The sequence below is a fragment of the Carcharhinus amblyrhynchos genome, chromosome 18 (genome assembly GCF_965287045.1).
Source record: "Carcharhinus amblyrhynchos chromosome 18, sCarAmb.v2.hapA, whole genome shotgun sequence".
Taxonomy (NCBI): Eukaryota; Metazoa; Chordata; class Chondrichthyes; order Carcharhiniformes; family Carcharhinidae; genus Carcharhinus; species Carcharhinus amblyrhynchos.
The window spans coordinates 5,503,679-5,575,462 of record NC_137341.1 but is presented as its reverse complement, the minus strand read 5'-3'; the positions used below and the strand labels follow the sequence as shown (position 1 = coordinate 5,575,462).

At 44.0% G+C, this 71,784-nt stretch overlaps 3 protein-coding genes across 4 annotated transcripts; 1 reads left to right on the top strand and 2 right to left on the bottom strand.

The window, feature by feature from the left end:
* Positions 1–1,004: 1,004 nt before the first annotated feature.
* Positions 1,005–18,394, bottom strand: snrnp25 (small nuclear ribonucleoprotein 25). Its single transcript, XM_080206061.1, has 7 exons — positions 18,376–18,394; positions 15,880–16,246; positions 12,664–12,754; positions 10,517–10,622; positions 5,477–5,551; positions 3,253–3,312; positions 1,005–1,249 (listed from the first exon to the last, which is right to left on the bottom strand). Exons 2-6 carry the CDS (start codon positions 16,066–16,068, stop codon positions 3,255–3,257), a joined length of 519 nt encoding a protein of 172 aa, XP_080062187.1. The 5' UTR covers positions 16,069–16,246; positions 18,376–18,394; the 3' UTR covers positions 1,005–1,249; positions 3,253–3,254.
* A 40-nt stretch (positions 18,395–18,434) lies between these two features.
* On the top strand, positions 18,435–22,253 carry polr3k (polymerase (RNA) III (DNA directed) polypeptide K). Its single transcript, XM_080206062.1, has 3 exons — positions 18,435–18,593; positions 19,592–19,679; positions 21,911–22,253. The coding sequence occupies exons 1-3, from the start codon at positions 18,483–18,485 to the stop codon at positions 22,036–22,038; spliced, it is 327 nt and encodes a 108-aa protein (XP_080062188.1). The 5' UTR covers positions 18,435–18,482; the 3' UTR covers positions 22,039–22,253.
* A 3,225-nt stretch (positions 22,254–25,478) lies between these two features.
* cdip1 (cell death-inducing p53 target 1) lies at positions 25,479–63,238 on the bottom strand. 2 transcript variants are annotated; one of them, XM_080206296.1, is made up of 5 exons: positions 63,103–63,238; positions 44,244–44,337; positions 41,009–41,140; positions 35,539–35,821; positions 25,479–28,284 (listed from the first exon to the last, which is right to left on the bottom strand). In XM_080206296.1, exons 2-5 carry the CDS (start codon positions 44,326–44,328, stop codon positions 28,173–28,175), a joined length of 612 nt encoding a protein of 203 aa, XP_080062422.1. In that variant the 5' UTR covers positions 44,329–44,337; positions 63,103–63,238; the 3' UTR covers positions 25,479–28,172. The 2 variants fall into 2 exon arrangements, with proteins under 2 accessions (XP_080062422.1, XP_080062423.1); XM_080206297.1 differs by lacking the exon at positions 63,103–63,238 and adding an exon at positions 47,351–47,381.
* Between the last annotated feature and the right edge of the window lie 8,546 nt (positions 63,239–71,784).

The following is a 71,784-nucleotide window of genomic DNA, read 5'->3' as shown; positions in this document are numbered from 1 at the left end:
TCATGAAGGCCAGTACACCATACGCCTTCTTGACCACATCCTCCACCTGCGAGGCCAATTTAAGAGTCCTGTGGACCCAGATCCCAAGATCCTTCTGCTCTTCAACCCAGCTAAGACTCCTACCCTTGATATTGTACTCCTGCATCCCGTTGTTCCTGCCAAAATGGACCAGTACACATTTATCCGCGTTGAAGTCTATCTGCCACTTCTCCACCCAGTCTTGCATCCTATCTATGTCACGCTGCAACTTCTGACATCCCTCGAGGCTATCCACAACACCACCAACCTTCGTATCGTCGGTGGACTTCGTCACCCATCCCTCCACTTCCTCATCCAGGTCATTAATGAAAATGGCAAACAGCAAGGGTCCCAGAACAGATCCCTGGGGCACTCCACTGGTGACCGACCTCCATGCAGAAAAAGACCGATCCACAACCACTCTCTGCCTTCTGCAGGCAAGCCAGTTCTGGATCCACAAGGCCAAAGCCCCTTGGATCCCATGCCCTCTCACCTTCTCAAGAAGCCTTGCATGGGGGACCTTATCAAACGCCTTGCTGAGTCCGCGTAAACCACGTCCACTGCTCTTCCTTCGTCAATGTGTTCAGTCACATTTTCAAAGAACTCAACTAGGCTCGTAAGGCACGACCTGCCCTTGACAAAGCGGTGCTGACTATTCCTGATTTCTTACGGCATGGAGGAGGGCAGGCAAGAAGAACCAGAGAGAGTGCAGCTGCCTGGCCTGGAAGCCTAGCCTCGGACTCTGTACGGGACTAGCTGCCAGTTTAACCCAATAGAACTTCAAAATCTAGGCTATCTGAGACTAAGGCCACCATTCCTTTCTAATGCTCTGCCAACACTTGAAGCTGTGGATAAATTCTATTGTCATTTTCATCTGTACAACACTAGTCTAATGTGCGATATTGTTCTACTTAAACACACTTAAGACATAAGAATGAGTAAGATCGTAACAGTAAGAGCTAATTTCTAAAACAGACACTGAATAATTCAAAAAAAACATTTTATTCTGCTGAAAAACAATTCTGCCACTGGAAAACTGCACGGAATTACAAACCATGATCATTTTAAACACGTTTCTGTATTGAACTTCAAAGTTCTAACGGAGAAATGAACTCTGTCTGCTTCCTTCTTCCTTCACTATTGTATGGGGTTCTGTCAGAAACAGAGACAGAGGAACTGCTATCTCTCAGAACAAAGCGTCCCCTCAGACCATTGCAACAAGTACACAAATCTGAAAAGAATAAACAGAAAAGTGTTAAAATACCTCTTTACTTGTTCAATAAGAGGGAAGGCAGCAACTTGGACACAAAATTGGCTGAATAACAGGAAACTGCGAGTTCTGAGATTTTTCAGGCTGGAGGAAGGTTTGTAGCAGAGTGCTCCAGGGGTTGATATTGGGACCCTTGCTTTTCCTGATACATATTAATGATCTTGATCCCAGTGTGTAGGGGAAAGTTTTCAAAATTTGCAGACGGTATGAAACTTGGTAGTTTCACAAATTGTGAAGAGGACAAATGTGAACCTCTAAAGGACATAGACAAGTTGGTGAACTGGGCTGATAGGTGGCTGGTGAAGTTCAATGTGAAGGAGTGCGAGGTGATGCATTTTGGTCAGAAGAACATGGAGAGACAATATAAAATAATGGGTAAAATTAAAGGGTTGCAGAAACAGAGGGAGCTAGATGAATGTGTACACAGATCATTGAAGGTGGCAGGACAGGCGGAGAGAGCAATTAATTCTGGGCTTTATTAATAGGGGCACAGAGTACAAGGAAAAGCAGATAATGCTGAACTTATACAAGACACTAGTCAGACCTCATCTGGAGTGTTGTGTATTCTTGTGGGCACCACAATATAAAAAGTCACCACCGTCCCAGGCTGCTCTCCCTCTCAAAAGGGAGAGCTGACTGGATAATTTAACCTGAGGATCACCACACCTCAGGCGAGGGAGGAAAGTTTGAGAAGGCGGGCCCTTCATGAATAACCTCAGCCGGTACGGGAATTGTACCCACGCTGTTGGCATCGCTCCGGATCATGAACCAGCTGTCCAGCCAACTAAACAGAGTGTGGTGTTTGTCTTTAGAAGGTAGAAGACTTGGAGGAAGCTGATAAAGTTATGAATGGGTTTGTCAAGGCGTGTGAAGAGAATAGTTCCGCTTGCTTCAAACTGGGACTGTGCTTAATGAAGGTAATGCAGCGGCACAGTAGCAGAGTGGTTAGCACTGCTGCCCCACATGCACAGCCCCACAACACCAGGATCGATTCCCAGCTTGGGTCACTGTCTGTATGGAATCTGTACGCTCTCCCCGTGTTGGCGTGGCTTTCCTCTGGGTGCTCCAGTTTCCTTCCACAGTCTGAGAGACGTGCTGGTTAGGTGCATTGGCCGTGCTAAATTCTCCCTCAGTGTACCCGAACAGACATCGGAATGTGGCGACTAGGGGATTTTCACACCAACTTCATCGCAGTGTTAATGTAAGCTTACTTGCGACACTAATAAATAAAACTAAAACTTAATTACTGACTATGAGCTGAACATATCTTACTGGACCTGAACTGTAGGGATTCCATTGGGACGTGGCACTTTCAGAGAGATGTTGGTTATGAACAAGGAGGGAAACTACATGGATGGGCCACCAGGCAGAGACAATGTACACTCAAAATTGCCTGCTCGGATTATAAGTGATGACGTGGAGATGTCGGCATTGGACTGGGACGGCCACAGTAAGAAGTCTCACAACACCAGGTTAAACTCCAACAGGTTTATTTGGAATCATAGCTTTTGGAGAGCTATTTTAGGTAGAGAGATTCTTTCCGCTTAGAAAGGAAACCAGAACGAGAGGGCACAGCCTTAAAATAGGGAGGGGGGTGCAGTTTAGAACAGAGTTGAGGAGGAACTTCTTCACTCAGAGGGTGGTGAATCTCTGGAATTCTCTGCCCATCGAAGTGGTGGAGGCTACCTCGTTGAATATGTTTAAGTCACGGGTAGATAGGTTTCTGATAGACAAGGGAATTAAGGGTTATGGGGAGAAAGCGGGAAAGTGGAACTGATCCACTTCAGATCAGCCATGATCTTTTTGAATGGCGGGGCAGGCTCAAAGGGCTAGATGGCCTACTCCTGCTCATATTTCTTATGTTCTGATGGAGCAGTGGTCCGAAAGCTCGTGATTCCAAAACGAAATCCTGCTGGATTATAAGCGGAAAGTTAAGACCTCAAACAACGGACAGGGATACCAACCGTTACTTTTTACGAAGTTTCTTTATGAAGGTAACTTCATCTCGATTCCTTATACCATAGCTGCAAGTGAAAAGTTCATACTTTAGAATCAAGTAAACATTTCCTGCTCAGTAAAGTTTCCTTCCCTGAGCTAGTGATTACATGAGTTATTTTAGTTGAAGAACCAACAGGAAATCAGCCATTGGTACCATATCTGGTATGATAATATCCCAAATCTACTCAACACTCTTTACAGCACTCTAACTGCTGGTGACTACATGACGAAGTAACCAAGATGGCTGGCTTGGTCTTAAGTCCTGTATAAGCTGTATAATTTATTGGAGGTTTGTGTGAAATTACTAAATAAACTGTGATTTCATCAAGGTGAGTGGATAACATTGAAACCCAGTGGTTATTTAATCGTAACTTCAAACAACTGAACAATACTAAGCTGAACTACCTTTGCTTTTGAAGCTCGCGAACTGCCTTTATGTGTGCCTTGAATCCTCTTTGAATAACAACAACATTTAATATCATATCATTAGAGAACGCCTGCTCGCTGGGCAATTTTACATTTTGCTACGTATATCGGCTAGTGTTACTCAATGGCTCTGTGAATTATCAACCAAAACTGAACAACTATGCCTTGGGGGTGAGGGAAATTAAGCAGGAAGCCAATTCTCGTAGAAATTCATTATCTTCAAGATATTTGGAAGTATCGGAACTGTTACGGCACGAAAAGAGACCATTCAGCCGACTGTGTCTGTGCCAGACAAAAATAAAGAAAAAATAAAAAGCTAACCCCACCTGGTACCCTTCAAGGTTTCAGCATTTCAGATACAGATTCAGCTGGCTTTTAAATCAGTTGAGCATTTCAGCCTCAACCACTAACTTAGACAGTGGCCCTGATGTTACCGGCACCCCCGTTTAAACAAGATTCTCCTTTGGCCTCAGGCGCGATCTTTGGAGTCTCGAGCGGGCGTGCCAGTAAAATTCCGTACAGTGAATTCCAGACACCCGTCACCCTCTAAGTACCAAAATGTTTCCTCCTGTCCCCTCCAATCGCTCCTCATTGCTGCAATTTTCAAGCCTTGCTAACATTCTTGTAAATCTCCTCTGCACTCTCTCTCCAGAGCAATTCAGTCTTTCCCGTAATGTGGTGACCAGAACTGCACACAAAATTCCAGCTGGAGCCAAACCAGTGTTTTATACAATTGCAGCATTACATCCCCGCTTTTGTATCCAATACCTCGCCCAATAATGGAACGCATTCCATTTGCTTTCTTGACCACCTTCGGGAACCTGTGAATATGCACCTCACAATCTTTCACTTCCTCCACCCCTCTCAATATCTTCCGGTTCATTGAGTAATCCTTTGTTTTGTTCACTCTCTCTAAATGCATTATCTCACACTTTCTCACACAGGAGGTCTTGCTGCAACTGTACAGGGCACTGGTGAGGCCGCAGCTGGAGTACTGTGTGCCGTTTTGGTCGCCGCACTTGCGCAAGGATATTTTGGCCTTGGAGGGAGTGCAGAGGAGGTTCATTCGGCTGATACCGGAGATGAGGGGGTTAGACTATGAAGAGAGACTAAATAGACTGGGTCTGTACTTGTTGGAGTTTCAAAGGATGAGGGGGGATCTTATGGAGATGTATATGATAGTTAAAAGGGATGGATAGGGTAGAGGTAGAGAGATTCTTCCCACTTAGAAAGGATAGCAGGACTAGAGGGCACAGCCTCGAGATAAAGGGGGGGCAGTTTAGAACGGAGTTGAGGAGGAACTTCTTCACTCAAAGGGTGGTGAATCTCTGGAATTCTCAGCCCATTGAAGTGGTGGAGGCTACCTCGCTAAATATATTTAAGTCACAAGGAGATAGGTTTTTGACAGACAAGGGAATTAAGGGTTATGGGGAGAGAGTGGGAAAGTGGAACTGAGCCACTTCAGATCAGCCATGACCTTATTGAACTGGGGGGCAGGCTCGAAGGCCTAGATGGCCTACTCCTGCTCCTATTTCTTATGTTCTTATATTGCCTGACCTGCTGAGTATTTCCAGCATTTTCTGTTTTTATTTCAGCACCTGCAACATTTCCCTCTTGCATTCTCTGAGACTTTCACCTTAACATATTTATCAAATGATCTTATGCATTTTTAGTTTTATTCAAAAGATTAATTTAAGGCCATTTATCGGTGATTGGGAGATCTTAAACAGGGAAAGCAAATGCCGTAAACTTGTTAATACTTACTCTTTAAGTTTCATTTTGTCATCAGTCAGTTTTTCTCCATTAAATGTCAGATGGTAGGTCCTCCAGATATATTTCCTACACAGAGATAAGAAAACCCCATATTTTGTACTATGGCATTACACAGAATTGATCCCATTGTATTACGTATAAATAGAAGAGAGATCAGAAAAAAAATGTCAGAATTCTCTCCGATCTCGCCCACGGCTGGGATTTTACGGTCTGGCTACAGCTAATGAAGGTTTGGCCGAGCGCCAGATTCTCCATTCTCGCTGGCAGCCTGAGCGAGTGAACAAGATCGGAGAATCCTTCCCTTGAATAAGAGGTAAAGGGCAAGGAGTTGATCAGAAAGTGTTCATGGAATGACAAGATTTAAATTAGATAAAGCAAAGGATGAGAGGAGCGATCCAGAATATAAGGCCGGTGGGGGGGTAGGGTGGACAATAAACAGGATTGATAACTGGCCAATGTACTAAAAAAGTACTTTGTGTCTACTTTTAGCAACGAAGTAAGAGCTGTCAAAATTTTAAGTGGTAATGGGTTGAAGGGTTACCGGATGACAAGAAAATGGGGATGGGGAAGGGTTTTTCTGGAAGGGTTGGAATTTTAGTTAAGTTGGGCAGCATGGTCGGTGTAGACTTGATGGGCTGAAGGGCCTGGTCCCGTGCCGTAATTTTCTTCGTTCTTTGAACATATCAGCCATGATCAAATGAGGCTGCAGGCTCGATGGGCCAAAAGGCCTAATTCTGCTGCTATATGTCATGAACTTATGAAAATCAGTGAGGCGTAAAGCAGGTCTTCTGATATCGTATTGGCATTTAGTACAAAACTGAAAGAAAGCAGTTTAGGGTTTGAAGCTTTCTTGACTGTTTTGGGTTTCCAAAACTTATTTCCATCTGATACGTTATGGAAAGGAAGCAACAAAGATTTCCGAGCATGTCGTAGGATGAGAGGTTTGACAGAAACTTTAGAAGTCAGGACTCTTAACAATAGGCCTGAGGTAGAGTTACGATACAGCAAATAGTTTTCCAATGCTCAATGAGGCAGTAATTAGGAAGTACGAGTGTCAAAATTAATCGGACAAGAAAAAAATCTCTTAGAGATAACGGGGGCTCTGCGTCCCGCCGACCAGGGGAATCGTAGCGGGCGGGCAGACCATACAAAGATCCACTGAGCTCCGGATCTTCCGGTTTTGGGGTGAGCGTGGCTGGAAAATCCTGCCCAATGTGGATGTCTCCCCGACAAACAGCTGCGAAGTTCATGAATAATTTTTGAAGTTGGTTCACAAAGAACATGCTGTTTTGTAGGATCATAGAATCCCTACAGTGCAAAGGAGACCATTCGGCCCATCGAGTCTGCACCAACCACAATCCTACCCAGGCGCTATCCCCATAACTCTACCGACTTTCTGACACTGACGGACAATTTAGAATGGCCAATCAACCTAACCCACACATCTTTGGAGTGTGGGAGGAAACCGGAGCACCCGGAGAAAACCCACGGAGAATGTTTAAACTCCAACAGACAGTGACCCAAGCTGGGGATTGAACCCGGGTCCCTGGTGCTGTGAGGCAGCAGTGCTAACCACTGTGCCACATCATCACCTTTCAGGAGTGTGGCATTGGATAATCTTGCTCTTACAGATCAGAGACAGACTGATCAATGATTGAGAGAGGGAGCATGATGACACTTGGTTGGCACGATGGCACAGTGGTTAACACTGCCGCCCCACAGCGCCAGGGACCTGGGTTCTATTCCGGCCTCGGGTCAACGTCTCTGTGGGGCTTGCACATTCTCCCCATGAGTTTCTCAAAAACCGCAGCGACCTCCTCAGAAGGCAAGCATGGGACACGGCAGACAAGAGTACCCATCGTCGTTCAGTACTTCCCCGGAGCAGGGAAGCTACGACATCTTCTCCGGAGCCTTCAAAATGTCATTACGAAGACAAATGTCTCGCCAAGGCCATCCCCACACCCCCATTTCTTGCCTTCAAACAACCACACAACCTCAAACAGACCACTGTCCACAGCAAACTACCCAGTCTTCAGAATAGTGACCACGACGCCAAACAACACTGTCACAGCAACCTCTGCAAGACGTGCCGGACGCCATCATCTCACGTGAGAACACCATCCACCTGGTACACAGTACGTACACTTGCAACTCGGCCAACGTCGTCTACCCGACGCGTTGCAAGGAAGGACGTCCCGAGGTATGGTACATTGCGGAGAACGTGCAGACGCTCCAACAACAGATGGATGAACACCGCTCGATAATCACCAGGGAAGAGTGTTCTCTTCCTGTTGGGGAACACCTCAGTGGTCACAGACATTCGGCCTCTGATCTTCACGACACACGACAACACAGAGTCGCTGAGCAGAGACTGATAGCCAAGCATGCATGAGGATGGTCTCAACCAGGATCTTGGGTTCACGTCACACTATCTGTCACCCCCACGACTGCCTGGACTTGGAAAATCTCACTAACTGCCCTGGCTGGAGACACTACACACCTCTTTAACCTGTGCTTAACCCTCTCTCCACTCACATTGTCTGTACCTTCAAGACTTGATTACCTGTAAAGACTCGCATTCCAATCAGAATTTTATAAATTGAGTTTGTGTCTTTATATGCCCTGTTTGTGACTAGCACTCCCACTCACCTGATGAAGGGGCAGCGCTCTGAAAGCTAGTGGCTTGTGCTATCAAATAAACCTGTTGGATTTTAACCTGGAGTTGTGAGACCTCTTGCTGGATTTCCTCCCACACTCCAAAAATGTGCGGGTTAGATTGATTGGCCATGCTAAGCTTACCCATAATGTCATGGGAATTAGCAGGGTTAATATAGAAAACAGAGAAACAGAGAACATTACAGCACAGTACGGGCCCTTCGGCCCTCGATGTTGTGCCGAGCTATGTCCAATCCCAAGATCGAGCTATCCCACTCCCTATCATTCTGGTGTGCTCCACGTACCCATCCAATAACCGCTTGAAAGTTCCTAAAGTGTCCGACTCCACTATCACAGCAGGCAGTCTATTCCACACCCCAACCACTCCGAGTAAAGAATCTACCTCGGACATCCCTCCTACATCTCCACCACGAACCTTCTCGTTATGCCTCCGAGTAACAGCGGCATCCACCCGAGGAAATAGTCTCTGCACGTCCACTCTATCAATCCCTCTCATCATCTTATAAACCTCTATTAAGTCACGTCTCATCCTCCTCCACTCCAAAGAGAAAAACCCCAGCTCCCTCAACCTTTCCTCATAAGACCTACCCTCCAAAGCCGGCAGCATCCTGGTAAATTTTCTCTGCACTCTCTCCAATGCTGCTACATCCTTCTTATAGCGAGGTGACCAGAACTGAACACAATATTCCAAATGTGGTCTCACCAACGTCCGGTATAGTTGCTTCATAACCCCACGGCTCTTGAAAGTCAAACCCCCGTCAATAAACGCTAACACCCTATAAGCCTTCTTCACGGCTCTATCCACTTGAGTGGCAACCTTCAGAGATCTATGGATATGAACCCCAAGGTCTCTGTTCCTCCACACTCCTTAGAACCCTGCCATTGACCCTGTAATCTGCAAATATGCGGGGTTACGGGGATAGAGCCTGGGTGGGATTGTGGTTGGTGCACAATTGATGGGCTGAATGGCCTCCTTCTGAACTGTAGGATTCTATGATTCTAAGGATACGTAGGCATAAGATTAAGCGTAAGAGATATAGGACAGAGAGCAGGATAAGCCTTTTTACACTCGAGTTGGTGATTGAAACCAAAAGCAGGTTAACATGAAGGGATAGGTTTGATGGGGGTTTGAAGGAAGGGGGAAATGAAAGGTTATGGGAACGGGTGAACAGTATGAGGATACGATTATATATAAATATTAATATATAAATAAATATCAATGTGAACAGAAGGGGCTGATTATTCTGTTTCATTAATGTCACTCAAGTGTAATTTGTGAAACAAAATAGCAGCGTACCTCAAGTAACTGGAGACAATCTGGGATTCGATACTTGGTGTAAAACCATTTCAAATAGAAAAAGATATACCACATCGGTTTTACACTCACTCAGGTGTAACTATAACCGGTGCAAAGATGACTTTGTAAAGGTTAATGCTTTCGTGGGCCTTCCTTCAAAGTGCTAATGCTAATACGGTGCTGGTCAGATCGTCAGCTCTTTGCTAACACTGCAATTATCAGCATTTGTGATCACCTCAGCAATCAAGGCTCTTTACAGGTTCAAAGATGAAGGACTCTGCCTTTCCCCAGTTTGAGAATGATAAACACCAGGTTAATATCATTTATCACATCCTGCAGGCATTCACAGCTCCCAAAGTCCTATCACAGCAAAACCAGTCGGTGCAGTGCAATTGCATTAAAACACAGTCTGTTATCTGCAAAAGCACAGTTGTACTACACTATAAAAGAAACCAGCGTTAGACTGGACGTCTTCAATATGATTTGTTAAGCTTTTTACCCAGAGAGTGGTAACGGTCTGGACCGCACTGCCTGCGAGGTTGACAGCCTCTGAAATGACCCAGCAGTCACTCAGTTCAGGGGTAATTAGGGACGGGCAATAAATGCTGGCCCAGCCGACGACACCCACATCCCATGGACGAATTTTATAAAATGGAGTTACTCACTGGTGGCGGGCCAGACAAAAAAGTTGAACTTCTTTGTGATCAACCAATTTTTATTGTTAATTATTAATCAAATTATTAATTATTAATCAAATTGCACCAAATTACCACATTGACATATATTATGGGATATTTGTTTTAAAATGAGGCCGGACTATCGTGGTTCCTGGCAGATATTAAATTCTGTGGTAAGCACGTATGTTTGAGTGGAAACCTGAGAGACAAAAGTCCTTTTCAAAACAAGGACAACGTTTGATGCAATTTGTGTTGAGATCACCAATTTCAAAAGGTAGAAACTCCAGCCCTTGATATTTACAACTCTGCGCCATGAAATATTACCACTGTTCAGTGCACTGTTTCGAGGTTCAAAGATAATGAGCACCAAGCATAATTTACCAACTAATATACTGTGTTCCTCCTTCCCGTTCTTGCTTCAGTTGCATATATCGCTGAATGGCTTTTTTCAGATCCAGGACAGTGTCATTTTGAATCACCACAACAGCTGGGGAGAGATAGCATTATTTACGGAGCTGCACCAAAGACAGATTTTTAGACCAGAGTTTACTGATGCAAAACATTGAGAAACAATGGCTGCTTTCACCCTCTCTTTTGTCCAATCCACCCTTCTGAGCGGAAAGGCGAGCAGGTGGTAGTTTTACAAAGTCGGCTGCTGACGAGCAGTAATATAAATTAACACACCTCTTGACTCCCCAAAGCCTAATATTCCCACTTGGTTGGATGAGTGCTGCTCCAACAACACTCAAGAAACTCAACTCCATTCAGGACAAAGCAGCCCAAACCCCGTCCTTCTCCCATCGACACTCAGTAGCAGCAGTGTGTACCATCTACAAGATGCACTGCAGCAACTTACCAAAGACCCAAAGACAGCACCTTCCAAACTGGCAACCACTTTAATCTAAAGGACAAGGGCAGCAGATACACGGGAACACCACCGCCTGCAAATTCCCCTCCAAGCCACTCACCGCCCCGACCATTAAATATATCGACATTCCTTTGCAGTCGCTGGGTCAAAATCCTGGCATTCTCTCCCTAATGGCATTGCGGGTCAACCCTCAGCACGCGGACTGCAGCGATTCAAGAAGACAGCTCAACATCATCTCAAGGGCACCTAGGGATGGGCAATAAATGCTGGCCAGCCAGCGACACCCATGTCCCATGAACGAATTTGAAGAAAACTTCTCTCTGTTGTGCTGGTACGAGAGAGCTATCGCTAAGGCTTCAGTGCGAAGGACTTCACATTAGATGAGTTAAGCATGAATCAGCAAATAGAAAGGAAACATTTTTTATTCATCCATGGAACGAGGGCAATTTTGGCAAGGGCAACGTCGCATCCCTTTATAAACGAATGGCTTACGAGACCGTTTCAGATGGCAGTTCAGAATCAAACACGTTGCTGTGGGTCACATGTGTCATATTCACCTGATAAAGGGGCAGTGCTCTGAAAGCTTGTGGCTTGTGCTGCCAAATAAACCTGTTGGACTTTAATCTGGTGTTGTGAGACTTCTTACAATATTCCAGAAAGCCAAGTGATGAAGGATAGAGCTGGAACCAATCTTTACATCTTTACATAGTTCTATGTTTACTTAGAGTAACAAATCAAGCCAACAAGCACAGTTTCAGTCTGTGTTTAGCTTTCGGGAATCAAATGAATCACGAGTTAATACGCAGCACCTGCATACCACTAAACACAATACTTAATTAACAGCGTACAGATCAGACTGAGTAAGGTTGGTGGGTTTCCTTCTTGCAAGGATATTTGTGAAGCTACGTAATTTCATAAAACGCTCACGTACACACACTTAATAAAGAAACTTCATTATTAAGTCATTTCAAGTAGTCTATCGGTTATAAAGAAAAATAAACAAACTTCTATTCAGTGACCACATCCAAAACACATAATCCTTTAAAACCGTCAGTCAAAATGTGACTGCAATCCCCCGCTGAGATAAGTGTCTTAGGGCCTTCTGAAACCCAGAAAAGCATTCATAATGGGCTCAGCTGCAATAGCAATCTTTGGGAAGTGGTCAAGAATCAACTCTACCGAAACTGCAGGAAGAGCTGGCTATTTTCTAGGCTACTCCAGACGGCACGTCAATTAGAACAGTCTCACGCTGCGTGTTTTCAAAATTCTGCAGCCTAATTTTTCTTTTGCTTTTAAAGGGCAGGTGACAAAAATAACTTCAGATCATGACACTTAACAAATTTTATCCTCTTCCATATATTTATGACTCTCTCCCAAACTGTGGGTTAAGGACCTTGGAGCAGCAAAAATAGGGTCTATTTAAACACAGCATATTTTCAAATGTCATTTTTGAATTTGAGCTTCAAGACTTTGTCACCTAAATCCTGCTTTCCTTCTCCTATAGGTGAAAATGATGTTGGCTGGAAATGGTGATAGGACTCGTCCATCCAGGTTCCGCCTACCATTTTGAAAAGTCTCGGAGTTCCAACTCTGCAACTAACACAACCTAACATCGTCCGAGGCAATTGAAATGATGAAAAACTGGAAGGATTGTACTTACGCATAATTTCATTGTCTCCTTTCTTTACTTTGACGGTCATTGCCTGGCCGTACTCGAGAGCAACCTGAGAATTTATCTCTTCCAAAGTGACCTAAATATAAAAAAAAATCTAAGTTAGCAGATAAATCTCATCTTATATCTGCGTTGTCCCAGCCTGGCATTTTTTAAGCCGTTGTTCCACAGAGAAGTTTTGGAATTTTGAAATATATTGAATTGGGAAAGCTATGAAGGTGACTGGAATTTTAAAGGATAGCTACTAGGTATCTTTCAAGACTAAGTTTGAAGTTTTTATAGTTTATTTATTGGTGTCACAAGTTGGCTGACACTAACACTGCAATGAAGTAAAAATCCCCTAGTTGCCACGCTTCAGCGCCTGTTTGGGTACACTGAGGGAGAATTTAGCACGGCCAATGTACCTAACCAGCATATCTTTCCGGAGGAAACCCACGCAGACACGGGGAAAACGTGCAGACAGTGACCCAGCCACGAACTGAACACGGGTCCCTGGTGCTGTGAGGCAGCAGTGCTGCCCAGCTGTGAACTGTAAATGACACCAACCTATTTAGAACTTGCTTTCTGGGTTTCACCATTCATTTAACTACCCTTTTAATTTCTGTGTTTAGAAAAAAAAGGTTCCTTTTTGTTACTCACTAATTTTATCTCACTATCTCTTTGCCCTTCTTGTTGTTTACTGCACTGTGCCAGTTTTTTCCACTTTGCGCTCCTCCTGACATTTATCATTAACCTTTTTCTCTTTTATTTTAACCGTGGAGCTCTCCTCTGCATGTCCCAATTCTATTGAAGCGATAGCATTTTTTTAAGCCTGCCATTTCTATCCCTCGTCTTAATTCATCAACAACATTGTACTATAAACACCATCCTGGGTGCTCAATCTTACTGTTGAGATACTGCACGTGAAGATATCTATTACATCTCATCTCAGGAAAATCATTCAGTTTCAAGGTACCCACACAGGAAATCAGCGTGACTACTGCATGCTCAGGGATGCATCAGAGACTATTACGATCCTAGTTTGTGTTACTGCTGGATGGGAAGATCCCAGAAGGGAATCCTGGCTCAAAGACCACGGGTGGGATTTTACAGCCTTGCTCATCCCGAAACTGTAAAATCCCACCCAAGGTCGACGGACCTTCCCGTTATCGCCCGCTCCAATTCCCATGGTGGGCAGGGTGGTAAAATTCCAGCACATCACTTTCGTTTTATTTTTTAGGAAATGTGGAGAAGCAGAGTCACAGGTCTGCCAATTAACAACAAAAAAACCCTTTCCTAAATGTGAAATGTTTGACGATGATGATACTCCTTCCCCCCTGCCCCCCCACTCCCCACTTATCTTCACAAATGTACACTGGTTACAAAATACATCTTTACGTTATGAGGTTTTCAGGAAACACAGTCCCTTTAAACCCACAGGCTGCTTGCCACTCAATCGATCTTCTGTGGATCTCACCTCAAACGACTGTCACTCAGTGTTTCTAAACTCCATTCTCAAAAAAACAGAGATACTATAGGACAGCGGTCTCCAAACTTTGCAGTACGAGAACCACATCGTATATTTTACACATTTTTACGGGCCAAAGAAGAATATCAGTCTTATAAATGAATTAATAAAATTTACTGGCTGCGGGCCGGACGTGGCTGTAGTTTGGAGACCCCTGCTATAGGATATTCAAATCCTAAAATTCAAGAGAATGTTTCTTCCTTAAAGTTTGAAATAAAGTCAACTAGAAATCCAAGCAGAACTGAGCTCGAAATCCTCGTGCAATATTTAAATAAAGCGCTGATTGTAGACCAACATAATTATTAGTGAGGAAAGGACTTTTTCTGTTAATTTCATAACAGAAAATAATTTCGTACGGTGGAGCAATATTCTCCTAAACGGCATTTAACATTGCAAATTCTGTCAATTCCACTTTGTTAAATTAGAAGATTACAATCTTTAAAAATTCATTCATGGGACGTGGGCATCACTGGCTGGGTCAACATTTATTGCCCATCCTTAGTTGCCCTTGGAAGGCAGTTGAGAATCAACCACATTGCTATGGGTCTGGAGGCCAGGCCGGGTAAGGACGGCAGATTTCCTTTCCTAAAGGACATGAGTGAACCAGACAGGTTTTCCAACAACTGACAATGGTTTCACGGTCATCAGTAGATTCTTAATTCCAGATATTTTTTATTGAATTTAAATTCCACCATCTGCCATGGCAGGATTCGAATCCTGGTTCTCAGAACATTAACTGAGTTTCTGGATTAATAATCTAGCGATAATATCACTGGGCCCATCTCTTTACCAAATACCACAAACTGAGAGAATGCTGGACTGGACCTAAATATGTCATGATGTGGAGATGCCGGCGTTGGACTGGGTAAACACAGTAACAAGTCTCACAACACCAGGGTAAAGTAACCTGGTGTTGTGAGATTTCTTCCTATATATATCACACAGGGAGACAAATTGTTCTGTATCATTGGATGATAATCAAATCAGACAGGTCAGTACTGAATGCAGTCTGGTTACAAATGTTCGGCTCTACTTCTTGTCAGTAAGTTTTTAGAATCATAGAATCCTTACTGTGCAGAAGGAGACCATTTGGCTCTTTAAGCTTGCACCAACAGCAATCCCACTCAGCCCCTATCCCCGTAACCCCACGTAGTTACCCTGCTAATCCCCCGATACTAAGGGGCAATTTAGCATGGCCAATACACCTAACTTGCACATCTTTAGACTGCGGGAGGAAACCAGAGCACTCGGAAGAAACCCACGCAGACACGGTAAGAACATGCAAACACCACACAGACAATGACCCAAGGTTGGAATTGAACCTGGAACTAGCTCCCAGTCGTGTTTAAGTTTTAAAAGAAGGTCCCCTGAAAGTTTTACTCCAATGAAAACTCTTCATCTGGAGATTTAATGATAACACTGAGGGATTTTCCCAGTAACTTCATTGCAATGCTAATATAAGCCTACTTGTGACAATAATAAATAAACTTTAAACACTACCAATTGTAACTGTGGACAAGATATAGAATTTGAGTTGCTGTGGCAACGTGCACTTGGACACGAATAACATTTCATTGATCAAGCTGTGTTTACCTTAATTGAGATTAAACATTATCAATAATAAATTGCAATTACAATATTAGGTACGTACAATTGTTAAGATTAAAATGAAACAAAAAAAAATCAATCCTACTCACCTGAACAGGCAGGTCACACAGTAAAGGATCCTGGACTATCATGGCCAGGCCTTCCTGAAATAGGTCCAGGATTTCCGCATGTGATAACTCTTCCTCCTCTTCAGCAGCTTTTTCCTGAGTGTCAATTGTAAAATTTTCTTCCTCCTTAATGCTGACCGATACCGATTCTTTTTTAACGTCTTCAGTCATCTTTGAGTCTTTAATTGGAATTTAAGAGGGAATTGGATTACTATCAGAAAAGCAAGAACGTACGGTACTATAGGGAGAAAGCCGGAGGAGCGGCACTAGACAAATTGCTCCTTTGCAGGGCCAGCACTGACACGACAAGCTGAGTGGTCTCCTTCCGCGCCACAACCATTCTCTGATTCTGTGAATTAGAATAATGGATACAAAGTCAACACTTTCGGATAAAACCTTCAAGTAACGACATAATACAATTTGATTCTTTACAAATACAAGTCACACTCTTTTTCATTTCAGAAACATTCATGAAAAAAGTGAATGAATCATTTCCTCATATAACAGGGCAGCACGGTGGCACAGTGATTCGCACTGCGGCCTCATAGTAACAGGGACCCAGGTTCAATTCTTGGCTTGCGTGACTGTGTGTGGAGTCTGCATGTTCTCCCCGTGTCTGTGTGGGTTTCCTCCAAAGATGCGTGAGTTCGGTGGATTGGCCATGCTAAACTGCCCCTTAGTGTCAGCGGGACAAGAAAGCACATGGGGTTAGGGGATAGGGCCTGTGTGAGAGACACTGTGTGACAGAGAGAGTGAGAATGTGTGTGTGAGTGAGAGAATGTGAAAGAGTGCATGAGACAGACTGTGAGAGTGAGTCTGCACTGACCACAATCCCACACAGGCCCTGCCCCCATATCCCTACATATTTTACCCACTAATCCCTCTAACCTTTGCATCTCAGGACACCAAGGGGCAGTTTTTAGCATGGCTAATCAACCTAATCCGCACATCTTTGGATTGTGGGAGGAAACAGGAGCACCAAAAGAAACCCATGCAGACATGGGGAGAATGTGCAAACTCCACACAGACAGTGACCCAAGCTGGGAATCGAACCCAGGTCCCTGGAGCTGTGAAGCAGTCGTGCTCACTACTGTGCTGCCCCAAAGCAAATATGCAGCATCTAACAAAATATTTGTTCCTACTCTTTATCCGGTGAGTGGCTTGGAGGGGAACTTGCAGGTGGTGGTGCTCCCCTGTATCTGCTGCCCGAGTCCTTCTAGATTGAAGCGGTTGTGCGTTTGGAAGGTGCTGTCTGAGGATCTTTGGTAAATTGCTGCAGTGCATCTTGTAGATAGTACACTCGGCTGCGACTGAGCCTCGGTGATAGAGGGGTTGAACGTTTGGAGATGTGGTGCCAATCAAGCGGGCGACTTTGTCCTGGATGGTGTTAAGCTTCTTGAGTGCTGTTGGAGCTGCACCCGTCCAGGGCAGTGAGGAATATTCCATCACACTCCTGACTGGTGCCTTGTGAATGGTGGACAGGCTTTGACGGAGGGGGAGACGGGGAGGGGGAGGGGGAGGGGGAGACGGGGAAGGGGAGGGTGAGACGGGGAAGGGGAGGGTGAGACGGGGAAGGGGAGGGGGAGACGGGGAAGGGGAGGGGGAGACGGGGAAGGGGAGGGGGAGACGGAGACGGGGAGGGGGAGACGGAGACGGGGAGGGGGAGACGGAGACGGGGAGGGGGAGACGGAGACGGGGAGGGGGAGACGGAGACGGGGAGGGGGAGACGGAGACGGGGAGGGGGAGACGGAGACGGGGAGGGGGAGACGGAGACGGGGAGGGGGAGACGGAGACGGGGAGGGGGAGACGGAGACGGGGAGGGGGAGACGGAGACGGGGAGGGGGAGACGGAGACGGGGAGGGGGAGACGGAGACGGAGACGGGGAGGGGGAGACGGAGACGGGGAGGGGGAGACGGAGACGGGGAGGGGGAGACGGGGGACGGAGACGGGGAGGGGGAGACGGGGAGAAAGGAGGTGAGTTTCTCTGACCTGTTCTGGTAACCGTGATGTGGAGGTGCCAGTGTTGGACTGGGGTAAACACAGTAAGAAGTCTGACAACACCAGGTTGAAGTCCAACAGGTTTAAGGTTTATCAAATAAACTGGTTGGACTGAAACCTGGTGTTGTCAGACTTCTGGCTGTTCTGATAACCACATTATTTATCCTCTTTTAAGGTCCAACCAAATAAACAAATTAAATTAGGGCAAAGTAAAAGGGGCAGCTCTCCAAAAGGAGGGGGAAACAGCCCAAACAAAAACAAAAAGTACAAAGGAAACTAAAGACACATCAAATCAAAATGCGATTATCAGGGTCTACAATGCACCCCAGCACCACATTATTTATCTGGCTGGTCCAGATGAGCTTCTGGTCAATGGTAACCCCCTCCCTGGCTGTTGATAGTTTCTTCGCCTCAGCCTGTGTCCCCTCTCCCTGTCTGTTTGGCCCCCGGCAACACAACCATCCCAACCCCGTCACTCACTCGCTCCGCCAGCCGCTCTCTCTCTCTCTCCCGCCGCCGGAACCGATCTCCGGGGCTCAGCGCCGCGCTGCCGGGGGAAGGAGCGGCGCTGGTTTCCGCTTCCGGCGATGCTGCTGTTCTGTCCGACCTGCGGCAACGTCCTGATCGTGGAGGAGGGTCAGAAATGTTACCGCTTCGCCTGCAACACCTGCCCCTATGTCCACAACATCACCCGGAAAGTGAGGGAGCAAATACATCCCGGGGGGACTGGGGGCGGGGCGGGGCGGGGGGGATTGGGGGCGGGGAGGGGGGGGACTGGGGGCGGGGAGGGGGGGGACTGGGGGGGTGGGGAGGGGAGGGACTGGGGGGGCGGGGAGGGGAGGGGCTGGGGGGGCGGGGAGGGGAGGGGCTGGGGGGGGCGGGGAGGGGAGGGTGTTTGAAGGTGGGCTTTGACTTGGGGCTGTAACGTGATTGAGATGCTGATGCTGTGCTCTAGATGCAAGGTACATGAATCATTTCACAAAGCCATTCAGTCTTCAAGATGCAAGGTTATCGAATCATTTATTATCCAGTAGCAAAATATAACAAGTAATATAACTTCACTCTACGACGACGGAGTTGGGATGTTGAAACTGAGTATTATAATCTTGTGCATTCTTTAAAGTGAGCACAGTGACTTTCATGTGCAGGTGAATGGGAAAGGGGACGATGTTGAAGAATGGAAACATATATCGGAACGAAATGATGTTAACTGTGGACAAGGCAATTTTCCCTTGTGAACTAGGGATTCTTTCACATTCTTCATGGTTTTGAACACCTCTGAATTGAGGTGATCTCGTTAAAACAGATAGGATCCTGAGGCCTTTCGATAGGGTGGATGCAGGGAGGACGTTCCCTCTTGTGGGAGAAACTAGCACCAGAGGATATGATTTAAAATTGAGGTCGACCTCTTTAGATATCGATGAGGAGAATTTTTGTCTGTGGACCATTAGTCTGTGAAGTTCACTTCCTCAGAGAGCAGCGGAGTCATTGAATCTATTCAAGGCAGAGTTAGACAGATTTGACAAAGGAGGTCACGGAGTCGACGGCAAAGTGAAGTTCAGACGACAATTAGATCAGCCATGGTGTGATTGGATTGCAGAATAGGCTTAAGGGCTGAATGGCCTACTTTTGCTCCTAAGTCCGATGTTCTTATGACGTACGTATGCTAAATGTGTTATTGTCCTTTGTTTTGCAGGTAACAAACAGAAAATACCCCAAGCTAAAAGAGGTTGACGATGTTTTGGGTGGAGCTGCTGCTTGGGAAAATGTTGACTCTACAGCAGGTACAGCATGATTTGCCCATACATTGTTTTAAGATGGAATTATAGGTTGCACTGTCTCACAGAAGTAGGGTAGTGCTAATATAGTAGTGGTAGTCATGGTGTTACAATGTTAGTGTCCTGGACAATATTTATCCCTCTGCTTGTGCTATAGGCTGGATTTTTACTCTTGTCAATGTGTGGAATATATATTTCAAGTTTTGCTGCTTTTGGATTAGTTGTATAATGAAATTTTTCCAACTCTTCTGCTAGTCAGAATTGTTCATGGATCTTTGTCTAGATAAACCTCATCCCTCCTTCCCGAGCCCTGAACATGCATCTTCTCTCCCTTCTGCCCTCCCTGAGCTCACCTTGTTCATGTAAGTTTCCTCCACCTCCTTTAACCCGACTCCCACCAGACTGCTGAACTCTTCTCTAATTCCACTGGCTGGAATTGAACCCAAGACCAGCTTCAATTCCAGCCTCGGATCAACGTGCAGAGTTTGCACGTTCTCCCCACGTTTGCTTGGGTTTCTTCCAGGTGTTCCGGTTTCCTCCCGCAGTCCAAAGATGTGCAGGTTAGGTTGATTGGCCCTGGTAAATTGACCCCAGTGCCAGGGGATTAGCAGCGTAAATGTGTGGGGTTGTGGTCAGTACATACTTAATGGGCTGAATGGCCTCCTTCTGTACCGTACGGATTCTATGACCCGACTGTTGCCTTTTCTCTCCTTCAAATTTGCTGACACCATCCCTACCATCTGAACCTCGTCCGCCGTCTCCACGATCCTTGCAAACCCCCAGCTTTCCTTTTCTCTCTGAAGCCCTTTGGCGTTTTCTCACCATCCAAATCCGCGTCAATCTTTGTCAGAGCTCCAGGATTGAATCCCTCTGATCAGACAGCAACATGGAGTAAACAGAATCTGAGATTGGAGAGGGGACTGCTCACGTTCAGTCTCCTGTGCTCATTGCCCCTTCCGTCAAAATACACAGGGCAACCTTTCTCGAATTCCCCTGCCGCTGGCCACCTTGTATTTTGAATCCTATTTTCACACGTACGCTGCTGTCACCGAGCTCCAGCTCACTCCTTCTGCTGATTCCAAACGATCAAACCGCATTATGCGGACTGCAGCGGTTCAATGGAGAGCAGCCTGCCACCATTCTCTGGAAGGCTATTCGGGATGGGTACTAGATGCTGTCATCGTGTGAAAGATTAGGAAAAAAAAAACACCTTGCTGGCACATAGTGGGGCTTCCAATTACATAACTGTGCCAATGCTTTCGTCTCTGTAACTTTGCCAATGCTTCAGCTCATGAACTGAAAACCTTCTACTATTCCCTTGTTTTCGCGAGCCCTGATTTTCTTTATTCTTTTCATGGAATATAGGCATCGCTGGCAAAGGCACCCTTTTCTGCACACCCCTTATTTCCCTTTACAGGAAGTTAGTAAATGGAGTCACGTGCACATCAGATTGGGGAAGGACAGTATGTTTCCTTCCCTAAAAGAGATGTGAACCAGATAGGTTTTAACGACAATTGATAGTTGCACGGTCACCAGTACTGAGACTAACTTTATGTTCCAGAATTATTAATTCCACTCACCGCTGTGGTGACGTTTGAGACTACGTTCCAAGACCATTAGCCTGGGCCTCAGGATTTAGTGTCATTACCATTACTATGTGATCTTCCCTGGAGACAGTGGCATTGTAGTTTTGTCCAACATAGTCCCAGCTGGCCTCTCATATTCTACCCAGTACAAACTCAAGGTCATTCTAAACTGCTGTTCATTTGATATACATTGGCTCATGGTCAAGCTGTGTCTTGATTTAAGATTCTCATTCTGGTTTGCAAATACCTTGGTCCTTTCCTGACTAATTTTCTCCACCTTCCTCCCTTCCTGCCCCATTTGATTCAGGCTTCTTGAGCACTGGAGTTTTTTTTTTAAATCTGTCTACCAAAGGCCTAAGTTCTCCACCTTACTTCATGGACACCCCACAAAAATTAGTTTGTTTGACTATCTGCCCTAATAACATTTTGTGTGGCTTGGGTTGGGGGGGGTGCGGGCTGGAGGGTCTAGTTTTGCTCTGTAACTCATGTGAAAATCTTTTACAGTGCAGTATAAATGATTGTCTTGAGCGTTTGGGTGGGGGTGGGAGGTAATTTAAGTTTGGATGGAGAAAGGTTGCATCTGCCATTTGTGACTCATGTCACACAATTTGCATGAAAGTAGTTTGACTTTTACCACATCTGTTTCTGCAGAAACCTGTCCCAAGTGTGAACATTCTCGAGCCTATTTCATGCAGATACAAACCAGATCTGCTGATGAACCTATGACTACGTTTTATAAGTGCTGCAATCCAGCGTGTGGGCATCGCTGGAGGGATTAAATTTCTTGTACAGTATTTGAACAATTATGAATGGATAGCAACTAAAATATAGAGCTGTACTATATTGAAATTACTAGTATGTTTTTTCTTGTCACTCGACAAGGCTTAATCCAATTGCAATGAAATTTAGACATGAATTGTGTACAGGTTGTAATAGATTAGTGCCACTATGCTCTCAAAATATTTTTATGTATATTAAACATTGATTAAATGTGTTCCTTGTTTCTTTCTTGTTGTGATCAGAACATCTGCTGGAACTTAGACATGGTTATTTTTGGAACAAAGAATAGAATTTGGAAAATAAAATGGGCAGTGATATTAGCAGAGACATTTAAAATTGTATTCAGAGTTCAATGCAAATACATGCAAGTAAATGAAACATGAGTAGGGATGCTGTTAATAAATAAAGAGATGAGGAACAATTCAGAGTTAGGAAAGAGGCATTAAAACCTCTGCAACCATCCTTGTGTTGATTCCTAGCTGTGATCACTCTGTTTGGAGTTTGCACATCACACTTGTGTCTGTGTGGGTTTCCTCCCACAGTTTTAAAGACCTGCTGGTTAGGTGTATTAGCCATACTAAATTCTCCCTCTGTACCCAAGAAGGCACCGAAGAAGGGGATTTTCACAGTAACTTCACTGCAGTGCTAATGTAAGCCTAAATAAACTTTCATGTAGTCAACATTTACTGTCTTATAGTTTTATGATAAATGTAATGTTTGTGTAATTAGACAGATGAAATGATTAATATTGCAAAAAATAATTCGCGTTTATTTTTAGTTTCACTTGAAGGCAATGTTTGGTACGGTTCAGGTGGATTTGGAAGGTTCTATGACAAGCACAGGACACTGGCCCCAAAGGAATTTTGGATAAACTTTCTCTCCACCTGCATTTGTGTAACACAGTAAAACACCCCAAGGTAGTTCATAGCCATGTGATAGTGTGATGGAAGCAGATTTCATCGTGACATTTAAGTGAATTAAGGAAAAATAACATGCTGAGAAAAGGGACAGGTTATTGGAAAATGCGTTCAGGAAAATTTTCTAAATATATAGAGATACCAACTCGAGAGGATGCAATATTAGATCTGTTAGGAAGTTAGTTTGGGGAAGGGACAGAAGTGTGTGGGGGAACATTGTGATAACAACACTATCTATGATCAAGTTGAAACTAATAAAGATAGATCTGGTCCTTGTGCTGAGGTTCTAAACTGGAAAAAAAAAGCCAAATTTGAAGAAATGAGGAAGGATCTAATGCGTGGATTGGGACAGGCTGTTCTCTGGCAAGGATGTGATTGGAAAGTGGGAGGCCGTCAAAGGAGAAATTGAGAGAGTGCAAAGTTTGCCTTTAATCCTGACAAGAACATACAAAAAGTGAATCAGACTGAGGAACCTCAGTTCTCCAAAGATATTGCAACTCACAGAGATGTATGACATGTATAGGCAACAGGAAACAAATAAGATGCTCTAGGATAAAAATTGCAAGAAACTACTTGAGGAAGAAATCAGGAAGGCTAAAAGACATGAGATTGCTTTGGCAGTCAAGGTGAAGGATAATCCTAAGAGCGTCAACAGGTATATTAAGAGCAAAAGGATATAAAAAAGGGATAAAATTGGTCCTTTTGAAGATCAGAGTGGTTGCCTTTGTATGGAACGAAAAGAAGTGGGGGAGATATTAAAATGCATTTTTTGCATCCATATTTACTCAGGAAACTGGCATGGAGTCTACAGCAATAAAGCAAACAAGTAGAGGGGTCATAGAACCTATGCAGATTAAAGGGGAGGAGGTGCTTGCTGTCTTGAGGCAAATCAGAGTAGATAAATCCCCAGGTCCAGACATGGTATTCCCTTGCACCCTGAAGGAGACTAGTGTTTAAATTGCAGGAGCCCTGGCAGATATATTTAAAACGTCAGTATCTATGGGTGAGATGGTGAATGATTGCAGGATAGCTCACGTTGTTCAGTTGTTTATAAAACTTTAAAGTAATCCAGGAAATTATAGGCCAGTAAGTTTGACGTCAGAAGTAAGTAAATTATTGGAAGGAGTACTAAGAGATAGGATCTACAAATACTTGGATGGACGGGAACTTTGGGGAGAGTCAACATGGCTTTGTGCGTGGTAGGTCACGTTTAACCAATCTGATAGAGTTTTGAGGTTACCAGCAAAGTGGATGTTGTCTACATGGACTTCAGTAAGGCCTTTGACAAGATCCTGCATGAGAAGTTTATTAGCAAGGTTCAGTTGCTAGGTATACATGGGAGGGGTCGTAAATTGGATCAGACATTGGCTTAAATGGAAGAAGCCAGTGAGTGGTAGTGGAGGATTGCTGAGTGGAGGCCTGTGTCCAGTGGTGTACCACAGGGATCGGGTGCTGGGTCCATCGTTGTTTGTCATCTATAATCAATGATCCGGATGATAATGTGGTAAATTGGATCAGCAAATTTACTGGTGATATAAAGATTGGAGGTGTAGTGGACAGTGAGGAAGGTTTTCAAAGCTTAAAGGGATTTGGACCAGCTAGAAAAATGGCAGATGGAGTTTAATGCAGACAAGTGTGAGGTATTGCACTTTGGAACGACAAACTAAGGTAGAACATACAAGGTAAAATGGTAGGACACTGAAGAGTGCAGGAGAACAGAGGGATTCGGGAATACAGATACATAATTCCCTAGAAGTGGCGTAGATAGGGTCGTAAAGAGTGCTTTTGGAACATTGTCCTTTATAAATCAAAGTACTGAGTATAAGAGTTGGAATGTTACGGTGAGGTCGTATAAGACATCGGTGAGGCCAAATTTGGAGTATTGTGTGCAGTTTTGGTCACCTAATGACAGGAAGGTTATTAATAAGGTTGAAAGAGTGCAGTGAAGGTTTACAAGGATGTTGCCAGCACTTGAGAAACTGAGTTACAAAGAAAGGTTCAACAGGTTAGGACTTGATTCCCTGTCGCGTAGAAGAATGAGGGGAGATTTGGTAGAGGTGTGTAAAATTTTGATGGGTACAGACATGGAGTGAATGCAAGCAGGCTTTTTTCACTGAGGCGAGGGGAGAAAAATAAACCAGAGGACATGGGTTAATGGGGAAAAGTTTAAAAGGGAAAATTCGGTGGGGGGCTTCTTCACAGAGTGGTGGAATAAGCTGGCAGATGAAGTGGTAAATGCAGGCTCATTTTTAACATTTAAGAAAAACTTGGACAGGTACATGGATGAGGAGGGTGTGGAGGGATATGGTCCAGGTGCAGGTCAGTGGGACTAGGCAGAAAATGGTTCAGCACAGCCAAGAAGGGCCAAAAGGCCTGTTTCTGTGCTGTAGTCTACGTCAGTTCGAGTGGGTGGGTTGCTCTTACGGACACTGTCCAACTGGCCTCCTGTGCTATAACCATTGGGTAATGCTATAAATAAATTGTTTTTGAGCCAAGATCAAAATTAAGTGTCACAACAAAGCTGTGCCATAAGCATTTATTAATCTCCAAGTTGTATATACTCATTTGTACATTGGATAAGATAATGCATGTACATGTATGGAATGCTTAATTAGCTTGCACATACAAGCTGACAACCACTAATCATTTCAGTTACATAAAAAAATCAGCTACAGATTTTTCCCAGCAAGAACTTTAGCATTAAATATGTACTGCCTCTTATTTCAACACTACCACATATCACTTAAATACAAAAAAGTGATCAGATACTACAAGGTGAACATGTTAAAATTTAAATCCAAGTTGTCTGCAGACAGGCTTTTGTCACATCAACAATACACAAATTGTCCTGATTGTTAGCATGTGAAGGTGAAGAAGGCAAGTATTCGTGTTAGCTTTGCAGGTGCGCAAAATCTAGCATTAAAGAAAAATAGTGCAAAACAATTTAGCATCTGCGCTTGTGGCAATAATTATAGTTTGTATCGACAGATGTGCTTAATTGACAATTACGGTGTACTTAACTGGTGCAGAAGCTTGACGTCAAGGAATAGATTGCATTCCCCAACCCAGAACATAAATAGACCTATTTTTAAAAAGGAATGCAGTATTTTACAGTTACCAAGGCAACATTCTTGTGATGCTGTTAAAAAAATTAATGCAGTATTTTTAAGTCACAGGTCAGACAATTAGCACTCCCACCCACAGTCAAAAAAATTGGTACCCAATATCCATCAGGATGATTAAACTTCGATATGGGGGTAAATAAACATGATTTGCTTTTTCTCTTCAATAACTCACAGTATACACAAATATCCTCCATGTGCAGGCCCACGATAAGAAAGCCCACTTCAAATGGCATGTTTTCAATCTAAAAAAAACAGCATTAGCTATACCAGTCTTTACAACAGAAGACACTTGTTGCAAGTGCCAGAAAATGCAGCCTATGTGAGAAAACAGCTTGCGTGTAATCCTTTCACAATAATTCACTTCAATTAACAAAACAGAATTGGAGGACTGAATATATTGCATTCACAGTAGTCATGAAAGGAAAGAAACAAATCCCTGTGTCAAGACACCCTTTTGACAATGTCACAACAAGGTGGAAAAAGAAAAGGCCGCTCACGTCAAATACTTTTGCTTCCTGTCCTATCTTGTCAGGAAAAAATCTTTTGGTCTCCTGCTGTTAGAATTAATAGCAATCTGAACCAAACAATCAAGACATTGTTAATATCTAAGATAGTGCGTTTCTAACTATCAACGAGTACCACATCTAATAACACTGATTAATATTAAATTGACGCGTAAGTGATGGGCACAAAGTATATTGGATGGAAAGAGATTTGCCGCAGGTATCGGTCCTCCTCATAGATAGATATATTTTTCATTAAATTTCTTGCGCTGCATTCACTTATTTTCAAAGCAGAATACACTTTGTTTCAATTCTTTGCAATTCATAATGCAAGTCGTACAGTACAAATAATACTAGAGGTTCACATATGTTGCATAAGTTCTTAGCCAAGGCAACACTTGCAAGCTGCTGAAAATTGCACAAGCATCAAGAGCATTGTCATTACATTTATATTTCTGAAATATATAATCCCAAGATTTCCACACTGTACAAGATTTCAAAACACTACTATAAAGAACTTATCAGGAGATCCTGGTGCAGTGATCTGTATTCTAACAGACAGACTCCTTTTAAAATGACAAACTCTTCCATGGATTGACAGAATCTAAGCTGTGTCTTTTAAACATTGGATTTCTAAGTTTTAGAAACTATGCTGTACAAGCTTCATTATATGGGTTAAAAAGGACATAGTGTTTTATAGTGCAATCGCAAGTCAGCCACAGTCATTTCTCATACCTCAGATTGCATTGGATCCCTTTTAAACCATCACTGTGGCAGAAAAAAAAATCAATCGACAAGTGTGAACTTCATATTTTAGCAACAACATTTCGTCTCAGCAAAATAAATACTATACTCTAAAACATGCCCTCTTTACCACCTCGGTACCTTTCTCAACAATCTGTCAGTTTCAAAATCTGTACCAGGAGCAACACCAAATACTTGAATAAGATGCAAGTCTTAAAATGACAACAAACGCAAATAATATTGGAAAACACATTCGTGCATATATGCTCCCGTTAAGAAGCATTAGGAGTGAGACAATATTTATTTTCCCTGGGGTTTCATGTATACACACACACACACACACGTTTGTTTTCTACACAGCACATTAACAAATTATTAAACATGATAATTGAAAAATAAACAGTGCATCACAAAAATATCACTGCCATGTGCAATATTTTGGGCCTGAAGGCAGATTGTGAAAGATGTCCTAAACCAGTTATTTTCCCTTCATTCCCAACATCATTCAGCACAATAATCAAAATGTAGACATACAAATGGCTCAGGATTTAAAACTGAATGTTATCTTAAAGGTTTTGTCGCACTGGGAACTTTAAAAGTTTAAATTGTTAGGGTATGACTGACATTTATCTTGTTTGCATGGAATTAACATTAATAAATTCTTGAACTTAAATCATATGTTCTGCAATAAGGCATCCACAGTTGCTTGTAATTACAGCGCAGTACAATGCTGCAAGTATCCCAATCATACAGAATACAACATGTAAATCAAAATAAAAATGAACACTTAAGTTTGCCATTTTAAGGTTATCGCAACACCTCTCGGGCAGGATCAGGATTGCTGTTAGCATACCCGCTTGTATGTATATATGTAAGCTTTACAGTTTGGACAAGTGTGCATCACATCCTTCAGATCATCTATTAAGCAGGGGATTAAGCAGCAGCCCAAGTCACACCTGCATTAAAACAAATAAAATAACATCGGTAAAAAACTTAAGTTACCACATTTTGATGACTTAAATCTGTTGCAGATCAAACAGTAGCGTCAGAGGTTATTGAAAAACGGAGCAGAGACGTTACCAGTCGTACCCGTAATTTTCACAGCCTTGCTAGTACTGTGGAGTGGAATGCCTCAAGCGATCAAAACAAATCCTGTGCATTTTAACTTACATTAAAAACCAACGCATTACTGGGTATTTCTATAGGAATAGCCACACAAGAAATTTGCAACACCCTCGGTGGTGTTTTTGCCTCAAATCTGTAATTAAACTTTTGATTCCCTTCTTAAAAATTTGTCTATCTTAGTCTCGAACATACTTAATGGCCCAGCCTCAACTGCTCTCGTGGTAAAGAATTCTACTGATTCACTTCCCTCAGAAGAAATTCCTCCCCATCCTCAGTTTTAAATGGGAATCCCCTTATTCTGAGATTATGCCCTCGGGTCCCAGACTCTCCTACAAGAGGAAACAATCTTTCAGCATCTATCCTGTCGTGTTCCCCGAGAATCGTATACGTCACAATTTATTAACGCTCTCCCACCACAAAGAAACAATCACAGTAACTGCAACTGCAAACTCGCTTCAACAATCTGTTTAGAATTTCCCCTAAATATCAAGTTAATAGGAGAGAGAAAAAAAGAGAAATTATTTGCATTTGAATTCACCATTTGTCACAAGGTCCCGAAATGTTAATCCTGAACTCTCCATGCGTGTGATCAATCTTTTTGAGCAGTCCCAAGTTCTATTAAAAAAAATAGCTGGTACATCAAATTTGTCTCACCAGTCAGGCATTTAACTGCATTCTGAATAATACATTCTCTTGCTGCCTTATTTGGAGAATTATTCCACGTTTATTATCTTTTAGCGCAGAAGAAAATCTCAGACGCTTCCCACAAAAGCACATTCATATCATTTGGTCCGATGGGCTCAACTAATGTATTATTTTGTACTCGACTAACTGTCTCAAGTTTAATCTTCTCTAAACTGTCCGCATACTTCATTTTCAGAGTCAGGGTCAATCAATTTTGTTGCAGCACTCTTTCAAATACAACATCGCCTTCAATGGTGATTAAAACCGAAGTGCTCCAGATGTGACATATCGTCTGTACCAGTCTTCCACTGAACTGACTTATGAATCTGAGAATTCTATTTGCTTTTTCAGAAAAAAAAAATTGGTTCACCATATTTACTTAACACTGAATCCGATCTGGAATAATAGTCTCGGCGTGATCCAAGTTTCCTTTTCATTTTTCTCTTTTCCACATGTTACATGTTCCAAGGGGGCACAAGTTCAAGGTAAGGGGGGTTTGGTGAGGCTCCGGGGGGGGGGGTGTTTTTAAAACAGAGTGGTGGGGGCTCTGGAATGCGCTGCCAAGTTAGGCAGTGGAGGTTGACATGTTCACATTATTTAAAACTTATCTGGATAGACACGAACAGCCGGGGAATAGTGTGGTACGGGCAGTCGGTCGAGATAGGACAACGTGATCGGTGCAGACTTGGAGGATCCAAGGGCCTGTTCCTGCACAGTATTGTTCATTTTTTCCATTCAACGTGTAAAGCTAATTTTCCGCCCAGTTACATAGCTGGTCTATGACCGCTGAACATCGACAAACTAATAATTAAATCAAACTGGGTAAGAATAATGATATACACGATTCAATTCTCTGTAGATCCTTGGCAATCACTTGCCAAATCACAGAAAAATACCGGAGATGTGATTTTACTACTGAGTCGGGCGCAGAGGCAGGCCCCAAATCTACCTCAGCTGGAATGGGATCAAGTTCTGTGCTATCGATGTTAATTTGATCCATACACTCGCCAACCAGCCCCTCCATTGAGTTTATATTTTGAACACAGGTATTATAGCTCAACCTAGTTATTTTTGATTGATGCTACACTCTGTTAATTGATGGGACGGCAACCAAATGAAAATAGAGACGTGACTCGAATGTGAATTTCAAAGTGGGGGCTTTGGGGAGGGAGTCATTCAACTGAAGGTAGGTAAGAATAAGTTATAGCTAGCTATCAGTTACAGTCAATAAGTCGTAATATGCAGAAATATCAAATAACAGGTGTTAACTCAGACGAGGACAAATGTCAGAAATGGCTCCAACTGAGTCCACTCAAGGACTTGTAACTCGAATGAGAATTGTCGATAACTCAACGCATTATGGAGGTGAGGGTTCTGGAGGTGGTGTAGAGCTGGAGGAAGCTGCAGTGAGTAGAGAAAATGAGACAAGGTGGACTAAATACGCATAGTCAATCATCCTATCACACTTGCAGTGACTGGCTTTCTGTGGGGAGGTGGCAATTCTGGGCAGGACCCTCAGATGCATTGAAATGGCACCAAACTTGAGATGGTGCGAAGGGGCTGGTGAGACTCATCAGCAATGAATGCAGTGGAACTGAAAGGGTTGATCGTTCAGAGGACTCAAACGCTGGCTTTTGCGATCTAAAGTGGGCGAGGGACATTTCTGAAAAGCTGGAAAAAAAAATCCAAAAACAGATTCACATGAAGGCAGAAGAAAAAAAAAGACCTGAAGCAATCAGAGTTCAGATTACAAAGCATGACTTAAAGGATGTTAATAATATTGATAACCCTCAGTGCACAAAAATAGAGATGGACAGGAAGCACAATACAAAGTTAAAGGATGCTGTCAAAAGGAGGATTTCCCTTTCGCTCTGGACAAGATGGGAATTGTTTTGTAAGCATGGACTTCACTTGGCTAGAAAAAGGGAGCTTATGAACGGGTAACCCAGATATAAAATCAGGGAAGTGAAGAAATACTTAAACCAAGAAATGGGGTAAGTAGGATAAAAGGAAGCAGAAATACGAAGCAGGAAGTAAAATTAATTCAAAAATAATAAAAAAAGATTAGAGACGGAAAACCCATTTCCCAGGGATGGTTAAAGGTATTTGCCACGGACGTCTTCTGTGGCCGACCTGCACCTTTGCCACAGCACTTGCACTCTCACCCTCAAGTGCTCTTCCCTACCTCCAGATGTTATTCCCTGGCCTACTCCAGCCCTAACGTTACTTGATAGCTTCCACTCCCCTCCTCCCCACCCCCGACTGGCTGGTGGGGTTCTCCTGTCTTATTCCCACCCTCTTTTCTCATCAGGGTCTGTTTTCAGCTGCTGTGTCCCTGGCTTCAGTTCTGAACTCAAGTTGTTGGACTCCATCCCGTGGCAGAAGCACGTGCTGATGGTCCCAGGATTCCAGCAACTTCTTGCACTGTCCAAAAGCCGCAAGTCCTCAGTCCGACACCAGCATCTCCACATCCTGACCAACAGCCACCCGGGACTAACCGAGATCCATCTGAGGATGCTGAGGGAAGAACTGACGATAACCCTTCACTGCGCCTTAGATATGCAGATGGTGCAAGAGGTCTGGAGGACCACAAATGTATCACTCTTGACGAAAGGGAGCGTGATCAGCTTACCAACGACAGGCCAGACAGTGTACTTCTGGGAAAAAAAATTAGCAGTCACTTGGAAAAGAATAGACAAATATACAGGGTGGCACACTTATTAACACTGCTGCCTCACAGTGCCAGGGACCCAAATCCGGTTCAATTGTGGCTTCAGGTCGCTGTCTGCGTGAAGTCTGCACGGGTTTCCTCCGGGTGCTCCGGTCTCCCCCCGACATTCCAAAGATGTGTGGGTTAGGGTGGTTTGGCCGTGCTAAATTGCCCCTTATTGTCAGCGAATTAGCAGGGTAAATATGTGGGATTACCGGGATAGGGCTTGGGTGGGATTGTTGTTGGTGCAGGCTCGATGGGTCAAATGTACTCCATCGGCGCTGCAATAATTCTAATCAAGGAAAGCCAGCTCAGTCCCGGTGAAGGCAACCTGTTCGCATTAAATGTTTGCAGTAACAGATAGGGTTGATGTCGTAAATATGAACTTCCAAAAGGTATTTGTTAAAGTGCCACATGATACATTTGCCAGTAAAGTTGCAGGCCTTGGAATAAAAAGCAGCAGGAACTCATCAAGGCATCTTAGGAACCACGACAGCTACAATCTCGAAGATCACGGGCAGTACATACCCAGAAACACCACCTGAACGTTCCCCTCGAAGTCACTCACCATCCTGACTTGGAGATATATTGTCGCTCCATCACTGTCGCTGGGTCAAAATCTTGGGACTCTAACAGCACTGTGGGTGTACCTACACCACGTGGATTGCAGTGATTCAACTTCATGACCACCTTCTCAATGGTAATTAGGGATGGGCATGGCCAATGATTTCCACATCCCGTTAATGAATTTTATAAATGAATGCAAACTTGGTGAAGTGATGGAACATTAGAGGTGAATGGCTGTTTCCCCAAATAGTGTTTCAATTAAAAGGCACGAAGGATAAAAGTAAGGGAGTTATGAACCACCTTTCTAAAAACACTGGCTCAGCTCCAAGAGTATTCTGAGCCTTTCATTTCGGGCAACACACTTTTGGAAGGTGCAGGAAAGGTCTACTGGAACACTTCCAGAGATAAGGGGCTTGAGTCACATGGTTTGTTTGGAGAAACTGGCCTGTTCTCCTTTGAGAAAGTTGACAGAAGATTTCATTGATATGTTCAAAACCATGAGGCATCTAGACAAAGCAAACAGAGGTAAACCTTTTCCGTTGATGCATGTATCAAAGAACAAGAGGGTACAGTTTTAAGTTGAAAGGCAAAAGAATCCAAGGTGGTGGAAGCAAGTTCAATCTTGGCCTTCAGAAGGCAATTGCAGGACGAGAATGAAATGGAAAGACGATAGGACTTACAAAGAGCCAGCACAGGTTCAACTGGCTGAATGAACTCCTTCCGTGCTTTGACTCCATGTAATCATTGACCGTATCAGGGAGGGAGTTAACGGAAAAGAATGCTTTCAAGGCCAGAGCAGAATGTCCAAATTCCTGCAAACTCAGAGTGATTGCTGCTACAGCTGTAAGTTATGAAAGACATCAGGCAGATGAGTCGAGCAAGTGTAGGCGAGAGGCTCAGAAGCAGTCCAAACAGAAGGCTGGGTCCAAACAGAGAAGAGTAAAACCTCAGAACAAAAAAAAAGGGTACTGTTTGGAAAGGGAGATTTTAGCAAGAGTGAACCAGGTAAATTGAAGAGAAGTTAGCACACAGGACCATGATTAATGACATACTTTCAAGGATATTGTAAAAGTTGCTCACTAAATATTTACCATTCAAAAAGACTACCTCAGTCCCACAATTTAAAGGATACGTTCATAATTAACACAAATTGAACGGAAGGGCGTAGCGTGCTCGAGGCAAGATTAAAATGATAAAACAAGCAAATTAACAAAGGTATAATTAAATGAGGGGAGTTTGAGGAGAGAATCTCAAAATCTACGAAGAACACTAAACTCCTTTGCAGCTTTCCACGTTAGAAGACAACTGTTAGAAACGGGAATCCCACGAGGAGAGGCTCGTGAGCTGATACAGGGCAAGTGAAAATGGACGTTCACTAAAACGCAAAATACTGCAGATGCTAGAAATTAGAACACGACAGCAGAAACAGGCCCTTCAGCCCACAAGTCGCACCGATCATATCCATACCTAATGGAGGAGGTATGGAAAATGCCAGAAATGCTTAACAAGCCTGGCAGCATCTGCGGAGAGAGCAGCAGAGTAAAAGTTTCAGAACATCTGATCACAGGTCATTGATCTGAAACATTAATATACTCTCTCCACAGATACTACCTAACATGTGCTTCCAACATTGTGTTTATTCTAAGCTAACAGCTATTTCACTTCAGTATTTACAATCAAGAGCATGGGGAAGTCGGGGCAGGGTAAATATTATAAATTGATGAAAAAAACTGGACGAGATATGCCTTTAAAAGAGAAGCACCTTAAATCGTTGGTGAAGCCAAAAGAAAAAGTCCTACAATTTGATGGGATATACCAAGGATCCTGAGGGAACTTGAAGAGATAGTAGGAGCCTTAAAACTAATGTATCAGTGTTCATTTAGAGTAACACAGCCAATATAATCGCCACTTTGAACTGTCATTTGTGGGAGGGGAAATGACTAAGTATTTCGATGACAAAGACAATTAGAATTAGTCAACATAGATTTCAGAATCGAAGAGAATGCTTAAGTAAAGTTGTCATAGGCCCTGATGACCATGGACTGCTCTCCCCTTTGAGGAGAGAGCTGACTGGTGATGATTTAGCCTGAGGGTCATTAGACCTCAGGCGAAGGGCAAGGTTGAGAAGACTTACGTGAATAATCTGCTCAGCAAACCTATTGGAATTTGTTGAGATGACGTGATGGATATGGTGAATGAGAAAAATGGCTGCCAAGGTATCTGACAGGAGACTACTAGAGAATACTAACAAGTGTCAGAGCAGCAGAAAAGGCAAGGGTCAAAAACTGGTTAGATGGGAGGAAACAGAGTAGACGCTTAGGGCAGTTTCTCAGAGTGGCTTGAAAGGACTATCTGTGTCCCACAAGGTTCTGCCGTGACCACTTAGAACCATAGAATCCCAACAGTGCAGAAAGACGCCAAATAACCCATTGATTTTGCACCGTCTCTCCGAAACAGCATCTTACCCAGACCCCTCCACCGCCCTATCCTGTAACACTGCACATTTACCACAGCTAATCCATCTACCTATACATCTTAGGACACAAAAAAGCAATGTCTGTCAACAATTTGGATATAGTTTTCAAAGGAATGCGGATCACATTTTCAGGCATGACTAAAATAGGTGCATAGTAATTAATTGGAGGGCCACGAATGTACACATCAAATTTAATATGTCCAACAACAAAAGTGAGCAAGAGTAGGCCATTCAGCCCCTCGAGCCTACTCTGCCATTCATTATCGTAGAGCTATCTCAACGCCATACTCCCACTTCCTCCCCACACCTGTCGATGTCTTCGTTATCTCAAAATCTATTTATTTCTTAAATACGTTGCGATTTGGTTTCCACAGCCTCATGTGATAATACACGATAGAGAATTTTACAGCTTCATCACCCCCTGGGCGGGGAAGGTTCTCCTCATCTCAGTCCCAAATGGCCTCCGCCCTACCCTGAGATTGTGGCTCCTGCTGTCGACACCCCAGCCAGGAGGAACATCATCCCTGCATCCAGTCTGACCAATTTATCACAGACTTCTGACTTCTTTTGAGATATTTTTGCAACTAAACAAATCGAGATATTTCCACAAGCTTTTGCTTGTACCGTGCTGCTGTGCCAGTTACTTACCCCACAAAACAGCAGAAGAGGCAGAATAAAGTGTTCAGCAAGCCTACTTCGTAAGTGATCTTGGTTGTGATGGTCTGCTGGCAGTGAGGGCACATGGTCTGTACCGGTGCAGCTTGAAACATCTCGCCTTGCAGTACTGTCACTGTCGTCGCAGCACCCGGGGGAACTATAACAGTCGCCGTTTGTCCACTCTGAGGAGCGTAGTGTCCGGGAGGGGGTGGGTAATGCCCCGGGGGCATATAATGGCCTGGCGGTGGGTATGGACCAGCCGACTGATAGTAACCTGTCAGTGAAAAAAAAAGAAAACTTATCAATACCTGTTAAAGGCAACTAAATTCATATAATTTTTTTTGCACAAATATGGTTCTTGATCATTAATTTAAAAAACTTCTCGGTTCACACCAAAACTCAAAACGAAGTCATAAAATCCCTTCAGTGCAGAAGGCGGCCAATCAGCCCATCGAGTCTGCACTGACCACAATCCCACCCAGTCCCATTCCCATAACCACACTGACCCAACCCTAGGGTCAATTCAGCATGGCCAATCAACCTAACCCCCACATCTTTGGACTGGGTGTGTGGGGGGAGAGAAACCAGAGAACCCGGAAGAAACCTATGCAGATACGGGGAGAACATGCAAACTCCACACAGACAGTGACCCGAGGCCGGAATTGAACCTGGGTCCCTGGTGCTGCGAGGCAGCAGACCTAACCACTTGCACCTTGCCTCCAAAGAAATGCAGCTTTTTTTGAATTTTGAGATGGTTACATTCCTATATCTACACAATCAGAATCTATTCCTCGCACTTAAGAGAAGGACAGCCCGAGGACAACAGCCATAAATGGGTACAGGAATACATAATTGCAGGAAAACCAGTTACTCTATGTATAGACCAAAACTAAGTCAGTCATTGATAGCATGACTACATTTCCTCTAGGAAACAATGCAATATTAAATGCCAATGTCTCTATGTGTCCGGCTGTAATGGTGTGTTAAACTATTGATCCGACTCAACTATAAACGATGTGTTTAATTGCTAAATGTCCGGACTATCCACTGTCTGAAAGGTATTAAAATCAACCGCTCCTATTGTATTCAGAGAAGGTAGCTGCCCAGTACTGCAGAGTGTCAGTGCCTTTTCTCCACAAAGCTTCGTTAAATAAATCTGTATTGTTGCACCAAGTCCGACTCCAAAGTGATAATTTCCCACAATAGTGCAATACAGATTGAGGCAGAACAACAGGTTTATTCAGCAAAAGGTACCGTGAAGTAAGATGCGACCTGTGATGTAGCCACATAAGTTTAATTTATATGTCACAAATAGCCTGACATTAAAACTGCAATTAAATTACTGTCAAAATCCCCTAATTGCCACATTACAGCACTTGTTGGCGTACACGGAGGGAGATGTCAGCACGGCCAATCCACCTAATCAGCTTATCTTTCGGATTGTGGGAGGAAACCAGAGCATCCAGAGGAAACCCATACAGACATGGGAAGAACACGCAGACTCCACACAAACAGTGACCCAAGCTGAGAATCGAACCCAGGTCCCTGGTGTTGTGAGGCAGCAGTGCTAACCACTGTGCCACCCATGGTGGGTTCATCATTGAAGTCAGTGTCTGTCATGGAGCAGTAGGTAATTCTCAAAAGCAATTTCATCTAAATTTGCCTAATTGTTCAGGCCACTACCCTGAGGAAGAGTTGCCATCTTGGGAGAGGGTACAGAAAGGATTTACTAGAGTAGTTCTAGGGATAAAGGATTAGAGTTTTCTGTATAGACAGAAGAAGTTGGAGCTGTTTCTCCTTTGGGGAGGGGAGGAGGGAGATTTATTCAAAGCATTCAATGCGAGCAGGGTCGATTTCTTCATTTAGTCGATTTCCAACGGCTGAATGCTCAGTAACCATTACCACAGTTAGCATGAGGAAAAGAATGACGCGCCACGGAGTTGGAGTTTCGAATGCACTAACCAGCAGGGTTATGGATACAGATTCTATTGTAGCCTTCCAAAAGAAGCTAGATAAATTCCAAATGGAGAGAAAAAAAAAGGGAAACGTACGGGAAAATAGCAAAGAGTGGGATTAACTGGATTGCTCTTTGAAAGAGCTGGTGTGAACTCTGGAAAAAACACCGCCCTTCTGTCTCACATAATCCAACGATTAGACAACAGCCAGTCTCCAAGTGAATTACATGGGGGTCAATCTGTCTGGAATCAGTGCCATAGATTTACAAGCGCTTGCAACCACCTTGAGATTGTACCCTTCTTTTCACACAGGAACTCGACAGATATCAACCTCTAGGTCGAGACAAGACTATCCCAAATAGCATGCCCACTGCTTGAAGTGCAAGTTATTTGACTTATTTGCAGTGTCCAGTAGATTGTCTGCCTGCTCCACATACTAAAAGTGATGAGATCAGTAAACAAATTCATTATCTGTTGTTATCAGCCAATGACACATGCATTTATAAAAATGCAGAAATGAGTTTCCTCTTTAAATTATTAATCCTTTTAACAGAAAATGCTGGGAATAAGGGTAAGACTGAGCTGAGGAGGAACTTTTTCCACTCAGAGGGTGGTGAATCTTTGGAAGTCCCTAACCCAGAGGGCTGCAGAAACTCAATCACTGAGCGAGTTCAAGACAAGGGGTGGCCCAGTGGTTAGCACTGCCGCCTCACAGCACCAGGGACCTGGGTTCGATTCCCAGCTGGGGTCACTGTCTGTGTAGAGTCTGCGTGGGTTTCTTCCGGGTGCTCCAGTTTCCTCCCACAATCTGAAAGACGTGCTGGTTAGGTGCATTGACCCAATGAGTGCTGGAGTGTGGCGACTAGGGGATTTTCACAGTAACTTCCTTGCAGTGTTAATCTAAGCCTCACTTGTGACTAATAAATAAATGTAAAAAAAAATTGACAGATTACTGGAGACCTAAATGACATCAACGGATATTGGACATAGTGAGAAACTGAAGTTGAGCCACGGTCGAACTGAATGGTGGAGAAGGTTCTAAACACTCAGCAGGTCTGGCAGCATCCTTCTACCCAAATTTCCAGCATCTGCAGTACATTACTCTTCTTGAATTCGAGATCTGGTTCACAAAACGTTGGATTTAAATGAAGCAGCAGAATCATGCCCCAAAAATATGCGTGCCAAAGTTCTCACTCAAGAGTAAAATCTGAACCCCTCACGTCAATTGCAAATAATCCATTTGCCACTCAAAATCATTTCATTTTTACATGGGCGTAAGAACATAAGAAATAGGAGCAGGAGTAGGCCATCTAGCCCCTCGAGCCTGCCCCGCCGTACAATAAGATCATGGCTGATCTGAAGTGGCTCAGTCTCACTTTGCTGCTTTCTCCCCATAACCCTTAATTCCCCTATCAGAAATCTATCTACCTGTGTCTTAAATATATTTAGCGAGGTAGCCTCCACCACTTGAACAGGCAGAGAATTCCAGAGATTCACCACCTTTTGAGTGAAGAAGTTCCTCCTCAACTCCGTTCTAAACTGCACCCCCATTATCTTGAGGCTGTGCCCTCTAGTCCTGCTGTCCTTTCTGAGCAGGAAGAATCTCTCTCCCTCTAAGATGCCCCCTCAGCCTGCTCAACTTCAACGAGTAGAGACCCAGTCTATTCAGCTTCTCTTCATAGTCCAACCCCCTCATCTCACCGGAGTTGAGCTATGAGGAGAGGCTGAATAAACTAGGCTTGTACTCGTTACAGTTTAGAAGAATGAGGGGAGATCTCATTGAGACGTATAAGATGAAGAATGGGATGGATAGGATAGAGGTGGAGAGACTCTTCCCGCTCAGAAAGGACAGTAGGACTAGGGGGCACAGCCTCAAGATAAAGGGGGGGGCGGTTTAGAACATAGAACATTACAGCGCAGAACAGGCCCTTGGGCCCACGATGTTGCGCCGACCAGTTTTTTTAAAAAAAAGCACTGACCCACTAATCTAAACCAATCCCTTTTCGTCCATAAACCTATCCACAGACCTCTTAAACGCCCCCAAACTAGGCGCATTTACAACCGCAGCAGGCAGGGCATTCCAATCCCTCACCACCCTCTGGGTAAAGAACCTACCCCTGACATCCGTCCTATAACTAACACCCCTTAATTTAAAGCCATGCCCCCTCGTGCTACCATTCTCCATCCGAGGAAAAAGGCTATCACTATCCACCCTATCTAAACCTCTAATCATCTTATATGTTTCAATAAGATCCCCTCTTAGCCTCCTTCTTTCCAGCGAAAACAACCCCAAATCCCTCAGTCTCTCCTCATATGACCTCCCCTCCATACCAGGCAACATCCTGGTAAACCTCCTCTGCACCCTCTCCAAAGCCTCAACGTCCTTCCTGTAATGTGGGGACCAGAACTGCACACAGTACTGCAAGTGCGGTCGCACCAGAGTTGTGTACAGTTGCAACATGACGCTGCGACTCCTAAATTCAATCCCCCTACCAATAAACGCCAAGACACCGTATGCCTTCTTAACAACCTTATCTACTTGATTCCCAACCTTCAGGGATCTATGTACGGAGTTGAGGAGGAACTTCTTCACTCAAAGGGTGGTGAATCTCTGGAATTCTCTGCCCGTTGAAGTGGTGGAGGCTGCCTCGCTAAATATTTTTAAGACGCGGGTCGATGGGTTTTTGATAAGAGAGGGGATTAAGGGTTACGGGGAGAGGGCGGGAGTGTGGAACTGAGCCAAGACAGATCAGCCATGATCTTACTGAATGGCGGGGCAGGCTCGAAGGGCTAGATGGCCTACTCCTGCTCCTATTTCTTATGTTCTTATCTCCAGTATCAGCCTAGTCACCCTCCTCTGTACTTCCTCCAAGGCCAAAATACCCTTGTGCAAGTGCAGCGACCAAAACTGCACACAGTACTCCAGCTGCGGCCTCACCAGTGCCCTGTACAGTTGCAGCAAGACCTCCCTGCTTTTATATTCTATCCCCCTCGCGATGAAGGCCAGCGTCCCGTTCGCCTTCTTGATCGCCTGCTGCACCTGCAGACTGGGTTTTTGCAACTCATTCCTGCCAAAGTGGATAACCTCACACTTGCTATCATTGTACTCCATCTACCAGGTCCTCGCCCACTCGCTCAGCCTATCCAGATCCCTCTGCAGACTTTCCACGCCCTCCGCACAATTTGCTTTTCCACTTATCTTTGTGTCATCAGCAAATTTCGACACCCTACACTCAGCCCCCTCCTCCAGATCATCAATATAAACGGTCAATAGTTGAGGCTCCAGCACCGATCCCTGCGGCACTACAATAGTCACCAACCGCCAATCCGAATAGCACCCATCGATACCGACTCTCTGCTTCCTATTCGACAACCAATCCTCCATCCACACTAAACACCTTACCCCCGACTCCGTGCCCCCTAACCTTCTGAAGCAACCTTTACCACAGCAATCAGTTATATCCACAAATTCAGCGCTCACACCAAGGTTTTTGAACTTTAATTACCATGTGGTGGCATGGGCATACCACCTTCTGCCGGCGTGTGGAGAGGTACAAATCCTGGCTCATAAGGAGGTGGTCCGCCATCTGGTGGGACGGAATATCCTTGAGGTTGAGCGGTAGTAGGTGGCGGATACACTGAAGAAACATGGAGAAATATTTTTGACTTGGTAACAAAAGCACAACTGATAAAAAAAAACACCATAAGCTGTGACTTAATCACTTGTTTATCAAGATGAAATACAGCTGAGAATTCTAACTGCTGTTTGCTTCTGTCTCATTTAACAATCCTCAAATAAAACACTCAGCCACGAATCTTGTACTAGTGAGCAAATCCCAACTGCTCACATCTTTTGAGAAGGTGACTCTTGCCTTGAGGTACATGCTTTGGAAAACTAACGGTAACCCCCTCCACTCATTCACCTCGTACTGATGCACACATTCCAACTATAGAATCTACACTCATCTAACAATTACAATTCTGGGTCGAATTATTGAAATGAAGGAAAGAATAAGACATCAAAATCAATTAAAACGGACCAAGAACGTAAAATATTTTGGATCTTTTTCTCTTTAAGATCTCAAATTTATAAGCGTTTTCATTAGCAGAGCAAACATTTCCTGAAATACATTCAAAGAATTTTTTCTTAAATTGTGAAGTTGTTGAGGATCTACGGCGCCTGGGTGTTTAATTGTTTCCCACCGGTAGCTCCCGAGAACCGCTTCGCTTTTCATTTTTTTTATTTTCCTTCTGATTTAAATGTTGTTCTACATTGATGTGGGAATGCCGGCGTTGGACTGGCGTAGACACAGTAAAAAGTCTGACAACACCAGGTTTTAGTCCAACCGATTTATTTGATAATACTCACAAGCTTTCGAGGGGACTGCCTCTTCGTCAGGTGAATGGAGAGTTCTGGCCTCAGACAGAGCATATAAAGCACAGACCGTTTAGAGATTACTGATTAATGCTCTGTCTGAGGCCAGAACTCTCCATTCACCTGACGAAGAGGCAGTCCCCTCGAAAGCTTGTGAGTATTATCAAATAAATCGGTTGGACTAAAACCTGGTGTTGTCAGACTTTTTACTGTGTTCTACACTGAGCCAGTGTTATGACAGACAAGAAAAAGGTACACTAGGAGCAAGACTTTTAACAGATTTAAAATTCTACATGGATCGTTATTCAGCATGCTTTAAAATCATAAGAACGAACTTAAAATTCCACAGTGTAAATCCTAACCGTCGAATCCCTGTGAAAGATTGGCGGAGTTGTTGATGGCGCCAGGGATTGTCAGAAGATACAACAAGATATGGATAGATTGGAGACTTGGCACAGAAATGGCAGATGAAGTTTAGAATCATAGAATCACTACAGTACAGAAGGGAGGTCATTAGGCCCATCAAGTCTGTACTGTCAACAATCCCATCCAAGCCCAACTCCCGCAACCCCATGCATTTACCCTTCTCATCCCCCTGACACTAGGGTCAATTTAGCACGGCCAATCAACCTAACCTGAACATCTTTGGACCACAGGACAAAACAGAGCAACCGGAGGAAACCCGCACAGACAGGAGGAGGATAGAATGCAAACTCCACACAGACAATAGCAAGTAGTCAGAATCAAACCCAGATCCCTGGTACTGTGAGGCATCAATGTTCACCACTGTGCCACCATGCTGCCCTAGGTTAGGTTAGGTGAGGAAAGACTTTTAAACCATCAGACATTAAGTCACTGGCAGGACAACCAACATTCAGTTAAATGACTTTAAAATGGACTTAAGCTAACAAGAAAGCAGTTTACACACATGAAATGCAATAAGAGATTTTAAAAAGTGATGACTTAAAAAACAAAACACAATCTGATATTTTGAATGTATTAATATATTTTGAATAATCATTGTTCACTTTAGCCAAAGGCAGATTGCTGCAAAGCATTCATGGTAAAAGGCATTAGGATAAAGGCATATTCTAAAAAAAACACTGAAATCTTGGAAATATGCCAGTTATCAGAGTTATAACAGTGAAAACATTTGGAACACTGAAACTTCACAAACAGGGCTTATTCACTATCCAGACGAGATGGGTGCATGCCCAGACGTGGAATCGTGTGTTAATCTGATTTTGCAGTGACCTGTGGGGGAACTTCTGGAATGTTCACTTTGAACTTAGGGGCTGGCATCTGAAGTTATTAGGCAAAGGAAGATGCTTCAGCCAAAACAGGGGAGGAAGCATCTAGATTCTAAGGACAAATGAAATGCCATTTCGCTAGATGGTATGATGAAACTGGCTAAAATTTGTTAAATTTTAAATTAAAATTGGCCGAATCACAGGTATCATTGTCGATTTATGTATAATGGAGGTGATTGATTTAAAGCTAATTAAAGACAGGAATAATTGATAAGAAAATCTACAATTGATCTGTTTTGAATTGCAAACATCAGAATTTATTGGCAAGGTCTAGCTGCTCCATCTTGGGAGCTGCCCTGACCTTTCGAGGATTTTTTCCTGGTGGCCGCTAGTTAAAATAAAGGTTACGTCTTTAAACCGAGAAACCAGCTTTGCGAGTCTTGTATTGTCTGAAGTTTCTGACGGTACCCAGCCACCTTCAAACATGCCACCGACATAGAATAAAATCATTTCCGTAACACTTTTTAAACTGTACTCGAGGTCTAATTACTCACTTTAGCACTCTAATTGCTGTACTTTGTGAATAAAAATATTGTAAACAAAGTACGGGCAGAATGGTGGCACAACGGTTATGGGCAGCACAGTGGCAAGCACTGCTGCCTCAGTACCAGGGAGCCCGGCTCAATTCCTGCCTTTGTGCAAAGTCCATTCTCCCATGGAGTTGGGGTGACCATTCTCCCACGTTTGTGTGGGTTTCCTCTGGGTTGCACCAGTTTCCCCTCTCAGTCCAAAGATGTGCAGGTTAAGTTGATCAAGGAGCAATTTTGCACGGCCAGTGTTACAGGATGTGTAGGTTAGATGGATTGCCCATGGTAAACGTATGGGGATAGGAGGGCCTGGGTAGGATTCTCGGTCAGACAGTTGGTGCAGACTTGATGGACCAAATGGCCTCTGCTGCACTGTAAGGATTCTATGATTCTGTTCAGAGCATTAATAATTTATATCACAAAATAATTTAAGTTTCTGAAGCCTTCAATATGTAGGTAGATCTAGTCTCCGAGCATTTAATTTCACCAGATTGTCCTTAAAATATTTCAGCCAAGATGTTGTTTCTACCTGTTGATGGTGGCTGTCCTCCTTTCTCTTCAAGCAACGGAGCAGAAGGCCCCCCAGGGTACGGAGGTGGTGGTTCTTCTGACATGGTTCACCGCTGTTGATAAAAACAAACAAGTTAACCAGGAAATCAAATTCTTCTCAACTTTCAATTCGTTCTGTAGAGATTTCCAAATCTATGCCCCCTGGTATAAGACTCGTCACAGAGGCTCACCGAGGATGGGAATTGAACCTGGGTCCTTGGCGCCGTGAGGCAGCAGTACTAACCAGTGTGCCGCCGGCAGTCTTCAGCTGCAACAGGACGTTGAGGGGAACGACGGCTGAGGCACCTGCAATTTCCTTCTCTATTTAACACCCTGATGAGGCAATCAGGCTCTTCCGATTAGGTCCATTATTTCCCTTGACGTTATTACATTTACATTATCCTGCCGCTCGCGCTGCTGTCCCTGCCGCTAAGCGCCGAGTTCTTGCCCTTGACCCATACCTTAGCACTGTGGTCTGCATCTGTTTTCGTCACGGAGACAAAGTTAAATCTATCAACTGTCACTTTCACGTTGAAAAAGGAGTCTCACTTGTACTCGTTACAAATATCATACACCCCATGATTTAACTCGGAAAATGTTTGCCATCGGTGCTTTCCTCCCCATATTTCCTGTTTATTTTTATAGGTCTTTCTCAGTTTAATATAGTTGCGTGGTGCATTAAGGACAGCAATTACCTTACATTTCTCTTGGGTTTTAGACAGCATACAGGCACTGGCAGAGCTAACAGGAATGAGTTAAATGATACTTACATATAGATGCAATAAGTGAAATAAACAAGTAACCAATGATTTTAAAACATATAAGCTGCTGTTCTAAATGTATTTCAAGTATTTTACTGTGATTATACATGTTGGCCAATGCAAATTACTGCAAGGCATGATGGAACAGGTGAAAAGTTTGGAGCCAAAGGCCTGGGAACCATGAGCTAGCAGAACTCATCTGGAAGATACTTAAGAGGGAACATATTTGCAATAATAACGAATGGATTCAGTCACTGCCCAGACACAACAGAAATGACCCTTGATGCAGGAACTCACATCTGTTCAGTTTGGCAATCAGCCAGTGGAAACCTCCACTTGACCCCTACGTAGCATTTACTGCATCCAAGCAACAGGGAAAGAAGCTTTAGCCAAGAAGGGGGTTAACGTTTGGGTTTTACAGACAGAGGCACCAGTGTTAACCACTGTGCCACCAATAGCTAGCACCGCTGCCTCTCAGCACCAGGGGCTCGCGTTCGATCCCAGACTTGGGTCACCGTCTGTGCGGAGTTTGCACATTCTCCCCGTTGGTGGGTTTCCTCCGGGTACCCCGGCTTCCTCCCACAGTCCAAAGATGTGGGGGTTAGGTGGATTAGCCATGTAAAATTGCCCCTGAGCATCAGGGGGACTAGCTGAGGTAAAAATGCATGGGGTTATAGTTATAGGACCTGGGTGGGATTGTGATAGATGCAGATTCAATGGGCCAAATGGCCTCCTTGGGCACCGTAGGGATTCTATGAATGCAATATCATCATGCTGGCAGATAAATACATTTGGCTGACGTATTTGATTTGTATTGATGTGTGTATACTAAACGAAATTCATCTTAAACTAATGAAGGGCAGCAAATCTGATAAAGAAAATGTATAACTTATGTTTTTTACTGATAAAAACCAGTGATCGATGGGAGAAGTTAAATGAAAGATTTACGTTTTGTCCTCTGACATTTGGTTTCCTGAATTTAATTGCCTCCTTGTTGAAAACCCCATTTACACTTCATTACATATGCGAAGCTTTAGCCTTTTTAGGGTGCTGATTTTGCATTGATGTATACCATCCTCTGCCAATGCCATTCTGCCCTGGTCCAGCTGGCTGGGGTTGCATTTGTATCAAAGTACTTGCGACCAGAGAATCATCGTCACTGGGCTGTCTTCACATCATTGCATGGTTAATGTCGTCCCCCAAGGTCCATATTTTACCCTTGCCCCTCTATACGCTGCCTCCCAATGGATTGTAGACACAAGTCATAGGAAGAAAGAGAATTGGAATGAGGAACTCACTGAATGGTAAAATGGGTGGCGCAGGCTTGGAGGGCTGCAGGGCCTGTTTCCTGTGCTGTGTTTTTCTTTGTTCAATGAGATCACCCAAAAACACCTCAGATTCCAGTCTTCGCATAGCTCTACCTCACCATATCTGTCAACCCCGCCACTGTCTTTACACTTGCCCCTCATCATGATGAATGAGCAGATGTTTCCTTCAACTGAATATTTGGAGTAAAGCCATTATCGCGTGTGTGGAACGACACTGTCTGCAGCCTCAATGTTGTATTTAACTGAGTTGAACTGTCATCCATATATCCATGCTATCAATCACGAGAACCACCTCCATAATATTGCCCATCTTCAACCCTGCCTTAGATCTGCTGTTGAAACTCAACCACGCTTCTGCTACCTCAGATTCAATTGCTCGAACACACTTCTGGCTGGCCTCCCATTTTCTATCTCCCATATACTTAAAGTCACTCAGGACTCTGCTGTCCATACTCTTACTCACATCAAATCTCACTGCCTCATTACTCACGCTGACTGACTGACAGACACTGGCTCTTCTGTAAGCCAGGCCTAGATTTTAAAATTCTAACCCTCCTTTTCAACGTCCACAATGATCTACCTCCTCCTTATTTCTACAGTCTTCTCCAGCACTGCAACCCTCCAAATGATCTAAACTTCTCTAATTCAAGCCTCGCAAGCACCCTGATTTTAATCATTCCACCACTGGTGCCTTTGCCTTCAGTTGCAATGATTTTAAGTTCTGGACTTCCTTCCCTAATCTCTCTTCTTACTCACTTTCTTCCTTTCTTTAAGTTGCTTCTTAAAAATAACAGTACTTGTTTGACCATCAGCCCCAATATCATCTTTTGTAGCCCAATGTCATGATTTGTTATATGACATCTTTGCAAACAGATAGGGGTGTTTGACATTAAAGATGTCATAGAAAAATAAGTTAAACGTAACGTACAAATACTGTTTAGAATGCTTCCCAAAGTTTGCGGTTTGTCTGTTAACAGTCTCCCATCTTAAAAGTTTACCTTAATTTTAAAACATCGATTTTTGACTTCCTTTTCTTCTCAAATATAGAAGAGTGGAGAAGATGTTTCCATTCATAGCGAAGACTTCTTCAGCTGGAGGGTGATCCATCTATGGAACTCATTGCCACAGGCGGCTTCGGACGCCAGGTCATTCTATCTATTTCTGTCTTAAATATGCTCCTTCTCGATTGGCAAGGGGGTCAAACGTGATAGGGAAAAGGCAGGAGAATGGGGTTCAAAAACTTTGAAGCCATGATCAAATAGTGGAGCAGACTCCATGGGCTGAATGGCCTACTTTATTTATGGTATTAAATTGATTATCAAATGTAATGCTACTGTGGCTGCCATTTTCAAAATGTTCCTTTACTACAAAATTATAATTTGTTACTCATTAAGTTCAATGTAAACTAGGTTCCTTTGTTCTAAAAGGATATTCCAATTGCATTCTATAAACCTACGATACAATTTGCTCTGTTTCTTCCAGCTTTAGAAAATAGAACCATTTTGGTTTTGACACAATCTCTATAATTAAATATTCTGTCATGTCATCAGTATGTTCCTAAGGTCAGCTGGCAGCTCTTAGAGACTCGTATCCTTCTCTATCCCTTAATTCCACTCACTGATCGTACCAACCAATTATGCTTACCGAAATACCTTTTCATTTCAGTGATCATGTCTCAGAAATAGTTCCATCTGTTCTTTTCCTAACATCTCCATTCTTCCCAAAGACTCCAAAGCCTGGAATATTTAGCTCTCAATCATGGGATTAGTTGCTAACTTTGCAAATGGCTGGGTTTTGGATGAGTTAAAAATCACACATGTTGTTGCCAGGTCTCTCCGTTGGCCATTGCAGCAATGCCTTCGAACCAAATTTCTGCTTCCAATCAACTGTTTCTAGTTCTTGAAGTACGTGCAGTGGCTAGCACTGCTGCCTCAGAGTGCCAGCGACCTGGGTTCAATTCCTGGTTTGGGTCACTATCTGCATATTCTCCCCGTGTCTGTGTGGATTTCCTGTGGGTGCTCTAATTTCCTCCTATAGCCTGGAACATGTGCTGGTTCGGTGCACTGGCCATGTTAAATTCTCCCTCAGTGCACCCAAACAGATGCCGGAGTGTGACAACTAGGAGATTGTCACAGTAACTTCATTGCAGTGTTAAAGCCTTGCAACAAAGTAAACTTTAAACTTGATTGACATTCAGAAGCCCAACCTGGGTTACTGTCCCTAACCCCATATATCTTGCGACTTTCTTGCATTGTGGATTTTCCCTTCCCAAATGGTTTAAGTCTCTCCCCATTGTTCCATTTAAATCAAGAACACGGGTGAAGAACATCCACTAGATAAAGCCTTCTCCTGCCCTAACAGTATCCCATTGTCTTTATCCCTAACCTTTCTACACCATTCGATATGTTCCATGCACGATGATCATTCTTGCAGCCTCCTCATCTACTTGTTTGGTTCAGCATTTGAAGTAATCCAAACATTATGACTGGAGATTTTGTTACTTGAAACATCTTTTATAAAAACTTGGTAGATCGCCTTGTAGCAGTTGATGTTATCATTGATCAGCCCGTTTCGTCTGGCACTGTGCTCTGTTGGGATCATCTGCCTCGCCAATGAGATGGAAAGCTCTTGACAGTTGATGATACTCAAGGGGATGGTGTTTCAGTATGATCTTCCTCTTCGGTGTTGACTCTACACCTGTATTCAATCTTCACTGGACAACTCCTCTTCGTGGGACTCTAGCAATTCCGTGTCAGTTTCCTCCACTTCAAAGCCAACTTCCCTTGCCAGGGTGATGATTTCACACTGAACTTCGGCAGCAGCATCGAGAACTTCTCTGTTATCACTGACACTCACGCTTTCCACCGTACAATTCAGACACAATCTAACTTTATTCCGCAGATCAGCGATACTGTCGAAACCCGAGAGAATGTCGTCGGCATGCTAAAATTCCACGACAGTTGGCACGTTCTCACCATCTTTTGCTCGATAGCCACGATGTGGAGATGCCCGCATCCGACTGGAGTGGGCACAGCAAGTCTCAAAACACCAGGTTAAAGTTGAACAGGTTTATTTGGAATCGTGAGCTTTTCGGAGAGCTGCCCCTTGATCAGGTGAGTCACTCACCCCATGAAGGAACAGCGCTCCAAAAACTCGTGGTTCCAAATAAACCCACTGGACTTTAACCTGGTGTTTTGAAACTTCTTGCCTTGATGAGCTGGAACAAAGACTGTCAGCCTGCTATTGTCCCCTACTGCATGGATTGAGCAATGTTGGGTGGCAAGAAAATTACCTTCACATTTTCAGCTAAGTTACTGGAGATTGATAGGATGACCTGGGCATTATCTACAAGGAAGACCATCTTGAAGGAGGTAACTTTTCCAGCACAATACTCCCTTCAAGTGGGGATGGTATAGAGAGGGAAGCTTCTGAAAGAGTCCCCTTGCGATTCAGACTTTATCTGAACACCATAATGACGCGCAGGTGTTCCTTGGAACAACGCTTCAAAGCCTTTGGTGTCTTGAAGAAGGGCTTAAACTTCAAATTGCCTGCAGTGTTTCTATCAAGCGGAAGAGGCAGGCAATCTTTGGCAGGTTTAAAACCTGGCATTATGACTTCCTCTTTGGAGTTGTGTGCTCTCTGTGGCATCTACTACCAAATAAAGCTGTCATCAACATTAAAGACATTCAATGATTCTCTTCAAAAAGACAGGAAAATAATTTAAGAGTGTGATGAAATTGTTGGTTATTTTACCAACAGGTAAATTTCTTAAAAATGCTCAAATGAAGCACGGCCAGCCATAAAACTGAACGCTCACTTCCTACTCATTCTGCAAGTCATCATGCAAGCTTGATAGTTGTCCAAACGCAAGCCAAGAGGAACTTATGCTGGTTTTGTTCTTCGATTCAGGGTGTTAAAACTTAATTCTTTCTGTTCCATGCCTGATGTTGCTTGTAGTTTCAGTTACCCTGCAGCAGTTGAAGGTGGAACACTGAGCTCAATTCCATCAGTGTTTCTCCGGCCTCACATTTTAAACCCTTGAATTTCATTTCTAAAAAGTGATTTTGTAAAAATTTTCTGAGCAGCAGCAGCATTCCCAAGACCGTCACTTAACTATTCCTGACTCATGCTGGAAAGTGTTTCCAAAGGATTGAAACACTAAATGACATACTGGAAACAATCTCAAAATGACTACAAAATGGCCTTGTTGCCTCTGTCCAATGCTGCATAGCTTTTTTTTTGCCTAAGGTTGCTGTGCCCTCGAACCTGATCGGACGCCTTTCGCTCATATTTGCTCCAAATGGCACTGATCAGTCTACAAGTTGCTCTAGAAGGCCCGACACAAAAATCGACATTAATACAAACGTCACAACTTTCAGGGTACACACCAGCTCCATCATCAAGGTGCTACTAAAGCAGACCAAATTAAAATTAGCCAATTTGACATCTTATTCTACCTAACCTGCAGAACGCCTTCCAAACCTACATACGAGCCATCACCTCCTGCTCCCCCAGGGTATTGCGCAACGCCCTCCTCCATCAGACTGCTGCCCTCACATTGCTTCCTAAATCTAACATTTAGAAGTCTCTACGAAGGCTACCTCTTTCACCCGGCAGCCTTCATGCTAAAACTTCTTCCTTCTTCTGAAGGACAAACCAAGGCGGAACGTATAAGGTAAATGGTAGGACGCTGAAGACTGCAGTAGCACAGAGGGATCTGGGAATACAGATACATAATTCCCTAAAGGTGGTCGATAGGGTCGTAAAGAGTGCTTTTAGTACACTGGCCTTTATAAATCAAAGTATTGAGTACAAGAGTTGGAATGTTATAGTGAGGTCAAAAAGACATCGTTGAGGCTCAATTTAGAGTACTGTGTGCAGTTTTGGTCACCGAATTACAAGAAGTACGTGAACAAGGTTGAAAGAGTGCAGAAAAGGTTTACAAGGATGTTGCTGGGACTTGAGCAACTGAGTTACAGAGAAAGGTTGAATAGCTAAGAGCTTCATTCCCTGGTGCGTAGAAGAATGAGGGGAGATTTGATGGGGATGTCCAAAATTATGATGGCAAGAGATAGAATGAATGCAAGCAAGCTTCTTCCACTGAGGATAGGGGAGAAAAAAAAACTAGGACACGGGTTAAGGGTGAAGGGGGAAGAGTTTAAAGGGAATATTAGTTGGTGGGGCGGGGTGGGGGGTTTCTTCACACAGAGTGGTGGGAGTGTGGAATGAGCTGCCAGATGAAGTGCTAAGTGTGAGCTCACTTTTAACATTTAAGAAAAACATGGACAGATACGTGGATGAGACGGGTGTGGAGGGATATGGTCTCGGTGCAGGTGAGTGGGACTAGGCAGAAAAATGGTTCGGCACAGACAAGAAGGGCCAAAAGGCCTCTTTGTGTGCTGTAATGTTCTATGGTTCTGTAACCTGCTTAGTATCCATATCCCCATGCAAATCATCTTTAATATAATCAGTGCCGTTTAGTATAACTGTCTTAAGTACATGGTATTAATGTTCAGTTTATTCCTGATGTCAGTGATGAAGCTTTAGTTACTCAGCCAGTGCCTTCAGAAAGGAACTAATCCTTTTGCTTCCATATTATAAATCGGCACTTCAGCATTGCAATACTGCGAAGTAAACTGTGTCAATTGGGATACAAAATGAATAGAGCTTTTTAACTATTCATTGCAGGAAACCTCCATACTGACTTGTTGATTCTCAATGCAATTCAAGTGCTCAATTAATCGATACATTCGCTTTTTTGTGGTCTTGTATATCTGGTTACCTTGAGCGACAAACTACGTTCTCACATTGATCTTTCAGGATTCTGGGTTTTCCAATACATTCAGGATTAAAACGCTGTGCGTGTCACAGTTCTATTTATAGCATGACTTCTGTAACATTTCTAGAAACTGTAAACATAGCACTAATATCTATGATTAATATCAGCAACATCCAGATATCTCGTTTATATTGTCAAGAATCAAACAAATGCAGATTGTGTGCCAAGAGTAAAATGTGTACAATTGGATCAATATTTTCATTTTCCCTGTTTTCTTGACAGAAATCACAACCTTAATTTGTTGGTTTTCAGCTGTAGCGAAGGAAGTTTTCAGCACGAGGTATTCAGTGCTTTTTCTTAAGGTGGGTAGGTTTTAGTGACTGTATGACAACAGGTGGTTTGGAATCCTCATGAGCCTTGTGAAACTCAGTTGGTAAATGTTATTAATCTGTTCTGATGGTATAAATACACAATAAACCCTGTTTTAAAGCCATCCAATTCAACTGTGTACTCTTATGTACAGGCGTCCATCTACGAGGTGTTGGCTCGGGTGAACATTTGCCGCGTTGCGCACCCGTGATTACGTCAGGTACTCAGTTGCTTCCAGTGAGTCCAAGACCCCGAATGGAGTAAGAGGCTCTTGTGGCGATGTGCTGTAATACATCTACATTGCAGTCTTTTAAAGGTAATGGATCAGAGGGCAAAATTGGGAGTTTTGGTGGAAAGATGTCTACATCAGCCTTTATTAAACAGCCTGGGAATTTAAAACAACAAACTTTTCATTGTGTCACTGGTTTAAAAAAAAAATTTGACCACGACGTTGCCTGGTATGGAAAGACTGGGTTACGAGGAAAGATTGAGCAAATTGGGGCTCTTTTCCCCTCGAAAGACGGCGACTGAGGGGGGATCTATAAGATTATGAAGGGTCTAGATAGAGTAAACAGAGGTAAGTTATTTCCTATGTTAGAGACACACAGTACGAGGGGCCATGGGCTTAGAGTGAGGGGGGGGAAGAGGTATAACTCATATTAGAGGGAGGTTTTTCCACACAGAGGGTAGTGGGGGTATGGAATGCTCTACCAAGTAAGGTGGTGGAGGCAGGCACGCACGCTGGAGTTGTTTATGAGCAACTTAGGCAGGCACATGAGTGGGTTGGAGATGGGAGGATGTAGGAGATTGTTTTAAATAAGATTCATTAGCATTGGGACGTCCCTGGTAATGTAAAAGGATGTGGTACGATAATAACGTTTTTCTCTTTTAATTCACAGGTTTTAAGTCGGTCCGCCTTGTTGTCCGACGAGGGGCACACACGCGATGGGTCGTACTTGGGCTGCTCTTGAATGTTCGAGTGGCCTAGTGCTTCACGTCGTTATTGCGTGCTTAAACTGGACCAGATGCTGGGCAACACGACAGCTCAGTGACTATCACTGTTTGCTGTGCAGACACGTGGATTCGGGCCGGTGTCTGTGGGAGTTTGCGCATTCTCCCCGTGCTTGCGTGGGTTTTCTCCGGGCGCTCCGGTTTCCTCCCACACCCCAAAGATGTGCTATTAGGCTGATTGGGAAGAATAAATTGTCCCCAAATTAGTTTCCCTCAATGTGGACTGCCATAAAACAATAGATAAGGGTCATGGGTGGAGGGGGTAATGTTAAAATGGCAGCACGGGCTCGTCGGGCCGAAGGGCCTGTTTCCCGGGCTGTTTTTGTTCTTCGTTTTCTTGAACCGATTTGAGAGCTGTACGTGAAGATGATAGTCCGGCAGAATGAAATGTCGACCTTTTCATTCCAAAGCATGAATGGCAATTCATGTCCTTTTGTACAAACGTAGCACAGTGGTACAAGTCTTCCAAAAACTAGAGGGACGGCTGCATTTTCCCCACTTCCTCCCCGTTTTCCCCCTCAATAAAGGCCATCAAGAAAAAAAAAGGTAATCGCCTCACATGTCAAATTTACCTCAATTTCCATCGAATACACACTTTTCTTGAAAACACAACAAAAACGACCCAAATGAATTCACAAGAACAAGATTTTCTACCATTACCTGAAAAGAACACTGTTTCACGAACACACATGGTTGCCAAACTCATTTCACCAAGTTCAGTCTTACAGGTTTGGAGATCCTCTGGAATTTGAGCCAGCAGTTTGAGGTGTCGGTGGTAGCCATGATGTGGAGTTGCTGGCGTTGGGGTAGGCGAACTAAGTAGTCTCACACACTAGGTTAAACATACAACACTACAGCACAAACAGGCCCTTCAGCTCACAAGTTGTGCCCATCGTATTCCTACCGACCAGGCCTATCTATAACCCTCAATCCCATTAAGTCCCACGTACTCATCCAGAAGTCTCTTACAAGGCCCCAGCGAGTTCGCCTCCACCACCACCGACGGCAGCCGATTCTACTCACCCACCACCCTCCGCGTGAAAAACTTACCCCCGACGTCTCCTCTGTACCTACTCCCCAGCGTGTTAAACCTGCGTCCTCTCGTAGCGACCATTTCAGGCCCAGGAAATAGCCTCTGGGAATCCACCCGATCTATACCTCTCAACATTTTATAAACCTGTATCAGGTCACCTCTCGTCCTTCGTCTCTCCAGGGACAAAAGACCGAGCTCCCTCAACCTATCCTCGTGAGGCATGCCACCCAATCCAGGCAACAACCTTGTAAATCTCCTCTGCACCCTTTCAAAAGCCTCCACAGCCTTCCTGTAGTGAGGCGACCAGAACAGTACACAGTCCTCCAAGTGGGGTCTCAAATTTTAACCTGGTGTTGAGACTACTGACTGAGCTTACCCCAGTCCAACACTGGCAACTCCACATCAAACACAGCTCAGTTTTGGAAATGGAAAATAGTGACATTTCATTCTGTTATCAGATTAATGCTTGGGCTTGAACTTTTCCATTGCGGTGGTATCAATTGCAGTATTTGATAAAGGTATTTCAGCCTGTGTGATGGAACCTGAGTGAATAGTTTTGTGTAACCTCCCTTCCCATAAATAGATTCAGATGCTGAGAGGTTGTTTATCCCTTCATGGGAGAGTCGAAGGCCAGAACATAATCTCAGAGTAAGGGATGGCCCATTTAAAATGGAGATAAGGAGGAATTTCTTCTGAGGGCAGTGAACCTGTGAAATTTTTTTTATAGCAGAGGCCTGGAGAGGCTGGGTCATGAACTGTGTTCAAGGCTGAGTTGATAAATTTTTTTTATCACTAAGGGAATCAAGAGTCGTAAGGAAAAACATAAGAACATAAGAAATAGGAGCAGGAGTAGGCCATCGAGCCCTTCGAGACTGCCCTGCCATTCAATCAGATCATGGCTGATCTCAAGTGGCTCAGTTCCACTTTCCCGCTTTCTCCCCATGACCCTTAATTCCCCTGTCTGTCAGAAACCTATCTACCCGTGACTTAAATATATTTAGCGAGGTAGCCTCCACCGCTTCAACGGGCAGAGAATTCCAGAGATTCACCACCCTTTGAGTGAACAAGTTCCTCCTCAACTCTGTTCTAAACTGCCACCCCCGCCCCCCCCCAACCCCGTTATCTTGAGGCTGTGCCCTCTAGTCCTGCTGTCTTTTGAGCGGGAAGAACCTCTCCACCTCTACCCTATCCATCCCTTTCATCATCTTATACGTCTCAGTAAGATCCCCCCCTCATCCTTCTAAACTCTAACGAGTACAGACCCAGTCTATTCAGCCTCTCTTCATAGCTCAACCCCCTCAACTCCGGTATCCGCCGAGTGAACCTCCTCTGCACTCCCTCCAAGGCCAAAATATCTTTGCGCAAGTGCGGCGACCAAAACTGCACACAGTACTCCAGCTGCGGCTTCACCAGTACCCTGTACGGTTGCAGCAAGACCTCCCTGCTTTTATATTCTATCCCCCTTGCTATGAAGGCCAGAACATAATCTCAGAGTAAGGTAGGAAAGTGAAGAGGATCATCATATCAGGTCTGTCACATTCTCACCGAATGGCAGAGCTGACTCGATGGCCTACGTCTTACGGTCTTAGTGGTCTAGAATCTTCTATTTCGTGGTATTCTACCCCCATCTTTTGGGATTAAAAAAGATGTTTTGTATTATATTCCTCCTCCATTCGCTGCAGAAAATGATAACAATGCACAGCACTTAAGTTGGGCTCTGATTCCAAGTTAACGAACTGGATTTATTTATTAAAAAAAAGCAAGCAGGACATACACAAAGTTACGCAAGTTTTATACTAATGACTGAAAACTGAAAAGCCTTTAAACAAAGATAACGAAAGAGCCTTCAAAACAAATTGCTTTACAACAATTTTAACACATGTGCTTGGGCTCTTGATTTGAAGACCAACACTATTTCCTTATTCTCATGATTATTTCTCTCCTCTTAGCCAGTAAGGGGCATTCCTTTACGCATAGTTGTAGAAGATGTTAAAATGTGTTTTTATAATTTTTGGTAGCTTACTCATTCCAATTTTTCCTTCATCAATTTTGATGATTCTTTCCTGGGTTTCTACAACTCTCCCAATCCTCAGCCTTATTACATTTCAAGCTTATTTCGATGCGTACAAGCATCGTATCCCGATAGTGCAGAAGGCGGCCATCCGGCCCATCAAATCCGCACCCGTTCCACATCCCCCCGAGCATTCACCATGAATAATTCACCTAACCTAAACATTGGACTGTGGGAGGAAACAGGAGCACCCAGAGGAAACGCATGCAGACACAGGAATATGTGCAAACTCCACACAGTGTGCTGCAAGACAACACTGTACCACCCATCTTTAGACAGCCACAGTTGGATCATTTTACCCATCGAGTTTCTATTTCTCAGTGGGATCTAGATTCACTGAGAATTAGGATGTTTTTCTAAAAGCATTCAGCATTGCTCATCTGTCGTATCAGTTCGCCGACTCACTCCCCACGCATACGTAACTGACTCCAAGTTTAATACTCCAGTTTCAGGCTTATACACATGACGCTCTCCCATCCTCATGGCTAAGAAGAATCTCAAACTTGTTGGATAACAGCAATGGTTGAAGTTCCTCCAGCCTGCACCTGGAGTTCCCTTCCATTCTCTATTCAGTCAGACCCTCCTGTCTCTATTCACAAACCAGCCCTGTTCTCCTTATTAACTTGAAGGATGCGACTACCTCCTGGTTCAAAGTGTCTCAGTAACCCTACCCAATCTTTTGCCCCGCAATTTCCGTACCTTGGACTCGACGAGTGTTACATTTTGGTAGGAAAGACGAGGAGAGCAATACAAATAAACGCACAAGGGATCCTGGGCTTTAAAAACAAATGCAGAGAATACAAAAATAAGGAAGTTACGATAAAACTTTAGAAAACATTTGTTTTGCCTCAATTGTATTATTATTATGCCTAATTGCATTTTAGGAAGGGCGCAGAAGAGATTTGGGAATAATTCTAGTATCAAAAAAGCAGAGGTAGTTTGTATTGTTGGATATTAGAAATAACATATAGATTAATTTCATTTAGTGTTTCTGTGCAAGCAAGGAGACATCTCTAGTTACGAGCCATTTTAAGAGACAGACCTTGTGATTGTGTTTCAGCTGAATTCATAACAAATGGGAATAGGAAATTATTTAAGCAGAAGCAGGACAAGCAAGCTGCTAAATGCCAGACTTCCCGGAAAGCACACCAGAAATGAACTAACAGCTAGTTATGGAAACCAGAGAACAAAGAGAAAGTTTGAAGTCAAAGGAAAAAACTGAATCTAGAATTGGAACAGAATTGGATCATTGAAATCAGACAGAACTGAGAAGAAGTTTGACTATGAAAAGGGAAACAACATTTAAAGTTATTCTAAGTTTTGAGGTATTTTGTTACAGCCCATGGAGCGACAGTTGAAGCATCTGGGAAACAATTATGGTTGGCTTTCTAAGAGTTTGTGCGAAAGCTTGAAAGCGTTCAAGACAAAGGAATGCCGAAAGAAGAGCTGGAAAGCCTGGAGGTGGATCCATGATGGTAACAGCTGAGGGAAAGCGTTGTTTGAAATATTTTAAAGTGTGCCTTTTTGGGAGTGGAACTTGGAAACATGAGTGACAATCATTTGCAGAGAATTTGGGGAGAAATCCACAGAAGGTCAATTGAGTGGCATCTCCACTTAGTTTCAGAGTGGGGTGTTCTCTGACCACAGTTCGGTTACAGGGATTGTGTGTTTACTGAAAACCTTATAACAAAAGCTATATTTTATAACCTGTTTGATCCTCAAACTGCGTGTACATTTGTGAAGATAAATGGGAGTGAAGGAGTATCAGATAGTTAAACTTTTCACGTTAACACATTTTTTGTTGTTAAAAGCTAATCAGTAGTGCTGTGATTTTGTTCATCCGTGTTTTCTAAAATAGTTAGAATTATGATCTTTGGAGCTAGGGTTCCATTCTGGGATGTTGCTGCCCAGGACTATCAACTGATCTTTACATCACCACAACTTTGCCTGTCATGGAAGATTACGATATGGAGATGCTGGGTAAACACAGTAAGGAGTTTCACAGCACCAGATTAAAGTCCAACAGGTTTATTTGGTAGCAAAAGCCACTTGCGGATTGCAGATGTGGCTTTTGGTACCAAATAAACCTGTTGGATTTTAACCTGGTGTTGTGAGACTTCTGACCACAGAAAGAATTAGACAGTGAGATAGAGATCAATGAGGCACTGACTATCTTGCAAGTAAAGCCTCAAAACATGATGTTGCACTCAAAAGCCACAACATCTTTTTGAACTATCGTCTCTCAGTGAGTCAGCACTATGCTGGGAATACACATCAGGGTGAGTGAGAATTTAGTGCATATTTAGAATCCTCCCACCGCCACCCCCGACCCCATCCCGCTCACCCCACCCCAACAAAATAAGATTTGGTTGGAATTTTTCAGAACCCTCACGGCACTTCTTCCCGCAGAGGAGCCTTGCTATGCGCCATGGATCTTTCAGTCTGCTTTGATAGTGGAGTCGGACACTTTAGGAACTTTTCAGCAGTTACTGGGTAGGCACATGAAGCACACCAGAATGACAGGGAGTGGGATAGCTTGATCTCGGGTTCGGACATAGCTCGGCGCAACATTGAGGGCTGAAGGGCCTGTACAGCGCTGTACTGTTCTATACTCTACGTTCTACGTCGGAAGGAACGATCTGTGCCTTAAGAAATGCACGGTGCGAGGACAGTACAAAAATTAGGGGGATTTGCAGTCACAATGACTGAGGTACATCCTTGCTAAGCATCCTGGGGAAGGTCTTTGCTTGCATTGCTCCGACTAAATTGCAGACCCTGATGTCAGACATCTTAGTCTCAGTGCAACTTTAGAGCTGGCAGATGAACAGTCGACGATAACAATTGGGCAGTTCCAGGAACGCTGCAGACCAATTCTATATCGTCGTCATAGACCTTGAGGTCATTGACCTCATTAGCAGAGATTCTCTCTTCAAACTGCTGCAGGAAAATAGGCTATGCGCCTGGATTCCTGGGTGTCATTTTTACTTTCCACAAGAACAAGCACAGTTCCAGCAGTGACAATGGAGCAAATTCAAATACTCTGAAGATCAGCCATGGGTGAAGCAGGGCTGCACCTTGACATGGCACCAACCCTGGCACATTCTTCACCGTGTTGCCATTGCTTGCTATCAGCAGGCATTCGTGGATTGCAGATGTGGATGACCCATTGACCTTGTGCCAATCACAATGTGCTGGTGGAGGCTATCTTTGACAACGCAACCTCCATCCATTTAGCTCACGTCACCCAGGCAATGGAATCACCGTTGACTCAAGAGGCTAAACATGCTTGAAGTCCCTGCACGATGATGTATTTCTTTACCTGGCACTCTGTCCTACCAGATGTTCAATATTAATCTGATGCAGCAGAGGAAGAAGCTGTTCAGCTGCTTTGTTTGGCTTGCGTAAGTTTCCGTGCCTCATTCTGGTAAAGGAGGGTGCCGAGAACACAAGTCTGTGATACGTGGATGTTGGCAAGCAAGATCTCAGGTGACGAGTGCATGGGAAATCCTTACTGTTGACTCGAATGCCTGGGGCCAAGCAGTGAGGAAGTGTGTAGAAAAAGTAGAGGACGAAATAAATGACGAGATGGCTGAAAAGAGGGCCTGCCAGAATTTTAAAAATCAGTCGAACTTGAGCCAATGCCATCTGCAGAAGGGATGAACACTCGCACGTATCCTCTACAGTCACAACAGAGAATTTTCAATCCAGAAGTGACCTACACACCGAGAGCAATCCATTGTCTCGAGATGGACTGACGCCTACTGTTTACGTGAAGGGCGATAATGTTTTAATTTATGTTGACTGCCATTAAGGAGGAAATTGCGAGGCATCTTGAAAGGAATTGCTTGATAGAGCAGACGCAGCACGGTTATGGGTTTTTGATAGGAGAGGGGATTAAGGGTTATGGGGAGAGGGCGGGAAAGTGGAACTGAGCAGCGACAGATCAGCCATGATCTTATTGAATGGCGGGGCAGGCTCGAAGGGCTGGATGGCCTACTCCTGCTCCTATTTCTTATGTTCTTATGTTTATTCTATTCTCATTCTGTTTTACCATCCTTATTTTCCTCTTCTCAACCTATTCTTCTTGCTTGAAGATTTCACCAGGCATGGATCGCGCACACACTTTTTATTTCATCACACTCTTCATCTCGTCATCGATGGAGTTTTGGCTTGGACTTGATCCTTGCTGTAACGTACCTAGCCTGTACCTGAAACATCATCTCAACAATCATCCAGTTTTCTATCACAGTTTCTCCTGCCAATCTTTTGTTCCACTTTACCCCGGCTAGCTCTACTTTCCCCCATTTGAAGATAACCCTCTTCCAATCTACTTGTGGATTTTAGATTGTCTCTCGCTCTTTGCCGTTATTAGTCTAAAGGTTATGACACAATGATCACGTTTACCCAATTTCTCCCCAAAGATTTGGTTCAGCTCATTCCCCAGTTTCAGATCCAGCAATACCTCTTTCCAAGTTGACCCAAGAACGTACCGGTCAAGGAAGTTTTCCTGAAATTCCCCTCACTCCTTACCCTTTACTCTAACACTATCTCAACAGATAGTTCAGCAATTGAAGTCCCACAACCACTCTGTACTTGTGCCATACCTTGGCTTTCCCTGCAAATTTGCCCCTTTCTCTAAATACTTGCAGGTCAACAGAGTACGCCCAGTGGTGTCATCGTACCCTTTTTGATTCTCAACTCTACGGTGACGCAGTGGGGTTCGTACTGCTCCTTCACAGCACCTAGGTCAATTCCAGCCTTGTGACTGTCTGCGTGGGTTTTCTCCCACAGTCCAAAATGTGCAGGTTAGGTTGACTGGCCACGCTAAATTGCACGTTAATATCTCAGGGTGTACAGGTTAGGGAGATTAGTGGGGTAAATAAGTGGGGTTAGAGGGAGGGTCTGAGTGGGATGCTCTGTTACTGGTTAGTGCAGGCTCGATGGGCCGAATGACCTGCTTCTGTAGGGATTTTACGATATAGATTCTGTCCTTGCCTCAAGGACATCCTTCTCTCGTACAGTACAAAGTCTTCCCTACTCTGTTATATTCTTAATGGTGCTTTGTAGATAGTGGAGAGTCCTGAACAGCAAGTTTAACTCAACAGATAAACTGATGAATATTTTATTCACTGCTTAAATGTTTTAAATCTTAATGACTCTGAATTTGGGACAGATACAAGAAGCACACAAAAAAGTTTCCTTCGACTAACACCAAATGTGGACCTTGGAACTTGCCAAATTATTTTACAGCCAATTAGCTACTTTTGAAGAGTAACTACACACATGTACACATAACACAATGGTTTTAAAACTCTTTGTGACTTTGAGGTCATAGAAAGATAAAATAAATGCATTTTTTGCTTTTCAGATTACAACTTTAAGATACGTTAATATAGCAACTTAAATGTAGCAAAACTTAAGACAATAAATTTGACACTGAAGCATACAAGGAGATATTAGAACAGGGGGTCACAATACTAGATTATAAGAAGTTTGTTAGATCAAGGAGTGATAAGGAAGTTTGGAAAGGGAATTCCAGAGTTTAGGGCCTAGGCAGCTGAAGGTATGGTCACAATGGTGGAGTAATTAAAAATAAAACAAAACAGGATGCACGAGAAGTTAGAATTTGCAAAGCTTTAAAGTGAGCTTTAGGGCTGGAGGAGGTTACAGAGATATCACAAGGATAATAAAGTTAAAGCTGACGACTTTAAAGTAATAACTGCTATCCAGCTTGAAAAAAAAACTTTATACCACAAATCAAAATATATTACATGTGCAAATCACTTACCAAGAATCTTAGAAGAACAACCATCATGCAAAAAGGGATAAAAGTACAATATGGTAGTTAGCTATACAATTTTAATAATAAACTTTGAAATATTCTGAATCAAACATTTAAAACTAACTGCAACACCCACATTAAGCAAATTCAAATTCACACAGATTGCAATTTCACGTGTTCATCCAAATTTTACATTCAGGTGCACACTCCCCATCTGAAATGAATCCAGGTGGAACAACAATCAGCCACATTAATGTTGATATGAAACATGTGCACAGACAAACAATAGGAAAAAGCTCTGCTATGCTTAGATCTCAAATAATCTAGAAATAGATATTATGGCTACCAACCTCCGTTGCTTCAATAAATTCTAGAGCAGGGATATAAAAATGCTGTATCAAGTTGAGGGGGGCTGGGTCTCCGTGGAAAAGTCCTGGCCAGATATTTTGTTTACAAACACCCTCGAATGGTCAGTTTTGTGGCATCGCCCTGACATTATGTTACACCCAATACTCTGACACTTAATTATTCCAATGAGAGAAATTGCCTCAGGAGGTTTTAACTTGCATTTGTGCCTGGATGCATCGATTAACATCTTCACCCTCCCTCAAAAAGCATCAACACCACAGGGCTCAGGACAGTGAACACTAATGTATGATCAACCAAGTAACGTTTCTCCTCTGGAATGAGAGAGAGGTCGCTTACCGGAGCCGGGTACACCAACAAGAGGGGAATTATTTACCGCCTGCTGGGGAGAGCCGCTTCTTTTCTACCCCCTCGGGGAGGGGCCTGAGGAATCGAACCTGCAGCGGAGGAGGGAGAGTGAGGGAAAAAGAGAGAGGCCGCGGGCTAACGGAATGCGCAGGCGCGGCGGCGGCGGCAAGGGGAAGAAGAGGCAGCGGACCGGCTGAGTGCGCAGGCGCGGCGACGGGGGGACGAAAAGGAGGCGGCGGCGGCGGGCCGGCTGAGTGCGCAGGCGCGGAGGCAGGGAACCGGGGCGGGCTGGCTTCATGCGGAGGCCGGGGAGCCAGGGGTGAGGGGCCACGGCAGGCCGGCTGAGGGCGCAGGCGCGGCGGCGCAAGCCCCTCTAGGAGGTGTAGTTCCCCCAGCCGCCGCCGGCCGCCGGAAATGACACAGCGTCCGGGGGCGGTGGACTCCAAGTCCCAGAAGACACCGCCGGCAAAACACTCCCGGAGACCTGCACGGGTATGAGAGAGAGACAGCAGCAAACGGTTCCTGCACCTCTTATTTTATTTTGATCCTCACGATAAAAGGAACAGCTGCTCCGACTCCCAAACTTTTTTTTAATTATAAAGGTAATTTAGGATTATTAACAGTCAAAGTTTCCTCACCGAGCCCCTCTCCTGTCCTCGGTGTCCCAGCTGCTGGAGTCGCAGATGTGCCGTCCGCGCATGCGCCCTCCCATCCCCACCTGCATGACATGGTCCATGTGCAACTGTGTTCCTTCACTTCCAGCATTGCAGTTTCTGCAAATATAATCTGAGATTGTCAGTGTACTGATGCACTTCAAGAGTGCCACAATCTGTATTGAAAGAACTGCTTTGAAATCAAAGTAATATCTATTTGAACTGTTATGTAGTTTTTCAGTTTGTTTATTAGTGTCACAACATTAACACCACAGTGAAGTCACTGTGAAGATCCCCTCGTTGTCACCCTCCGGCATCTGTTCGGGTACACTGAGGCAGAACTTAGCATATCCGATCCACCTAACCAGCACGTCTATCGTATTGGGGGAGGAAAATGGAGCACCTGGAAGAAACCCATGCAGACACGGGGAGAATGTGCAGACTCCACACAGACAGTGACCCAAGCCAGTAATCAGACCTGGGTCCCTGGCTTTTGAGGCAGCAGTGCTAACCACTGCCACCTGAACTTGTACTGATTTTAGGAATAGGGTATATCTGTGTTTCTGCCATTTATCCACTGATTTCACTCGACAACAGGTAATCAAATGCAACAGTTCTAAGCCTTTTGCAAAAATAAATTACGGATTGGAGGTTGACCGATCCTGTGGTTGAAACTGATGTGACTGGAAGCCAGACACAACAGTTGCTGGAAAACTTGAAATGAAAACAGAAACTGCTGCAAACATTCAGGAGTACAGATAGCATCTGTGAGTTCATATTTTCCCGTCTGTTGATAGGCCATAGATTTATTTCTCCTGTCGCCAGAGAGGCTCCAGACCTGCTCTGAGTCTTTGCAGCATTTTCCGTTTTTATTTTCCCGCTATTTGCAGGGACAGGAGAAAGAATTTCAGGGAGTTCTCAGTCTGTGTGCCCTTAGTGCTTGCAGATAACAAATAAATTGCTAAAACACCATAGACAGAAACATTTCCTCAGTGGAATTTTCTGACTTACACCTGCTTGTTGCCTAATGTGAATAAGTTATTAAAGATTGATTCCAGATTCTTCCTTGAACTTTCCTATCAAACTTCTGAAAATAAAACAGGGCTTCACGTACAAAATAGAGATGGGCTGAAGTCATGGGCCGTTACCTCTGAGCTCCTCAGTATCATATCAGGATGTGTGTTGGGGTGGGGGGAGGGGAGTTCCTGCGTAAAAGCTAGTGCCCAGAAGTGCTAACTTCCTCTGGACAATTGCCTTGTGCTGGGAACCAATTTAAATTGTAAACTTTGCATAGTTCTGCCAGGGTTACATCAGTAGTTACCTGGAAAATGTTAGAAGGGGTGGCGTCAGGTAGAGGGCACCAAGCTACTCTAGTACAAGGGGCTCACATGGTGGCACAATGGTTAGCGCTGCTGCCTCACAGCTCCAGGGACCTAGGTTCAATTCCGGCCTCAGGTGACTGTGTAGAGCTTGCACGTTCTCTCATCTCTGCGTGGGTTTCTTCTTGATTCTCTGGTTTCTTCCCACACTCCAAAGATGTGCGGTGTTTGGTTGATTGGCCGTGCTGAATTGACCCTTCGTGTCGAGGGATAAGGGCGTAGGGCCTGTTGTTGTCGGTGCAGGCTTGATGGGCTGAGTGGCCTCCTTCTGCACTGTAGGGATTCTGTGAAATCCATCTCTAACCTGTAGGTAACTATTGTAACAAGTAAAGTCATCACAGTCCCAGATGGCCGTAGGCTGCTCTCCCCTTTAAGGGGGAGAGCTGACTGGTGATGATTTAATCTGAGGATCGTCACAACTCACGCGAGGGTCAAGGTAGAGAAGGTGGGACCCTCATTCATGACCTGAGCTAGTCAGGTTTACTATTTATTAGCCACAAGTAAGGCTTACATTAAGACTGCAATGAAGTTACTGTGAAATTCCCTGAGTCGCCACACTCCGGCACCAGTTCATGTTCAAGACACCTAACCGTCGTATCTTTCAGACCGTGGGAGGAAACTGGAGCACCCGGAGGAAACCCATGCAGACACGAGGAGAACATGCAAACTCCACACACAGTGACCCAAGCCAGGCATCGAACCTAGATCCCTGGTGCTGTGAGGCAGCAATGCTAACCACTGTGCCACATGCTCCGGGAATTGAATCCAGACGAACACCCCTGCCACAGATATTCTCACTATCTGGACCTCTTGCTGACCACCTTGTAGAGGCCCAGGTGTAGTTCCAGGAGAGGGTGCCCTGATATGCTCGCTCCCCTTTGTACTGAGTGGCCAAAGGTCAGGAGCATGGGAATGGAGTTGGTTGAAGACTAGTTCGCTAATGTCCTTTAGGGAAGGAAATCTGTGTCCTTACCTGGCCTACATGTGACTCCAGAACCATTAGCAATGTGGTTGACTCTCAACTGCCCTCCAAGGCCTATTAGGGATGGGCAATAAATGCTGGCCAGCCAGTGATGCCCATGTCCCACACGTGAATTTAAAAAAACATGTCGCCAGAAACCGAGCAGCAATCTCCTGAGACAACGGAAGAGGTGTTGCACCTCTCACACTCTACGTAGATGTGAAACACAGGTTCCTTGAGGCCGCAGAAAGTGCAACAGATTGTTAAGTCTATTCACGGACTTTAGGTGGCCCTAAAGTCCGTGACTCGACTTAACGATCTATTGCACCAGGTTGCCAAATGCACCACCTTTTATAGCAAATTCCCCATTGAAGAAAGGAAGGACTCCCACACAGAGAGTCCTCCGTTGAGAATTCAGATGACAGGAAGCTTCATCATGGTGTGTCAGTAGGCTGACAAAGGAGAGGAAACCCCCGTGCGCAGAGTGAATTTCTGAAAGAAGACTCTAGTCGTGCTGGTAGTTTCGGGACCTGCCACTGCTGAAAAGTTCAGTCTGAATAAGGATCGGTCCTGAGCCACCTTGAGTGCAGTGGACCTGAGCACCACTTTATAAAGACACACGTTGGCTTTGAGCTTGATGACGCTCGTTGGCTTTGGCCTTGAGCTTGGTGCCATCTACTAGATGGTTCCTCGGACATTCGGTGAACCCCGAATCTGGTTGTCTCGGCTGCCTGTTTCCTCCCTTCCACCAGCCCACGTGGATGGATGTGTGAATTCCTGAGCAGCAACTCCTGAACCTTAGCTGTCACTTAGGACAGGGGAGAGCGCTGACTGGAGGTGAACGTGTTTCAGACATTTTTTAAAAAATACAGGGAGCTCCCACAAGGAGACATGGAGACCACCTCCAAGGTATGACCGTCTACCTTTTGAAATCTGTCAAAGAATGACCATGCCTTGTAAGCTTCTAATGCCCCACCTTGCTGGTAACTTTCACCCATGAAACGTAATCGAGCCAAACCTTGCTCAATATCTAACTGAGACACCAAACCTACAGATTACATTGCTTCTTATTTTACTTTCATTAGGAGGTGACAATGCCAAGGCATGTCTCGTTTCCTCCTTCATAAGAACATAACCTGTGTCCACATATCCACTTCATTCTTCCACTGGTCATAGATTTCAGACTCTGAGAACATCAGTGGGTAATGATACCCTTAAAACTGAGACTTGCTTCCAACCAATCCTCACAAAAGCTACTCAGCTTGTAATCTGTCATTATAAAAAAGTTCTCACTTTCCAGTCTTAACTTTGAAGCAACAGTTCTCTGCTACCAGCCTGGTAATGGCCTTTTGGGGATGGAAGACATCAGAAGTTGGTCTTTACTCTGTTTAGATTTATTCACAAAGAGAAACATTTCTAGTCTTAAGCTCCTAACCCTACTCATCCACCCAGTGTCAATAAGTACCTTGTTATATATGCTCAAATAATGAATGCCCTTCACTTTATATAATTAAGTCACCTCCTTTGCGATCTCCTCCAGGCCACCTTAGTCAAGCAGCAGGGTCTTCTATTGGCATCACGCGAGAAGAGAACTTCCTACATGCCCTAGAGAAGAAATCATAGGGAGACATCATAGAACTGTGCAGCCGAATATTGTTGTAAAGCCAACACGGTGTTGATGGGGGTCCCAGAGAGGAATGTTCAATAGGAGGGCTGGGGGGAGGAATTGAGTCAGCTGGTGATGGGGTGGCCACTTCCTACTGGCACCCACCTGGTACTTTCACATGGTTCAGGTACCTGCCGCATGCAGGGAAGATTTCAATCCTACTACCCTGTGAACATGTGAGCAGAAGTGGTTCTGGACCTGCCATTGGGAGCCTCGTTCTTTTCATTAAATTCTGCCCCATATCTCTGCAATTGTATTCTAGTAGACGCCATTGATACAAGATCGTAACCAAGGAATCCAATGTCAACCTTTTTTACCCGGGCAGTTACGAGAATGGGGAACTCAAGCTGTTGGGAGTGGTTGAAGTGAATTGTACAGAAACGTTTAAAGGATTCCTTTCTCTACAGAACCCATGGCGATTGATCACCTGCACTAAATCAAGCAAATATGTATGAAGGGAATACAAGGTTATTACGGTAGAGTTAAATGAAGAAAGATGCAAGGAGGAGCAAGTGGACCAGAAAAACCAACAAGGACAGGCTGGGCCAAAAAGCCTGTTTTTCTGCTGCGGAGCTCAGAAATAAGCAGGATAGACAGGGACAAACGCAAATCAATCTCAGAGGGGTTTGGATAGCATGTATGCAAATACACAGAGCATGGTTAAATAATATTGCTGCAGGCACAGACCATACGAATTCAAGAAGGCAGCTCACCAACTTTTCAAAGCCAATTAGAGATGAAAATAAATAAACAAACTTATTAGACTATGATACAACGGCAATAGCAGAGATCCGTCTCAAAGGAGGGGAGAATCAGGGACTTACCATTCCTGGCTGCTTTGTCATGATCACTGAAGGCATCCTGTTTGCATCTTCAAACGTGGATTGTGTTTCCAAGTCTCGAACTGAATTTTATACTTTCAATGGACACCCAGAAGGTGGCTGCCAAGAGTCCAGCGACCTTTGCAACTTCAGTACACGCGATTTCAAGTTTTTGGAAAGTTATGAATTTAGTTACACCGAGTGGGTCCTTCCCCCTTTGAATAGAAATGCCCAGACAGCACGGCTCTGTGGAATTCACATTTGCCGTTTTTTGTGCTTTACTCCAAATACTGAATTGATGAATGGCTGGGCCGGAATTTTCTGGCCGTTCACGCCAGCTGGGTTCCGTGGTCCTTCTGCAGTGATGATGTGGAGATGCCGGCGTTGGACTGGGGTAAACACAGTAAGATGTCTGACAACACCAGGTTTAAGTCCAACCGATTCATTTGATAGTAAACCCACAAGCTTTCGGGGTTTCTCCCTTCGTCAGGTGAACGTCTGAGGCCAGAACTCTCCGTTCGCCTGACGAAGGGAGAAACCCCCGAAAGCTTGTGAGTTTACTATCAAATAAATCGGTTGGACTTAAACCTGGCGTTGTCAGACTTCTTACTGTGCCTACTGCAGTGAACAGAGATTTGGCTGAGTGTCAAATTCCCCATCTGCGTTTGCGGCGGTGGCAGGGTGACCAGCTGGAAAATTCCAGCCCTCGACTCCCATGTCCCCAAATTTACCAAAAGAGAGCTGACGAGACCAGTTATCCACAAGGCGAGTGTGACAGACTGCAATCTATCTCCTATTGTGTTAGCGATGTCTTGAGACTTCCAAAACGCTCTGGTTGGATGAAACAAATGTTGGTGATGTGACCAAACCCAGTTTGAGATAGTGACTTTTATCTAAAAGACCCGGAGGGACCTGGGTAGTCTGCAGAAGAATTCCACAAAGTACAGCAGCTGCAGAAAAGAATTGGGAGGTTGTAAAATTCTTCAAAAGCCTCCCAGCCTGATTCTTCACTTCAGATCCATCTGTTAATAAATTTGATGTCTCGATACAGTGGTGCCTAGCTTCGTGACCTGCTGAACCTTCATCTCTTCGAGAGAACCCTGCAACAATTAAGGTATCTGACTTATCTTTTGGGATCTGTCTTAATACAACCCAGGAATGGAAAAGGACCTCTTTCTCTACACGGCCCAGGATGACTGATCGCCTCCAATAAATCAAGCATATGAACTGTTCACTATTCTTTCGCTTTAACTCTGTAGAACTGCACTGTCTTCTTTAATTGTACCTTTCTTGTGTGTGACTGACAGAGCATTTAGATTTTTGCAGTGAATATGTGAATACATAAAACTGTGTTCAAACCAACGAAAGTCTGCTGCTAATTCTTTAAATTGAAACGTGTGTAGCTTTCCCCCAAAAAAAGGAAAATCGTGGGGATGAGGTTGTCATTGCATCGATAAAATATTGTTTTCTGCTGATTTAAGGCTAATGGGTCAGTAATCCCCTGTTTTCTCCCTTTTTAATAGTGGGGTTACATTTGCTACCTTCCAATCTGCAAGAACTGTTCCTTAAGCTGTTGAAGTTTGGAACGTAATCACCAATACATTCACTATCTCCAAAGACGCATCTTTCAACACTCTGGGATGTAGATCACCAGGTCCAAGATTTTATTAACTTGCAATTCCAGTAATTTCTCCAGTACTTCCTTTCACAAATATTAAATTCTTTCAGTTTTTAGAGTCAAGTAAAAAAGCAATAAGGGCATACCACCTCTTTATAAATCACCAGCTGGGACTCCTCGGACATTTTGTTCAATTCTGAGCACCACCCTTGAGAAATGAAGTTAAGTTGTTTCAGTAGAATGATGCAAGAGATGGGACACATCAGTGTGGAAGCTGGGGGTCTTGGAGCAGAGAAGATTAGACAGAGGTATTCAAAATCGTGAACAGTTTTGATAAGAGTAAAGATAAGCTGTTCCTGATGTCAGAAGGGTCAGTAGCCGTAGGACACAGACTTAATCTGATTGTGAAAAGAACTAGAAATGACAGGGGGAAACTACTTTTCACACAGTGATTTGCTGTGATCTGGAATGCACAAATGAAAGGATGGAAGCAGATTCAATAATGATGATTTAAATACAATTGGAGAAATACTGGAGCCAAAAAATGGGGAGAGAGCACGCAAGTGGAATTAATTCCAAAGCTCCAGTTAAGGGGCACAGTGGGTGGAATGGTCTCATTCTGTGCTGCATCATTCTAGTTGTGGATGTGATATATGATGTTCACTTCCATTAAAAAAAAATGTACCAAATTTGCCCTGTTCCCCATTCAAATTACAATTGGACGCTGTTTGCAAGGAGATGTCCTGTTCGAGCTGCTCCTTCTTCACTTGTCTTCTTCTGTCACTCTGGAGCTACTCAAAGTGATTGTTGAGCAGACAGCCACCAACCACTCCCTCCTTTCCTGTGCACTGTTACTGGAGTGGACATCAACATTTTTCACCTGTGCATTTTTACCAGAAAACCAACAACCAATGAAAGAATTAAAGCACACATGATGACCAAAAATATTTTTACTGTGCACACAGAATTGTTGAAGAATGCATGCATACACTGTGCAAATATAAATAGAGATCACATGCTAAAAGACAATCACTCATTTTTTTATTTGCCAGTCAAAATGCAGTTAGCCATTTGTGGCCAGTTACTAGAAGTTTAGTGTCATGAGTAGGCTTACATTAACACTGCAATGAAGTTACTGTGAAAATCCCCTAGTCGCCACACTCCAGTGCCTGTTTGGGTACACTGAGGGAGAATTTAGCATTGCCAGTGGACCGAACCAGCATGTCTTTTGGACACGGGAGAAAACCCATGGGGAGAACACACAGATTCTGCACAGACAGTGACCCAAGCTGCTTCCCTGGTGCTGTGAGGCAGCAGTATTAACCACCATAACTAAGGTATTGGACAACAGTTCACAAGTCATGGTGAGGTTTTATAAAACTATAGATTCTCATACCTGTATGTAGAAATATATGTGTTTATGACATAAAGGAGGCTATTGGTCTCAGTGATGTCTGTGTCCACATTCTTGTTGTACAACCTGATCTCTAAATATGTATGTCCTGCAGCATTATGAACGCATTGTGGAAAGCCTGCCTGGGATTCCTTTCCTTGGTTAAAGCTATGGAGATTCAC

Coding starts and splice junctions, on each gene's coding strand:
- polr3k (XM_080206062.1), top strand. CDS start 18,483: ATGCTGCTGTTCTGTCCGACCTGCGGCAACGTCCTGATCGTGGAGGAG. Junction 18,594..19,591: donor TCCACAACATCACCCGGAAA/GTGAGGGAGCAA, acceptor TTTGTTTTGCAG/GTAACAAACAGAAAATACCC. Junction 19,680..21,910: donor AAATGTTGACTCTACAGCAG/GTACAGCATGAT, acceptor CTGTTTCTGCAG/AAACCTGTCCCAAGTGTGAA.
- cdip1 (XM_080206296.1), bottom strand. CDS start 44,328: ATGTCAGAAGAACCACCACCTCCGTACCCTGGGGGGCCTTCTGCTCCG. Junction 41,141..44,243: donor AGGACAGCCACCATCAACAG/GTAGAAACAACA, acceptor ATGTTTCTTCAG/TGTATCCGCCACCTACTACC. Junction 35,822..41,008: donor TATGCCCATGCCACCACATG/GTAATTAAAGTT, acceptor TTTCACTGACAG/GTTACTATCAGTCGGCTGGT.
- snrnp25 (XM_080206061.1), bottom strand. CDS start 16,068: ATGACTGAAGACGTTAAAAAAGAATCGGTATCGGTCAGCATTAAGGAG. Junction 5,552..10,516: donor GGAACACAGTATATTAGTTG/GTAAATTATGCT, acceptor ATCTCTGTGTAG/GAAATATATCTGGAGGACCT. Junction 3,313..5,476: donor GACAAAATGAAACTTAAAGA/GTAAGTATTAAC, acceptor TTTCACTTGCAG/CTATGGTATAAGGAATCGAG.